Raw genomic sequence first — 60,948 nt, 5'->3', positions numbered from 1 at the left:
GCCTGACGGTTGATGGTGAAGAAATTTGATTGTACACAGGCAGTCAAGCCAGTTGTTCAATATCATTGCTTATTTAGTTGCTTTTCATTGTCTTCTCCTGCTTAAAACATAAGCATTGGTCCCTGGCTTTCCCATTTGTGAAGCACAAAATAAAATCCAAGACAACTTTTGGAGAAAAAAAAGTTTTTTTAAAATACAAATCACAATTTAAGTTCATTAACATGATTTAATTCTGTATTTGTTACCATTAGATTAGAGAAATTGAGTATGTTGCACTCAAAGTTCAAATTCACAGGTTCAAGTACAGTAAGAAATTCAGCTTTAAATTGTCTGTGTCCTTGCTCACAGTTCAGTTTTGATTTTATGTACCAAGTCTTTCTGATCAATCATATCCAGATGCTGGTTCCACCGATTGTACGCTAACAAGGCTATGTTTTTGGCACCAATGGCACTCATTTCCATGGCACTTGCTGCCCACTCAATACCATTCAAGTAGTACAGGTTGTCATGAAGAATTATGGGAGGGATCCCTTTACCAGAGTTGTGTTCAGGATATGCCAGCCAATCAGTGACCTGCACAGAGTAGTACGAGCGAAAGATAGTTTTCAGTTGTTCTTTAGTAAGTTGTTTTGCAGAGAAGACTTTCCATACTGCTGCTTCCTGTGGTTGTTTTCTCCGGTAATTAGTGGTGATATTCACTGGGCAAATACTCGCTGTGCTAAATGTAAATAGTTTTGGACTTTCTACTGTTAGAATTACTGCATAAGGGAACAGTTTGGGGTCTGGGAATCCAAAATATGAGGAATTAAGGTAACCATGAACTACAGAAACAATTAGATGTTTATATTGACCTGGAAATGGTGTGATAGGTGGTGTAAAAGCATTGAAGGTGATGCTTGTAGTTTCACGATGAAAAGGAGTTGCAATGACTACAATATCATAGAAGTCATAACCACCTTCATTTTCATTTTCATATTTCACTTGGTAAAGAGCTTTATTACCTATAGAAAGAAAATATTACAATTACTTACAGAAATAGTTTAAAAATTGCATAAAATATCATGAATTAGTCCTGTAAAAGAACAAATCTGCTTTCACCCTTCGGCATGAAATGGACTATTGGTACAGTTCAACAATGCAAAGATTGCAGAATCCAGCTCAGCAACTTTGCTTGCTGTTTCCACTATCCATTCATTAGGCACTTCGTAAGGGCAAATAAAATTAAATTTACACGGATCAGCCATTGTGGGAGCGGCCATGGTGGGAGTAGTTCAGTGTTAGAATGGGGAGTTGAGGCTTTGGCTCATAGAGGCTTTGGTGAGGAGAGGTCAAGGCTATAGGTAGATTTTAGGTAACTTTTGTACTTATTGCAAAGTTAGAGCAGTGGAAATGCCAGGTAGGATAGTAGAATGCTCCTCTTGTGTGATGTGGGAAGGCAGGGAGACCGTCAGCATTCCTGACGACTACATCTGAAAGAAGTGCAGCTTATAGCAGACCATGATAAGGAATTGGAGCTGGAGCTGGTGAACTCAGGATCATTTGAAAGGCTGTGGGGTTGAGTGAAAGGTGATACAGGGAGGTCGTTACACCTAATCAACCCCGGGTCAGGTCACAGATCTCTCAGTGGGTGAGCATCTGGGGGACAGTGACCACCGCTCCCTGGCCTTTAGCATTATCATGGAAAAGGATAGAATCAGAGAGGACAGGAAAATTTTTTATTGTGGAAGGGCAAATTATGAGGCTATAAGGGTAGAACTTGCGGGTGTGAATTGGGATGATGTTTTTGCAGGGAAATGTACTATGGACATGTGGTCGATGCATAGAGATCTCTTGCAGGATGTTAGGGATAAATTTGTCCTGGTGAGGAAGATAAAGAATGGTAGGGTGAAGGAACCATGGGTGACAAGTGAGGTGGAAAATCTAGTCAGGTGGAAGAAGGCAGCATACATGAGGTTTAGGAAGCAAGGATCAGATGGGTCTATTGAGGAATATAGGGAAGCAAAAAAGGAGCTTAGGAAGGGGCTGAGAAGAGCAAGAAGGGGGCATGAGAAGGCCTTGGTGAGTAGGGTGAAGGAAAACCCCAAGGCATTCTTCAATTATGTGAAGAATAAAAGGATGACAGGAGTAAAGGTAGGACTGATTAGAGATAAAGGTGGGAAGATGTGCCTGGAGGCTGTAGAAGTGAGCGAGGTCCTCAATGAATACTTCTCTTCGGTATTCACTAACGAGAGGGAACTTGATGATGGTGAGGACAATATGAGTGAGGTTGATATTCTGGAGCATGTTGATATTAAGGGAGAGGAAGTGTTGGAGTTGTTAAAATACATTAGGACAGATAAGTCCCCAGGGCCTGATGGAATATTCCCTAGGCTGCTCCACGAGGCGAGGGAAGAGATTGCTGAGCCTCTGGCTAGGATCTTTATGTCCTCGTTGTCCACGGGAATGGTACTGGAGGACTGGAGGGAGGCGAATGTTGTCCCCTTGTTCAAAAAAGGTAGTAGGGATAGTCCGGGTAATTATAGACCAGTGAGCCTCACGTCTGTGGTGGGAAAGCTGTTGGAAAAGATTCTTAGAGATAGGATCTCTGGGCATTTAGAGAATCATGGTCTGATCAGGGACAGTCAGCATGGCTTTGTGAAGGGCAGATCGTGTCTAACGAGCCTGATAGAGTTCTTTGAGGAGGTGACCAGGCATATAGATGAGGGTAGTGCAGTGGATGTGATCTATATGGATTTTAGTAAGGCATTTGACAAGGTTCCACACGGTAGGACTATTCAGAAAGTCAGAAGGCATGGGATCCAGGGAAGTTTGGCCAGGTGGATTCAGAATTGGCTTGCCTGCAGAAGGCAGAGGGTCATGGTGGAGGGAGTACATTCAGATTGGAGGATTGTGACTAGTGGTGTCCCACAAGGATCTGTTCTGGGACCTCTACTTTTCGTGATTTTTATTAACAACCTGGATGTTGGGGTAGAAGGCTGGGTTGTCTTAGTAACTTGATAAGAGTTGATAAAGGTGGAGCTCTTGATGTTGTCTACATGGGATTCCAGTAAAGCTTTTGACAAGGTATCTTAATCCAGTAGGTTAAGATACATGGGATCCATGGTGAGTTGGCCATTTGGATTCAGAACTGGCTTGTCCATAGAAGACAGAGGGTCATGCTCGAAGGGTCTTATTCTAGCTGGATGTCTGTGCTACACATTGTGTAGCATAAGGGATTAGTTTAGATGGCCGTTTGATTACTAATTTATTCATTTCGGTACAACATTGGTCCAAAGGACCTGTTACTGTGCTGTACAGTTCTATGTTCTATGTTATATGGGTTCTGTTGAAAAGCATCTTTAGTAGATTTGTCCATTACTTCAAATTTTAGCTTGATTTTACGACTGTCAAAATATATCCTACAGTAGCAGTCGTGTCTTAGTAACTTGATTGAGTTTTTTGATGAGGTGATGAGGGTGATTTATGAAGGTAGAATTGTGGGTGTTGTCTATAGTAGCAAAGAATGTGTGCTCAGGAAGTTAACTCTTCACAAGGCATTAAAAGGATTATTGGAATATAGATAGAAAATCTGAAAAAGCTAACAGGATTGGGAGAAGATTTTTTTCAAGAATACAAATGCGTACTCTTGTCCATCGCAAGGATCAATGAGGGAACTATTGCCCTTTCTGTCTCCGTCTGGCTGAACTTCAGGAGGAGAGAAAGGAGAAAAAAAAATGGGCTGAAAAGTGGCAGATGGAATTTAATGGAAACAAGAGCGAAGTGTTGCACTTTAGTAGGACCATCCAGGGTAGGTCTTACACAGTGAATGGTGGGACACTGAGGAGTGCGTTAGAACAAAGGGATCTGGGAATACTGGTCCATAATTCATTGAAAGTTGGGGCATGGGTAGATAGGGTTGTAAAGAAAGCTTTTGGCATACTGGCCTTCATAAAATGAAAGTACCGAGTACAAGAGATGGGATGTTATGTTGAAGTTGTATGGGATGTTGGTAAGGCTTAATTTGGAGTATTATTTCAGCTTTGGTCACCTACAGGAAAAATGTAAATAGGGTTGAAAGAGTACAGAGAAAATTCACAAGGATGTTGCTGGGACTGGAGGACCTGAGTTGTAAGGAAAGATTGAACAGGTTAGGATTCAATTCCTTGTAATGTAAGAAGATTGAGGGGAGATTTGTTAGAGATATAGAAAATTATGAGGGGTATAGATAGGGTAAATTCCTGCAGGTTTTTTCCACTGAGGTTGGATGGGACTACAACTGGAAGTTATGGGTTAATGGTGAAAGGTAAAAAGTTTAAGGGGAACATGAGGAGAAACTTCTTCACACAAGGGGTCATGACAGTATTGAATGAGCTGCCAGCACAAGTGGTGCTTGTGAGCTCAATGTCAATGTTTAAGAGAAGTTCGGATAGGTACAAGGATGGCAGGGTATGGAGATGCAAGTCGATAGGACAAGGCAGTTTAAATGGTTTGGCACAGACTAGATTGGCAGAAGGCCTGTTTCAGTGCTGTAGTTTTCTATGACTCCATGGCCATCAAAATTGGGCTTTCTTCAATTTAGAATCTCAATTCAAGGACCAGACCTATCCTTTTTTATAATCATCTTGAGACTAATGGCATTATGATCACTAGGTGCAAAGAGTTCCCCTACACAAACTTCTGTCACCTGTCCTATCTCATTCCCTAATAGGAAATCTAGTTTTGCATTCTCTCTAGTTGGAACTTTCAGGTACTGGTTAAGGAAACTTCCTTGAACTCATTTGACAAATTCTATCCCATCCAACTCTTTTACAGTATGGGAGCCCCAGTCAATACATGGAAAGTTAAAATCACCTACTATCACAGCTTTATGTTTCTTGCAAAAGTCTGCAATCTTGCTAAAATTTGTTCCTCCAAACCCTGCTGATATTGTGTGGCCTATAATATAATCTCATTAATATGGTTATTATTTTCTTATTCCTCAGTTCCACCCAGATGAGCTCTCTAGTCTGCCCTGTCTGAGCACCATCATGACTTATTCCTTGAGAAGTAATGCCCTTCAATCCCTCCTACCCTATCACATCTGAAACAATGGAACCCTGGCACACTGAGCTGACAGTCCTGCCCCTCCTGCAACCAAGTCTCACTAATAACTAAGTGTGATAATTCTATATGCTGATACATGCCCTAAGCTTATTTGCCTTTCCAATAATTCTTCTTGCATTGAAATATATGCAGCTCAGAACATTAGTCCCACCATGCTCAACTCTTTGATTCCTGACCTTGTATGTAGGCTTAACAACTTCCATCTCTACACCACTCACTATCTGTTCCAATGCTCTGGTCTGCATTCACCTGGAATTCTAGTTTACCACCACCACCCCCCCCCCCAACCCAGACAGTACTAGCAAACCTTCCCGCTAGGAAATTATTTCCCCTCCAGTTCAAGTGCAAACCTTTCGCTCTGTACAGGTTCCACCTTCCTTAAGGCCATGAGATACAGGAACAGAATTGGGCCATTTGGCCCATCAAGTCTGCTCCACCATTTCCTCATGACTGATCCATTTTTCCTCTTAGCCCCAATCTCCTGCGTTCTCCCCGTACCCCTTCCTGCTCTGACCAATCAAGAATCTATCAATCTCTGCCTTAAATATTTATAAAGACTTGGCTCCCACAGTGGCCTGTGGCAAAGAATTATTCAGATTCACCACTCTCTGGCTGATGAAATTCCTCTTCATCTCCTTTCTAAAAGGACGCTCCTCTATTTTGAGGCTGTCCTCTCTGGGCCTAGACTCTCCCACCACAAAAAACATCCTTTCCACATCCACTTTATCAAGACTTTTCACCACTCGATATGCTTCGATGAGATCACCTCTCATTCTTCTGAATTCTCATGAATACAGGCCCAGAGCCAAAAAAGCTATTCACATGACAAGTCATTCAATCGGTATCATTTCCATGAAACTCCTTTGAACCCTTTCTAGTTTCAGCACAACCTTTCTAAGAGGCCCAAAACTGCTCACAATTCTCCAAGTGAGGCCTCACCAGTGTCTCATAAAGCCTCAACATTACCTCCTTGCTTTTACATTCTAGCCCTCTTGAAATGAATGCTAACATCACATTTGCCTTCCTCACCACAGATTCAACCTGCAAATTAACCTTTAGGGCATCCTGCACAAGGACTCCCAAGTTCCTTTTCAGCTCAGATTTTTGAATTTTCTCTCCATTTAGAAAATAATCTACACTTTTATTTCTTCTACCAAAGTGCATGACTTTGGAAGTACACTTCCACCTGCCACTTCTTTGCCCATTTTCCTAACCTGTCTATATCAGTGAGACCTGACATAGCTTGGGAGGCCGCTTCACTGAGCGCCTACACTCCATCCGCCAGAAGAAGCGAGATCTCCCAGTGGCCATCCATTTTAACTCCACGTCCCAATCCCATTCCAATATGTCAATCCATGGCCACTTCTACTGTTGGGATGAGGCCACACTCCGGTTGGAGGAACAATGCCTTATATTTCGTCTGGGTAGTCTTCAACCTGATAGCATGGACACCGATTACACAAACTTCCGGTAGTGCCCCACCTCCATTCCTCATCCCCTTTTCCCTCTCTCACCTCACCTTCTTGCCTGCCCATCAGCTCCCTCTAGTGCTCCTCCCCCCTTTTCTTTCTTCCATGGCCTTCTGTCCTCTCCCCTTTCTCCAGCCCTGTATCTCTTTCACCAATCAACTTCCCAGCTCTTTACTTCATCCCTCCCACTCCCGGTTTCACTTATCACCTTGTGTTTCTCTCTCCCTTCCCCCGACCCTTTAAATCTACTCATCTTTTTCTTTCCCCAGTCCTACCAAAGGGTCTGGGCCCAAAATATCAACTGTATTTTTTTTTCCCATAGACGCTTCCTGGCCTGTTGAGTTCCTCAAGCATTTTGTGTGTGTTGCTTGGCCTATAATTTTCTTTCTTCTGCCTCTCTCCCTTCTTGAAGAGTGGAGTGACATTTGCAATTTTCCAGTCTTCCAGAACCATTCCAGAATTTAGTGATGCTTGAACGATCATTACTAATGCCTGCACAATCTCTTCAGCCACCTCTTTCAGAACCCTGGGGTGTACACCATCTGATCCAGGTAATTTATCTACCTTCATATCTTTGTTTCTCAAGAACTTCCTCCCTAGTAGTAGCAACTTCACACACTTCTGACCTGTGACTCTTTGGAATTTCCACCTTACTGCTAGTGTCTTCCACAGTGATGCAAAATACTTATTTAGTTCATCCACCATTTCCTTGTCCCCCACTACTGCCTCTTCAGCATTGTTTTTCAGTGATCCGATATCCAGACACCTCTCTTATACACTTCATATATCTGAAAAACTTATGATATCCTCTCTAATATTATTGGCTAGCTTACTTTCATATTTCATCTTTTCCCTCTTAATTATTTTTAGTTGCCTTCTGTTGTGTTTTTTTTTAAAAAAGCTTCCCAATCCTCTAACTTCACTCTAATTTTTCCTCTATTATATGCCCTCTCTTTGGCCTTTATGTTGGCTTTGATTCTCTTGTTAGCTACAATTGTATCATCTTGCCTTTAGAATACTTTCTACCCTGGAAGAGAGCCCATTGCTTCAAAAATCTGAAGCCTTCTCTCCTGCACCAACTCCTTAGCCACATATTAAACTGTATGATCTTCCTATTTCTGGCCTCACTAGCACGTGGCACAGGTAGCAATCCTGAGATCACAGCCCTGGGGGTCCTGTCCTTTATCTTAGACCTAACTCCCTGAACTCGCTTTGCAGGACCTCGTCACCCATTCTACCCACGTCATTGGTAACAATTTGACCACGGCCTCTGGCTGCTCACCCTCCCACTTAATACTGCTATAGACTCAATCTGAGATGCCCTTGACCCTGACACCTGAAAGGCAACAAACCATACAGGAATCTCGGTCTTGTCCAAAGTACCTTCTTTCAGTTTCCCTAACCAATGAATCCCCTATCACTACAGCTCGCCTCTTCTTACCCCCTTCCCTTTGAACCACAGTGCCAGAGACATGCTCGCTGCGGCTGCTCTCTGGTATGTCATCGTAGGTATCCAAAGCAGTACACTTATTATTGAGGGGAATGGCCATAGGAGTACTCTGCATTAGCTGCCTATTCCCTTTCCCTCTCCTTGCAGTCACCCAGGTACCTGCCTCCTGCAACTTACGGATGTCTACCTCCTGTAGCTCCCATCTATCACCTCCTCATTCTCCTATATAATCCAAAGGTCATCAAGCTGCATCTCCAGTGCCTTAACACAGTCTCTAAAGTGCTGCAGATTGGCCCACGTCACGCAGATGTAGTTACCAGGGAGACTGAGGTTCTCCTAAACTTCCCACATCTCACACAAGGAAAAATAGCACTAACTCTGGATCCATTCTCAGCACACTACCCATGTACTAACAAAGAAGAGGTTTAGTAGAAGGTAAGGGAGCCATGGTAGTGTAGTAGTTAGTGCAATTCCATTACAGTTTGCCGTGGCGGAGTTCAGAGTTCAATTCCGACTATAGGGAGTCAATTCAATTCCTCCCTGTGACTGCATGGGTCTCCGCCACACGCTCCAGTTTCCTCCCTCAGTGCAAGGATGTACCGGTTGGTCGGTTACTTGGTCATTGTAAATTACCCCATGATTAGGCTAGGGATAAATCGAGGGTTGCTGAGCAGTGTGGCTCGAAGAGATGGAAGAGTCTATTCCAGACTGTGTCTTATAAACTCACTTAGAGCCTCCGTCTGTGCTTGCTGAAGCCTGTTGAGCCAAAGCCAGAACACTGCCCCACTCGCACAATGACCACACTGCTTACACCTCCTTTCCTTTCATTGGGTCAAACAATAGCTCATTCGAAAGGCTCCTTTCCTGCAAGATGTCACTCCCTCACTTGCTAATTCAAAACAATGACTCACTCCCAACAAGATGTTGCTCTCACATGCTACTTAAAAGCAATTGAAATTACTCCCAATAATCTTAATTAGTATCAGCAGAAAACTAAACTATGTTGGAATTAATTCACTTCTATTACAGTTACATATCTACAAAACTGACAAATTACTTGATTAGTAATGACTATATTTTCCACTGACTGCACAATTTCAGTAAAATATTAATAATTTTCCATTAATTTTGCCCATCTGTTCAATTTACAAGATGTTACTAGGTATTCTAAGTATTTGCTTATAGTGCTTTGAACACGTCCCAGTTTGATGACTAAAGACATATACATAGAATAAAAACATAGCATTAGCAAGAACAGGCCTCAAACCTACTTTGCTTTCAATACGATCATTACTTATCTTCTACCTTGACATCACTTTCCTGCCCAAATCTCATACCCCTCAATTCTTTTAGTATCTAAAAGTCTGTTGATCTCTGGATCGAATACACTCTACATCAGATCCTCAATAGTACTCCAAGGAGAATTCCAAAGATTCTCTACATGATGGAATTTCTTCGCATTTCCATCTGGAAAACCCAGTTTCTTACTTTGAGACTGTGCCCCCAGGTTCCAAACAACCAGACAGGGAATATATCACCCTGCTCTACTATGTAAAGTTACATAAGACTTCTGTGCATTTCCATGACATGTGGTCTCATTCTTCTAAATGAAGACAGTCTATCCATGTCTTCTCATATGATAAATATGCCCTGTAGGAATCAATCTGATGGAATTTTGAGGCGCTTTCTCTACTACATACTCCAGACTTTATTCTGGGTGTAGTCTCACTATGGCCCTCCATTGACGTGTGATGGGTAGACTCTTTAATAAAGGCCAAAATACCTTTTACCTTCCGTATGCTCAGATTTGTCTTTATTGATTCTAGAAAAAAGCTGCTAACACCACCAACAACTTTCAAAGTCTCATCATTGAAAATAAAACTTTTACATTTTTCTACCAGTAGATGGCTTCAAATTATTTTCCATTTCTTCACCGTTTTTTAACTAGTCCACATCCTCCTGCAGCCTCTCTGTATCCCCCTTGTACCTCATAGTACTACCTGTTTTTGCCACATCAAACTCATCCCCTCATATAAATCACTGACGGAGCTTAAAAACAGCACTAACTCCATTCCGATAGTAACAACCATCCATCTATTTGGACTGTTAATCAATTCTCACTATTGTATTAGCCCAAACACCTTGTACTAATTTTATTATTGCACTGAAGACTACGGAATGTGGATGCAAAAGTAAACGTGTTGGTAAAGGAGGCATATGACATGAAGTCAGGGAGTAATGTTGCCACTTTATAAACTTCTGGTTACGCCAGTCTGGAGGATTGCACTCAAATCTGCTTGCTTCATTATACAGAGGATGTAAGGCTTTGACGAAAGTGGTGAAGCTTTATCTGGCTCATGCCTAGATTACAAGGCATTTACTATGAGGAGAGGTTGAACAAACTAGAGTTGTTTTCTTTGGAGCAGTAGGGGCAGAGGGGAACCCTGACATGTTTATAAGATCATGAAAGACACAGACAGAGTAGACAGCAGGCATCTTTTCCCAGAGTCAAGCTGCTCATCACTAGAGGACACAATTAAGGTTAGATGGGAAATTCAACGGTGAAGTTTGGGGAAAGATTTGTTTTTAAACACAGAGAATGGTAACTGGAATACAGAGTTGGCAGTAGGAGTTAGTACGAGAGAGGTACCCAAGATGCTCTTAGATAGGCACAGGAACCTGCAGAGGAATATGGGCTTCTGCAGGAAGAAGGGACTAGGTTAGTTAGCCACTTAATTACTAGCTTAATTAACACCTTGGTCCAAAGGGCTTGATCCTGTGCTGTGTTCTATATCTCTACAAGAAGATGTCCAAGGCTGTAGATGCAGGTCTTCAAAGTACTATTTTATAGACTTGTGGGGAAATAAAACTAGAAAGAGACAAAATGAACTTTAAACAGTCATGAACTAGAACAAAGTTTAGATTTTACTTCCACTGTCTCAACAAGATACTCAGGAAAAATAATCACCATTTTTAAACACTTATTTAACTAATCAATTCTGCTTGTAAAACACTGCATGCAGAAAAAATTCTTACGTATTACTTGAAATGCCTTTCTTTCCTCTACACTTGATTATCTGCCTTCAGGGAAACCAATCTACTGTATTAAGGGTGTGTGAAAAATGAGATACAGCCCACATCTGAGAGTCGTTAATATCACATTAACTTCAGTTAGTAAAATGCATCCTAGAGATCTGCTACCATTGCTTGTATCCTGGAGCTTACAGAATTTCCAAAATAAATGGGATGTCTTTGAAGAGTCACAAAATCAAAGCATCTTGCACTTCAAATATTATCTACAAGAAAAGTTTCCACAGAGAAGCAAGGGGTGTATGTGTTTAAAATACAAGACCAATAGCTGATATATATGCAGCTCCTTCGACATAATAATCCACTTCAGGAGCTCTTTTCCAAATGCTTGATCAAAGAGCAAAGTAGTGTCAGAGTTAGGAAGGTGAGGGTAGAAGTCCAGTATTTAGGATGATGAGGGTAGAAGTCCAGTATTTAGGACTTCAGCCAGTAAGACAGTGTTTAATATTAGAAATGCACACATGAGGAAAAATCTCATAGTAATTGGGGAGGTTGCAGACAGTGATTATACAAAGTTTTAATTGCTCAACTGGGGGTCAAAGTTATAAATAATAAAGATAGGTAGAGGAACTATCAGTTATAGGATAACAACTGTTAGTAAAACAACTCTTTCAAAAACAGTTTCAAAAGTCAGCTTCAAGAAAGCTTTGATATAAACAGTCATGAGTGTTTCTGTGACGGACATTTTTTAAAGGTTCAGAAACTGACACCTAAAATCTGGAAGTGCACCGTCATGGAATAAAGCATCCAATCTATTTGATAAAATTCTGTCACTTGTACCAGTAGATATTCCATGCCAGGGTGTATTAACAGGCTAGAGTGGCTTTAATTTCTTATCCTCAGAAGAGCGGAACAGATTGATCACCTAGGGGCATTGTTATATTATGTAACTCCACAGGTTTACTCAACGCACCAACACCTGAATGCCATTTGTTCCAAGACTTCCTCCTTCCTGCATCTCATTTGGTACAGTTGTCAGATGGGCAGCCCAACAACTTGCAGAGTATTTTTTGTTTTGTAAAAGTCAGCAAAAATTCACCAAAATTATCCTTGTACTTGAAAGGGCAGATGCATTGAAAACAGTCTGGTAACAGATGGTCTTGGCAGGTGAAAATACTCTTGCTATTATTTTGACACACCCTTGGCTCTCTCTAGTCTAGTCACCAGAAGTCTGACGCAAGATGCTTCAAGTAGGATCTTGTTTCCAGCAAAATCCTACCGTTCAACAGTAACCTGGAAAGAAGACTGATCTGAATGGACCTATAACAATTAATAACCCATATTGGAATACAGTTTTAAAATTTAAGAGCCTGGAAATTAATTTACATCAACTTACCACCCTGGAAAATATTCCTGGGCAGGAAAGAGCAATACAGCATAACCCATAACCCTGGGTCCCCACTTATACAAGCCTAAAAGCTTCATATACATATCAGGCCAACTATGCAGCAACTACATTAATAGAAAGATTTTAAAATTAATTGATTGAATATAAATAATCCTAACAAAGATATCTTTGCAATAACTTACCTCACATCTACACGAACACTTTGTCATTGCTTCCATTTATATAACAATTTGGAGGTAGAAAAAAATTACATTTTTCAACTCATAATGTGGTTAACGTACTGATGCAAACTCCAGTCTGGGCTGCAGATATTAACCCCTCCATTTTGATTTGAAGTCTTTCGAATAATGTGTGTATTTGGGGAACTTTGATATTAGCTCGTTCTCTCTCAGACCCAGATAAATACATTAGAACATTTGAAAATTGGAACAAGAATGGGCCCCTCAGTCCCCAAAATCTGTCCCCGTCCCACCAATGAACGAGGTGGTAGACCGGTCCCACCACTAAACGTTATGGTAGATCTGTCCCACAGCTCCTCTCTTCATGTACCAGTGGCTTGCAGCTATCAATTTCACAACCTTTCAAACAAGTTATCTACTTTCGCTTTGAGTACCCTTAATGTTCCAGCCAGATCAATAGCCCTCGGTAGGGAAATCCAGACATTAATCACCCTGCTCTTTCTTTCAATCATGACTGGTTTATTTTCCCTCTCAACCTCACTCTCCTGCCTTCTCCCTGAAGCCTTTGATGCTCTCACAAATCAAGAACCCATCAACATCCACTTTAGATATACCCAATGACTTAGCCGCCACAACTATCTGTGGCAAGATCTTCCAGTTTCACCACTCTCGGCTCTAAATCTCCCATAATTAGAAACATCCTTTCCATGTCCAACTTATCTTGGCCTTTCAACGTTTGGTAGGTTTAAATAAGATCTCCCTCATTCTTCTAAACTCCATTGTGTACAGCCCCAGAGCCATTAAATGCTCCTCATAAGTTAACATTCCATTCCTGAGATCATCAAACTTCCTCTGGACCTTGTCCAATGCCAACTCATCCTTTCTTAGACATGGACCCCAAAATTGTTCGCAATACTCCAAATATGGCCAATATCTGACAAAGCCTCATTTTATACAGCCTTGATTTTATACTCTAATCCTCTGAAAATGAATGCTAATATTGCATTTTCTTTCCTTACTACTGACTAAACCTGCAGTAAAACTTTAGGATTTCCAAGTCCCTTTGAACCTCCAATTTCCGATTTGTACCTTGTTTAGAAAATAGTCTAAGCCTTTACTCCTTCTGCCAAAGTGTATGACCATACAGTTCCCTACACTGTACTCCGTTTGCCACCTTTTCTCGCCCATTCTCCTAATCTGTCCATGTCCTTCTACAGAATTCCTGCTACTTGCCCCTCTACCTATCTTTGTATCATCCACAAACGTGGCCACAGAGCCATCAATTCTGTCATCACATTTATTAACTATAACCTGAAAAACAGTGGGCGCAACTCCAACCCTTGTGGAACACCACTAGTTACGTGCAGCCAACCAGAAAAGGCCCCATTTTTTCGCCACTCTGCCTTCTACCAGCCAACCAATCTTCTGTTCATGCCAGTATCTTTCATATAATATCACAGCCTTTTATCTTGTTTAGCAGTCTCATGTGTGGCACCTTGTCAAAGCCTTGTGAAAATCCAAGATCCACAGACTCTCCTTTGTCCATTTTGCCTGTCATTTCCTCAAATTTCCCAACAGATTTGTCAGGCAAGATTTCCCCTTAAGGCAACCATGCTCTTAAATCACAGACTTCAGCCTATTTTATCCTGTGCCTCCAAGTACTCCAAAGCCTCGTCCATAATAATGGATTCTAACACCTTGCCAACCACTGAAGTCAGGCTAACTGACCTATAACTTACTGTCTTTTACCTCCCTCCCTGCTAAGGAGTGGAGTGACATTTACAATTTTCCCATCCTCCAGAAACATTCCAGAATTTAGAGACTCTTGAAAGATCATGACTAAGGATTCTACAATCTCTTCAGCTCCCTCTTTCAGAACCCTGGGGTGTAGTCCATCTGGTCCAGGTGTCACATCTACCTTTTGACCTTTCAATTTCTCAAGCACCTTCTCTTTATTAATAGCAACTGCACTCACTTCTGCCCCCTGACACACTCAAATTTCTGGCATATTGCTGGTGTCTTTCACAGTGAAGACGCACAAAATATTTATTCAGTTCATCTACCATTTCTTTGTGCCCCATTACTACCTCTCTACCATCATTTTCCAGTGATCTGATGTGTACTCTTGCCTCTCTTTTACTCTTTATATATCTGGAAAAAAATGTTTGGTACCCTCTTCAACATTATTGGCTAGCTTACCTTCATATTTCATTTTTTTCTCCTTATCCCTTTCTTAGTTGCCTTCTGTTGGTTTTTAAAAGTTTCCCAATCCTCTAACTTCCAACTAATGATTGCTATAATACATCCCCCCCTTTTGCTTTTATGTGGTCTTTGACTTCCCTTGTTAGCAGTAGTTGCCTCATCCTCCCTTCAGAATGCTGCTTCGTCTTGGAGATGAACCAATCTTGGATGTTCTGAATTACTCCCAGAAACTCCAGCCATTGCTACTCTACTGTCATCCTTGCTAGTGGCCCCTTCCAATCAACCAACTCCTCTCTCATGCCTCTGTAGTTTCCTTTTCTCCAATGTAACACTGATACATAAAATATTAGCTTTTTTTCCTCTCAAATTGCATGGTGAATTCTGTTATATTATGATTGTTGCTGCTTAAGAGTTCCTTTACAGCTCCCTAATCAAATCTGGTACATTACACAACAGCCAATCCAGAATTGCCTTTTCCCTAATGGACTGAAGCACAAGCTGCTCCAAAAAGCCATTTGGAACAAATTATCAACAATTCAAATTTGTCAGCCTAGGTCTAAGAGTTTCAAATTCATTCACACTAAAGGAAGCAGGACATTTGTAGCAGATGCTAGGCAGCTTGGACAAAGCTCCTTAGGCATCATCATCACATAACTGTGTTAGAAATACAGGGAGAGAAAAAACAAAGCAAACAATCTTAAATTCTATTCCTATTGGCTCTTTACTAATATTAGACAGGTTATTAGATAACTTTTTCACACAATTACTAAGCAAAAACTGAATTTCTGCAAAGCATTAATGGACTTTCTTTGTTACCTGATTGCTGCAGAGAGATGGAAGTTACCGTGGTGTGGAGGACACGGGCTTTTGCTGAATCAAGCATCTGTGAGCAAACCAGTTTATTCCCTCCTTCCACAGCCCAGAGGCCAGACTGTATGCCTGCGAACGCTACTGCTCCTGCACGGTATCAAAAAGTAATTTGTGAGGATATTTCATTGTCTGCTCTTTAGAAATGACAAAACAATTACTCCAGAAGATTCCTATGCAAATTAGGAAATGACATAAAAACTGAAAGTATTTCTGCTAAATCAAAATGCCAACTTTACAAGACTTGCAACAATTTCAGTTTCCAAAATAACTGCAGAGCAACCTACTATCTGATGGATGACAATGTCACTTTGTTTAGCCTACCCTGAAGAAAGCGACTCATGTTAGTCTAACTAATATCCAAGGGTCTCCTATTTGGCTTCATATGGAGATGGTGTCAATCAAACCTTCAAACTCAGACAAGGAACATAATTGTCCTCTTCCAGCTGCACACACTGGCCTCAAGGTACCAAATGTATAGTTGGTAAATGTGCCTAATAGAAGAAAGATTGCCATGAAGATAAATTGGCAAGAGGACATACCTGCTTATATAATATGTAGCCTGCTTATGAAAGTGGGTCAAGGTAAAGCAAATGTGGGACCATGTGAAATGATCTATCCTAGCAGGAGAAATTAACAGATAGCACATAATCTGAGTGATGAGAGTTTGCAGAATTTTGAGATCAGTGGGATTTGGATGGTATAGTGCATAAGGATTACTGCACAAGTATAGTAAATAATTGGGAAAACTAACAGAGCTGGTTATTGCAGGAGGAATATATTGGACATAGATGAGACCACATCTGGAATATTTATGTAGCATCGGTACTTAAGTAAATGCGTTAATGTATTTGAAGCTGTTCAGAGGTTTATCTGGAATGGGTTTGTATCTCCTAAAGTTTACAAGAATGAGAAGACAACTGATTGAGACAATGGATTGAGGGATCTTCATAGGACAGGTGTGGAGAGGATTTCTCTACTTGGGGGAGAATCTAGAACTAAAGTTCATTGATTAAAAAATTGTCCACCAAGTTAATTCAGAGTGTCACAAGTCTCTGGAACTCCTGTCCTCAAATACGATAGAAGTAGTGTCTTTTGATAATTTAAAGGGAGGGGAAGATAGATTCTTGATGAATAGGGTATGAAAAGTTACTGTAGGTAAACAGGAATGCAGAATTACGGCTACAGTCAGATCATCAATGATATTATTAAATGGCAGAGAAGGCTTATTCACGCTCTAAATTTGCATGTTAAGGAGTGTTCGTTTGCTTGCCTTATCTCTCTTGAGACTTAATTCTAAAGGTAAAGTTCAAACAATTTTAATCACATGTACCTCCCAATCAAAAAAGATTGAAAATTTGACACTTGGTAACAAATTGCAAAACACAGCGCTATTAATGAATTAAATGCAATAATGTTTCTTCAAAGTAAGATAATTTCAACCCAAAACTCCCCTTGGTAAAGTGACTTGTTTCAGACAATGCTTCGCGCACATACAAACCAGTTTTATTTCCCCTGGTGCCGTTTGAGAATACTATGTGATAAGATGCTAAATTAGCCAAATCAGCTTGAAACAAACTGTGGGATATTCTGGACAAAGATCAAAACACTTAGAAAATATCACGGCAGGCTGCCAATAAAATTCAGAAAAATAAGTGTATTAACTGTAATGGATGAAATGGATGAAAGAAAAATAGAGGACTAGGTGAGAAGGAAGGGTTAGATTGATCTTGGTTAAAAGGCCGACACAACACCATGGGCCAAACGGCCTGTGGTCTATTGCTCTATGTTCTACGTAATAGCACTGGCTGGTGAATTACTTTGTCACTAAGGTCGTCTGATCAGCCTGACATTCTTTTCTGAAAATAAACTGGAGTCCACATCTTACCTGGCATAAAGAATCTTTTCTGGGTACATTTAATTTTCTATTAAACACAAGCTTAAACGTTTACCCTGCTCTGGTGCAGAGCTTCAGAGAAATGCACGTTCCATATAGTACAGATTCATGGGTTAACTTCTTATTAATAGAAATTTAAATTAAAGGATTATATCAAGGTCAATGTTGAAAATTGTATTCCTTTGTTTATGTCAGCTATTTTAACCAGCAGAGGTTAGTACTGAAGAACAAGACAGATATATCAAATATACAGCACTGCTGAAATTCAGTAACTTTGTCTGCAAAAGTAATAATGATAAATGCACTAACATATCTGTAGAAAGGATATTTTAGAATCTAGAAATTTAAGTGTTAGTAGAAAGCACTTCAAGTTCAAAGTGCTTCAAAGCATTGGAGATCAAACTGCACCCAGATGGATCTTGGGGCGGGTCTTTTATCAGAACTTTTAAGTGTGAGGGAGCTTGTATATTAAAAGCATATTTTGGATTTGGGGAGCCTGGTGGTTGTAGAATGGGATGCTAAGTTTCTGTAGTACAACTTGTGATTATATAGTCCTTTAAATGTCATGTATTGCTTCACAGCTGTACAAGTGAGGCAGAAGTTGCAACAAAAGCCGAAAAGGACAGCTGGTCAAACACTTTGTCAAAAAAGCAAGAGATTTAGACTAAAAGGAAAGGAAGGAGATTTTCAGGTTTGATATCTGGAGAGCAACAAGCATGGTCAAAAGAGGGATGTTAAAGATGTCAGGGCTGAAAAAAAGCAAAGTTCTGAGGAAAAGAGGAGCTGCTATATTCCCCTGAATGCAGGTTTGTGTGGGCCTGTGGTTCTACTGATTTAATAAATGGGCTGCATTTAGTACAGACTTGAGAGCAGGCCTTGTTTGAATCTGCACTAATTAGTTGCATGCAAAACCTCCACCATGAAACACACATTAAACACCCAGATCCAAAGCTATTCATTACGATGATATTCAAGTGACTATAAAACTGACTTCAATTAATGAAGCAAATGAACAGGAGCTATTATCACCACATGCTCCAAATTATTTTAGTTTTACAATATTCACTGTGCCCACCCTGCCCTCTGAAACAAAATTTGCAGTTCAACTGCAGGAAAAAGATGCAGATCAATATTAAAGTTGAACCAAAAATGAATCTTATTAGAGAGTTTGGTTTGCCCAGGTTCATCCACACATTAAAAAAATGCACAACAAAAAGTAGTTGCATCTCAGTCTGGTGTAGCAACTGATCTTCTCTGGACAGATGGAATCTGCAGAATTGTAAACGCTATCCAGTCCCGTTCTCCCTTCCATCAGGTAGGTGTTTCTTCGTAGTGTGTTGCAACAGGAAGGCTTATGGTATTGTCAAGGGTGCCTTTTTTTTAAAAGTTTACTTAGAAGCTGTGGAATTGGTCTGCTGGGAGTAACTTTCAGAGTTAGACCTTCAGTATATTGAAGTCACTTCTATAAAACATCCTGCTAAGTCTCCTAGTCATATGCCAATTCTAATTATCACAGGAAATGTTAATTAGCACTAAGACACAAGCAATCAGTGTTAGGAACTCTGTTCTGTTTGCTCAGCCAGGTTTGAAGTTGGTACTTTTTAAAATGCAGCCTTGTCTTTCCTTCACTGTAGTCTGTTGGAAAGGTTTAGCAAATGAGTAAGTAATGCTAGAGTTTACAACATTGGATATCCAGGCTGGAATTCAGAATCCAGGTTGGAATTGCAGAATTACATGAGAAATTCAAAATTAAAAGTAGGAACAGACAGCCACACAGTCCTTCAAGCCTGTTCCACTATTCATGAAGATTTCTGTTGAACCTATTCTATACACATTAGTACTAATAATAGTCATAAAACCAGAACTTCAGTGATCTGTAACATAAACAGGCTGGACTTGACTGCTTGGTTTCTGTGAGCTCCTTTTCTTCCTCTGTCGGTAACAGATGTAGGATTGCATTGATTATAGAGCTGGGAAAATACTTGGCCCTGAAATTCCTCTGTACCCTGGAAGGCACACCAAAGGCCACTTTGTGCAAGGCCACTCCAGCAGTCAGATCTTCTCAAAGCCCAAGGTGTTATAGAGTAATATAACACTCAGCCCATCTAGTTCATGCCGACTAAGATTCCCATCGAAGCTAGTCTCATTTGCCTGCATTTGGCCCATGCCTCTCAAAACCTTCCTATGCACGTAGCTGTTGAAGTAACTTATTTATGTTGTTATTGTACCTTCCTCAGGTACGTCATTCCACATCCTGAGCACTCTCTGAGCGAAAAAGTTGCTCTTTAGGTCCTAGTAAAATCTCTAACCTCTCAACTTAAAACTGCACTCTCGAGTTCTTCATTCCTCAATTTAGGGAAAAAGAATGTGTGAAACATGGCAGTAACTCTGTGCAGAAATAATAAGGTTGATTCATAATCCAATAAAGAAACACTCATCTGTCAACTTTTATGTTTTAGCTGCTAAGTATATTTCTATGAGAAAGGAAGCTTTAAAAGGAATTTGATGCCAGGAATAGAATTTCTGTTACAAATTACTATGTAGCACAGAACAAGATCATTTGCTGATAAGGAATACAGCAAAGCAATAAACATTACTGATTCTTGCCCTATACTGTAGATGTACCCACTATAATTCAGAAAAGCTGTGCAGTGGGTTATGTCTGAAGTCCAATTCATTGCTGGGTTAAAATTTTGAAGATTCTCAAAATGAGAGCAAAAGAAATATAAAAAGAGTGCATATGGATATTGGCACCCTCTCAAGGTCAAAACCTGTAGAGTAGAGCTACTAGGACTTGATGTTTCAATCCCTATGGTAAGTCAGCACTCTCGATATTGGCAGTGGGCTTGGAGTGGTGACAAGGAGGGAGGGTAGGTACGTCATCGGGGTCATCAGGTGGGCACCCTCCTTCTTTGACATTTCATTGATAAGCCCATGACATCTCCAGAGGGCTCAACGGTGCTACCTGGCGTCCCAGATACACCCCCCTCAGTTCCATACCCTCCTGTCTTCATCTTGCAGCCCAGTTGTTGTCTTTCCTTTTAATCTAAATCCAATTGCTGCTTTCTTCTGCTACATTTGACAAGGACTTGATTGCTTGTTGGAGGGAGTGACCCCTCACCCCCATCTTCCTCAATAGACTGGTTGTAGATGTAGCAACGAATCCCCTGCATCCCACTTCTACAGGGAAAATCTTGGTCTTCCAGCCATTCTGGGCAGCTTCAGTTGCCAGTTCAAAGTACTTGGTCTTTTTCCTCTCATCAGCTTCTTCGACACCATCTTCCCAAGGTAATGTCAATTCCACAACATATGCCAGCTTGGCTGCTGTGGACCACAGGACCTTGTCTGGCCAGAGTGTTGTAGCCGTAATGTCTGGGGGAAACATAAGCTTTTTTTCCAAGTCCACGTCCATTTTCCAATCCCAAGCAACCTGCAGAATGCTTACATCTTTTGATGTTTTATTATGCACTGGAGGTTGGCCTGCTGGTACAAATCATGTGATGTGGACATTTCCTCCCGATGTTTGTGGGAGAGCATTTGTGGTGATTCGCCTCTGTTCCAAGATTGATTGCCAGCTGTCTGAGAACTTGGTTATGCCACCAAGTGTACTGCCCCTGGGTGAGGCTCGTGGTACATCTTGTTAAAATGTGCCTTAGTGATCCAGGTGCTTGACAAAGAGAGCAAGAGGGGTCTTCTCCCCACCACTGGTTCAGGTTCTGGGGTGTGGGTAGGAGGTCATAAGTGGCTCTGATGACAAAACTTAGCCGAGATCCCTCCATCTCCCAGATGTCACGCCAGCTAAGTTTCCTCTTTTCCAGGCTCTCCTAATTAGTCCATTGGCCCTGCTTGGCCATTGAGACGGCCCTGGCATTTCACTCTGCCTTCTCCTGTCTTCTCAACTCCTCCACCAAGAGCCGTCTCTTCTGCACTGATGTTGCCTTGTGCCATCGAGGAGCCTTTGGGACAAGCCCGAGCCTGGCTCTCCCATGTTGGACTTGGCCAACCACATCCCTGAAGCGAAGAGCAGACTTAGCACTCTGAACAGCTTCAGATGGGGCCCTCTTTCTCCCCGTTGTCACACGGGGGCGGGGGGGGGGAACGCTGTTTGAATAACAGTATCTTCAGATTCAGTGAGTGTCATGACCAACCTTGCTTTGGTGCATTAGAATCCTTCCACAAGACTTGCAATTGGTAATTCCAATTTGCCGTTCCCGTACAGTCCAATAGGACTAAAGCATCGCGGAAATCCAAGCCACTGTTTTACATGTGTGCTCTTATCAATCCTGCTGATGGGGATTTCATACACTGTTAAAGGCCACATAAGTCCTGGGAGTATGCCGAACTGGAAGCACCACAGCTTGAGTTTTCCTGGCAGCCAGGTCTCGTTGATGCGAGCTATGTACATGATAGTATCCTGAATATACTGAACTCAGATCTTGGCCCAACTGTGAACCCAGGTACAATCTGATTAATTATATACTTAATCCAACAAGAGATTAAGCACTTTACCATCACCAAATTCCCTGCTATTAACATTCAAGCAAATCATAGTGGACCAGTTCTCAAAATACAAGAGCAGACCGGATGCTAGATACTTTGCATCAAAGATTCATCTCTTCACTTGCTGCCATCTTTACTACATAGGCCAGGAGTGTGCTGGAATACGGCATACATTTCAAATGCTGCTCAACCTACACTTATGAAGCTCAACACTATCAAGGAGAGAGAAGCTTGGTTGATTGGCTCCATCTGCATTCCCTCCACCACCTGTACACCACAGCTGTAGAGCATATGGCAGTCCAGCATTGCCACCAGCTGCACTTGACCCAAATCCCTGCTGGATTCTAACCCATCAGCTTCTCAGACAGTGCATTATATATCTGATCATTCACTGAAAAAGAGATATTCCTCATGTTGCTTCTGTTTTTTCCCTCTCCAATATCTGCCTGCTGGCTACTCATCCTCCCATGAATCAGAATCTCTTTCCTATTAACTGTTCGATAAAGCGGAAATATACTTCCTTTATAATTTTATGTGGTGTACAATCTGTTATTTCTGGCTGACTGACAATTCTGTATGGGCAGCACTTACACAGCATTCGCTCAAATTGAGATTTCTTTAATCAGAACATCACAATGTTCCTGTTTGGTTGAACCACTAATCATACCAACCCTAGACGTATATTGTTTATGAAAGGTGGCTTTCTCACCTCTGCATCCCGTGGCTGTTAACAGAGTTGGCCAAGTTTATATACGAGCCTGGTGAGAGGGTTACATACACAAAATGCGGGAAGAAATCAGCAGGTCAGGCAGCATCTAAGAAAAAGAGTACATAGTCGGCATTTCAGGCTGAGACCCTTCTTCAGGACTGAGAAGGAAGGAGCGAGACGCCTGATTTAAAAGTTCCCACCTTTTATGGGGAAAGAGGCTAGCTGGAAGGTGATAGGTGAAGCCAGGTTGGTGGGAAAGGTCAAGGGTTGGAGAAGAAAGAATCTGATAGGAGGGGAGAGTGGACAGTAGGGGAAAGGGAAGGAGGAGGGGACCCAGGGGAAGTAATAGGTCAGAGTGGGAAATGGAGGAGGGAAGGGGAGTTTTCCAGAATAGGAAAAACTGAATTATTGGCTGTGAAATTTGGAAGGCAAAAAGGAAGGTGAGATTTTGTTTAAAACTTTGCTGCCCTAGTAAGGTAAATGGGAGCTAAATCACGAATTCACTTAGGTTGGATTTGTGAATACAAATCACCCTTTAAGCTTAATTGAAAGCCCACAGTAAATCACATCTGTCCTTGAAAGGACAGCAGAGGTAAACCATGAAAGCATTTCTTCTGCTGTTTCTACCAATTGACAGATATATACTGCTAGCCAGACAAAGTCTGGCTAGACAGAAGGTCACCTAAGACAGGCCCTCTCAGTTCTACATTTGTCTTGGTGCAGGTGGCAGTACAAAAAGTTTGGACAGTTTTCCTTTCAGACCCAGTGAAGGGATAGGCATGACAGGAGTTCAGAAACAGAAAACGAGTAGTGCTGCCCTGCTAGGCAAAAAGAAATTAATCGGAGAAGAAACTGGTCTTTAAACAATTCTGCTGAAATAATAAAAAGAAAAAAATCAGTTCAAAGGACATCACAACCAATCACTTAACAGTGTTTTAAGCCCGCATGACTTTCCCTAAAGAAATGTAACACTTTTGTGGGCCTTCAAAGGGCCACGTGCACTGCACAAACACCATTGTCACAACCTGAAAACAGTCCTATGTGGGGAACAGGGACGAAGGTAGGAGAGGAGAAAAGCCAGCTTCACTGATAGGGGACTCGAGGCTTTTACTAGAGATCACCATAGGAGCACACTTCTCTGTCCAAGTTAATAACTATACAATCCTAAAGAAAGATTGGAGATTTCTGCCAGAAGAGGAATCTATCTGAAAAGTCTATACTTTAGGAAAGACTGCAATGCTCACGTGCCCTAGTGTATGCTTCTGTGAGGTAGTAGAAAAATAGATGAAGTGTTGTGCCTGGAGCTTGGGTCCGTTCATCAGCACAAAGATTGCAGCAGTCTGTGGGATGTGCAGCGATCTTGTATTGAAGCAGTCGAGAATGGGGAAGACCATTAACTGCAGGACCTGGCTAAACGACAAGTGCTGGTCTATATTTGAGGTCACAGATCTCGGCAAGTGTGGTCTTGATCCTCAGAGAAGTTTACGAAGGACCATGTTTCAGTAGACGCTTGACGGATATGGTAAGCCCTTCTCTGTTTCCTGCCACATACATCCCTGTGACCGATACCTGAGGCCTTGCCTGTCTCCATGCCATTCAGCGAAAGAGAGATGGGTGCAGGCAATAATCACTGTTGGTATTTTTTTCTAAAATATTGTTAAATATACAAAGAAAGTTCAACTTTAAAGGAAAGCAACAAGACTGCAGAGTACCATGGAGCAGCCTGGCAAAAGTTTTCTTGAGCTTTAAACAGCTTTATTTCAGGACAAACAGCATCAACAAAAGTGAGTGGTCTTGTAAACAAAGATTGATGTCACCCAGACCTGCCAGTTTGGGGGGAAAAGACAAAAGGCGCACTCAGAGAGTCCAAAATCTACCATGGACAGAATTATGGTAAATTTAATGTTTAGACATCAGAAATAGAAACATAGAAAATAGGTGCAGGAGTAGGCCATTCGGCCCTTTGAGCCTGCACCGCCATTCAGTATGATCATGGCTGATCATCCAACTCAGAACTCTGCACCTGCCTTCTCTCCATACCCCCTGATCCCTTTAGCCACAAGGGCCATATCAGACTCCCTCTTAAATATAGCCAATGAACTGGCCTCAACTGTTTCCTGTGGCAGAGAATTCCACAGATTCACCACTCTCTATGTGAAGAAGTTTTTCCTCATCTCAGTCCTAAAAGGCTTCCCCTTTATCCTTAAACTGTACCCCCCTCGTTCTAGACTTCCCCAACATCAGGAATCATCTTCTTGCATCTAGCCTGTCCAATCCCTTTAGAATTTTATACGTTTCAATAAGATCCCCCCTCAATCTTCTAAATTCTAGCAAGTATAAGCCTAGTTGATCCAGTCTTTCAACATATGAAACTGCTGCCACATCAAACTTGTCAATGGAACCAACAAGCCTGGAAATGAGAATTCTGTCAACTCCTCATCAAACCATTTTCAGACACACAACATACTTGTTCAATGCTGTGAAAACAAACGCCTAGGCCTATGTGTTATAAAGCACAAAGGGTACAAGACGTATTTCAAAGTTCAAAACACAAAGTAAATTTATTACCAATATCACCATGTACTGTACTAACCTGCGATTCATTTTTTGTGGGCATTCACGGTAAAACACAAGAAATACAATAGAATCAATGAACAACTACACACAAAGACTGACAACCAATATGCAAAAGAATGCAAACTATGCAAATGAAAAACATAAATAAATAATAAAGAATATTGAGAACATGAGTTGTACAGCCCTTGAAAGCGAATCCAAAGGCTGTGCAATCAGTTCAGTGTTGAGGTGAGTGAAGTTTTCCATCCAGGTTTATGAGCCTAGTCGTCGTAGGGTGGTAACTGTTCCTGAACCTAGTGGTGTGGGACCTCCTTCCCGATGTCAACAAGAAGACAGCATGGCCTGGATGGAGGTGTCTTTAACGATGGACACTGCCCTCCTGCGCAGCGCAACTTGTAGATGTGCTCAATGGTGGAGAGGACTTTTCCTGTGACGAGCTGGTTCTTGTCTGCTTTTCCATTCTTGGGCACTGGCGTTTCCGTACCAGGCCATGATGCAACCAGTCAGAATACTTTCCACCATGCATCCATGGAATTTTGTCAAATTTTCCCCAAAATAAAACTGAAATGTATTAACGTGTCAGTGGTGCAGTCTGTAGAGCACATCCAAATCTAGAATCTACCCCTGAGTATTGAGGTACTTAATGAATACTTTACTTCAGTATTCACTGTGGAAAAGGATCTTGGTGATTGTAGTGATGACATGCAGCAGACGGAAAAGCTTGAGCATGTAGATATTAAGAAAGAGGCTGTGCTGGAGCTTTTGGAAAGCATCAAGTTGGATAAGTTGCCGGGACCAGATGAGATGTACCCCAGGCTACTGTAGGAGGCGAGGGAGGAGATTGCTGAGCCTTTGGCGATGATCTTTGCATCATCAAAGGCGACAGGAGAGGTTCTGGAGGATTGGAGGGTTGCAGATGTTGTTCCCTTATTCAAGAAAGGGAGTAGAGATAGCCCAAGAAGTTATAGACCAGTGAGTCTTACTTCAGTGGTTGGTAAGTTGATGGAGAAGATCCTGAGAGGCAGGATTTATGAACATTTGGAGAGGGCAGGTCGTGCCTTACAAGCCTGATTGAATTTTTTGAGGATGTGACTAAGTGAACTTGGCCTTTTCTCCTTGGAGCAACGGAGGATGAGAGGTGACCTGATAGAGGTGTCTAAGATGGCATTGATCATGTGGATAGTCATAGGCTTTTTTCCAGGGCTGAAATGGTTGCCACAAGAGGACACAGCTTTAAGGTGCTGGGGAGTAGGTACAGAGGAGATGTCAGGAGTAAGGTTTTTTTTAGATGCAGAGAGTGGTGAGTGCGTGGAATGGGCTGCCGGCAACGGTGGTGGAGGCAGATATGATAGGGTCTTTTAAGAGACTTTTGGATAGGTGCATAGAGCTTAGAAAAATAGAGGGCTATGGGTAAGCCTAGTAATTTCTAAGGTAGGGACATGTCCAGCACAACTTTGTGGGCCGAAGGGCGTGTATTTTGCTGTAGGTTTTCTATGTTTCTATTGTAAACAGCCAACTCTGCTCTTACTGGATGGCAGGAGATAGAAGGCACAAATGCACCAAAATGGGTGTCAGGGTAATGCCATCAGAAGAAATCCAGGTTCATTCCAGAGCAGAGCTCCAGTGCTGTCTACGTGGGGCTGCCTGCTCACCCTCTTATGACTATGTGGGGTTGCTTGTCCTCCAGGTGCTCCATTTTGTTCCCACATCCTGAAGGCAGGTGGGCAACTTAGCTGGTGAAGATGAATTATAGAACCTCCAGAACTTTGATGTGAATATGGGGAGAATACAAATGGAATTCACATTTAATTTGCACAAATACTAGGTGGCTGATCATCAGCTTAAATTCAGTGGGCCACGTCACCCATTTCTATCCTGCATCTATCTCTGATTCTTAAAAGTCTAACTATTAAAAGAACACAGGTCACCATTAGTAAGAAATCTTAATTATAATAGATATTGGTTTACCATGCCCCCAGATTAAGACTATTAAATGAGCAATGTTTTAATTTCTACTGCATTGTTTCAACTTTCCACAACCGGAATAATTTTGCCAGTATAATATTTATACTTGGGACTATAATATTCAGCTGCAATATTCTCCTGCACCTTTATTAAATGAACAATATTTTAAATACTGTAAATTATCCTAACACCAGTATTGAATGTATTGTACAGCTTTTAATACCTGTTAAACAATGGTGTGTCAACTAATCAGATACAAAGGGATACATACCAACAAATGCCGGAATGGATGCGGATTGGCCATAGTTGACTCTGGTAACCGCAGTAACTATTTCATCAATGAAGCGCTGAGTGATTCCCAGTTCCTGCAGGGTCTCTGTCACAGAGCGCTGTGTCAGATTAATGTAACGTTCGCCACCCAATGATTGCAACATCTCTTCCACTGTACTGAATGCATAGCCATGAGCTTGATACTTGTAAATCCTGTGCCAACAATTATATTATAGAATTAAACGACTTCTTTTTCATCCAGTAACTTCAGACTTAACTGATTGTTACCTTACTTGTAACAGGTCATATTCTTTTTATGACATTATTATTGATTGTTCAGAAACATCAAGTCTAGAATTACTCAGCAGGTCAGGCCTCAACTGTCTGTAAAGAAGTTCCCTTGAACAATTGTAGATTTTTTCGCCTAGCAAGTTTACCCCAGAAATAACCTATCCTGCATTACTACATGATGGCAACTGCAAAGTCAACTACCAATGGCACAGAAGGAAAACTCAAAAGCCAAAAACAACAGACAAGTGACAATTTTGAAACAGAAGGTGTTACCAATCGTAGTGACCATTCTATTTCTGACAAAGGGTCACAAACCCAGAACATGGACTATTTGATGCAGACAGATGCTGTCCAATTTCCTGAACCCTTTGTTATTCAAGAGACAAGCGACTGCAGATGCAGTAATCTGGAGCAAAAATCAAACTGCTGGAGAAACTCAGCAAGTCATGCAACATCGATGGAAGCAAGCAGATGGTTGATGTTTCAGGTCAAGAACCTGCATCAGGGCCTGAACCTTCCGCAGATGCTAGCTGACCCATTAAGTTCCTCCAGCAGTTTGTTTTTCCTTTTGTTATTCCATCTGCTCTGTTCTATCACAGGCCTGTGTTTTGTTCTTCTGCCCTCCACCACTGTACAAATTCCATACTTGCTCAAAATCTAATGTCCTAATTCAGAATTGAAGCATTAACTTTGTTTCTCTTGCCACATTTGCAGCCTGTCTTATTTTTCCAGCAATTAAATCCCTGCCATTTTATTTATTTATTTAGATATAACATAGAACAGGCCCTTCTGGTCCTTCGAACTGTACTGCCCAGCAATCCCCCAACTTAACCCGAGCCTAATCACGGGCCAATTTACAATGACCAATTAACTTACCAACTGGTACATCTTTGGATTGTAGGAGGAAACCGCAGCAGCCGGAGGAAACCCATGCAGTCACAGTGAGAACGTACAAACTCCTTACAGGAAGTGCTGGGAATTGAACCAGGGTGCTAGCACTGTAAAGTGTTGTGCTAACCACTATGCTACTGTGCCATCCCATTTCACTGCTATTTGCAGCATAGTCTATACCCTCATGCATTACACCTGCCTTAACACAATAAAAAGTACTTGGTGGTATATCCAAATACTATGGAAAACAAAATATTGATGCAAATTTTCTCTTCCAGTGAACTTGTAAGAATAGGTGGGGTGAAAATTGCTCCAAAGTGGAGACCTGCGCATTTCATGCGTTGTACTTCGAAACCACAGTTGGTATCACAATAATTACACAATGTCCATACCTCATAAACTTTTCGAATATTTCTTCTACCCACATCTGCAAGCGGAGTAAACCAAACCCATACCGCCACCACAGTTTAAACAGGTCCTGGAGATACCAGTCAGTTTCTTCAAACACAAACTGCTCCCCATTGAAGATTGCCACTTTCTCTGGAACGCTTTTTCTGTGCTTTAGTCCTTAGATGGAGAGAGAAAGAAAGAAATTAACAAACAACAAACTATGTTGAAAGATGTCAGTTAGATCAAAACTGATAACTCATATGAGGCACTCTTGACCTATCGCTCAAGAACATTTAATGACAAAAATGACTTGTTACTTGTTGCACATGTAAGGCAGCAAGCAAGTAAAGATCCCATGTCCAACACCTGCTTGTGTGTTCTGTGCTGGGATGATAGTAGTGGGCTTGGCATTATGGATTGGAGTTGGGGAGGAAGTTACATTGACCTGGCTCTATAGTTATCGAAGGACTCTAAGTTTTATTCAACAGTTAACGTTCCCAGCATAGGAAGTGGAGAAGGGCCAAAAACTGACAGAAGGAAAGACAGGTTTCAAATCGAACAATTTTTGCCGATAAGCTTATTTTGGTTAGGAGTAAAAAAAAATCACAAAGTACTGCCTTTATCATCAAAATGTATCGGTAAGGAAACATGTATATCTCAAAGAATATCAAATGAAAATTATTTTTGTATATATAAAAGTGTGTATGGAACTGGAGGAAATAGCAGAGGTACTTAATGAATACTTTACTTCAGTATTCACTATGGAAAAGGATCTTGGTGATTGTAGTGATGACTTGCAGCAGACTGAAAAGCTTGAGCGTGTAGATATTAAGAAAGAGGATGTGCTGGAGCTTTTGTAAAGCATCAAGTTGGAGAAGTCACACACACAAAATGCTGGTGGAACGCAGCAGGCCAGGCAGCATCAATAGGAAGAGGTACAGGCGATGTTTCGGGCCGAGACCCTTCATCAGGACTACCTGAAAGAAGAGATAGTAAGAGATTTGAAAGTGGGAGGGGGAGGGGGAGATCCAAAATGATAGAAGACAGAAGGGGGAGGGGTAGAGCTAAGAGCTGGAAAGTTGATTGGCAAAAGGGATACAAGGCTGGAGAAGGGAGAGGATCATGGGATGGGAGGCCTAGGGAGAGAAAAAGGGGGAGGGGAGCCCAGAGGAAGATGGAAAGCAGGCAAGGAGTTATAGTGAGAGGGACAGAGGGAGAAAAGAGAGAGAAAAAAGGCAAAAGTTGGATAAGTCACCAGGACCGGATGAGATGTATCCCAGGCTACTGTGGGAGGAGAGGGAGGTGATTGCTGAGCCTCTGGCGATGATCTTTGAATCATCAGTGGGGACGGGAGAGGTTCTGGAGGATTAGAGGGTTGCGGATGTTGTTTCTTTATTCAAGAAAGAGAGTAGAGATATCCCAGGAAATTATAGACCAGTGAATCTTACTTCAGTGGTTGGTAAGTTGATGGAGAAGATACCAAGAGGTGGGATTTATGAACATTTGGAGAGGTATAATATGATTAGGAATAGTCAGCATGGCTTTGTCACGGGCAGGTCATGCCTTACGAGCCTGATTGAATTTTTTGAGGATGTGACTAAACACATTGATGAAGGAAGAGCAGTAGATGTAGTGTATATGGATTTCAGCAAGGCATTTGATAAGGTAAGGCTTATTGAGCAAGTAAGGAGGCAAGGGATCCAAGGGGACAATGCTTTGTGGATCCAGAACTAGCTTACCCACAGAAGGCAAAGAGTGGTTGTAGACGGGTCATATTCTGCATGGAGGTCAGTCACCAGTGGGGTGCCTCAGGGATCTGTTCTGGGACCCCTAATATTCGTGATTTTTATAAATGAACTGGATGAGGAAGTGGAGGGATGGGTTAGTAAATTTGCTGATGACACAAAGGTTGGAGGTGATGTGGATAGTGTGGAGGGCTGTCAGACATTACAGCGGGACATTGATAGCATGTAAAACTGGGCTGAGAAGTGGCAGATGGAGTTCAACACAGATAAGTGTGAAGTGGTTCATTTTGGTAGGTCAAATATGATGGTAGAATATAGTATTAATGGTAAGACTCTTGGCAGTGTGAAGGATCAGAGGGATCTTGGGGTCCGAGTCCATAGGACACTCAATGCAGCTGTGCAGGTTGACTCTGTGGTTAAGAAGGTGTACGGTGTATTGGCCTTCATTAATCATGGAACTGAATTTAGGAGCCGAGAAGAAATGTTGCAGCTATATAGGACCCGGGTCAGACCCCACTTGGAGTACTGTGCTCAGTTTTGGTCACCTCACTACAGGAAGGCATAGAAAGGGTGCAGAGGAGACTGACAAGGATGTTGCCTGGATTGGAAAGCATGCCTTATGAAAACAGGTTAAGTGAACTCGGCCTTTTCTCCTTGGAGCGACGGAGGATGAGAGGTGACCTGATAGGGGTGTATAAGATGATGAGAGGCACTGATTGTGTGGATAGTCAGAGGCTTTTTCCCAAGGCTGAAAAGTAAGTTTTTTTTTTACTCAAGAGAGCAGTAAGTGCATGGAATGGGCTGCCAGCAACTGTGGTGGAAGCGGATACGATAGGGTCTTTTAAGAGACTTTTGGATAGGTACATGGAGCTTAGAAAAATAGAGGGCTATGGGTAAGCCTAGTAATTTCTAAGGTAGGGACATGCTCAGCACAACTATGGGGGCTGAAGGGTCTGTATGGTGCTGTAGGTTTGCTATGTTTCTAAGTTTCTATGGGTAATTCAATGTGGTAGGTGGTTTAACAATTTTAAAGATGGTTATATGTGGAACAGCTCAAACAAAGCTAATTGTCATTTTATAAAATAAGTCACAGTTGCAATCTAGCTTGCTGATTAAAGCCTCCAATATCACTGTACAGGAAGTGTTGAGAAAAAATGCACTTCAATCAAAATTTCATTGTTTCTTTGCACAGTGTTTGCCAATTAAAAAAAAACTACTTTCCAAATGCAAATTGCTAATCTGGCACGCTGTTCTTTAAAAATTTATTAACAGTATTCCAATAAAAGATTTGTCTGTATTGTTATGCCTTTGCAAACTTTTATAGATGCTTTTGAAAGTGATAGGTGTAAAAGGTGAGCATTATTTAGCTGCATCATACGTCAGCAATAAACCACACTTCTGGTTTTGACACATATTAGAATAAGGCATGAGGCATTGCAGCAGAATTAGGCCATTTGGCCCATTGAGTCTGTTCCGCCATTTGATTTTGGCTGATTTATTTTTCCTCTTAACCCCATTCTCCTGCCTTCTCCTCCGCTTTAAATATACCCAATTACTTAGCCTCCACAGCCATTTGGGACAATGAAATTCCTATTGGTCTGATGCCATTTCACATATGCATATTTTTTTCTTAAAAGCTTATTAGTGACCCAACTGGTTTTGATTTACAAAATTATGGCAGTTTTCCAGGCACCACTATGTACATTTACTTTTTAGTTAAATTAGCGAGTTTAGCTTCCCCATCGGCCTCACTGCATCATCAGACCACGCCTATTTGTAATAAGCTCAATGACATATTCACTAATTTACCAAAGCAGTATTTTCCCCATTGTTACAATTCTAGGTCATTTTCCAAGACATCTGGCATGCTGTACCTGCCTAAGTTTCCTCTTACAAAGCCAGAGATTCCTAGCAGACTGATGCAGAATTTCAATTTTGCTGACTCAGTGGGATAAAAATCCTTCTGCAGCTAAATATTGAGCTGAAGGGGCCCAGGACCAGTGAGCTGTATGAAAAAATCCGGCCACCTCAGCTCAGCCAAGTCAAGCCCAGCAGAACCTGACTATCTTGCACCAGGTATCAAAAGAAAATCCAAACTTAATGATTTTTTTAAACTTTAGAACCAGTGAACCAGTTGTATTCTGCTTCTGCACTACACTTATTAGAGTTGATTCATAGGGATCAAAACTTTTTCTTGGTCAATTTTGTTAAAGGTATCATATAGCAAGCAGTTCAGGGTTCAACTCTGCTTCACTGAAATCAGTGGAATCTGCAAAGTACAATTGTCATGCTATTTTATATTTCGTCAACAAATCAAGGAATAATTTCCACCTCAAAATACATGGTTTTACACAGTAGCAAGCTCTGGGTAAATAGCCATATGGTCCTCCTCACAAAAAGCATATATTTTGATTCTGAAATCCAACTAATTTTAACATAACACAGTTTCCTTGAGATTGTATCCTTATAAAAGATAAAATCTATTGAATGATAAGTATGATCAGAGGTGCTTGGATTAATAATGATCTATAATCTATAATGCTATAAATACTGTACAGAACTGTAATGGGCTGTCTAAATTTAGTGAGATTTGGAAATATTGTACACAATGAGATTAATGTGTAGATTGAGTGAAGATACAATCTCACGAAAAATATATTTTATATAGACAAATATGGAGTTAATTAATCTGATTTTAAAAATTAATACAACAGTATCGTCCATCTAGTGAAAAGTGGTCCCGAGATATTGGTGTTTCTCTGCACTGAATTAATTAAATGCCAATGGCAATTGCAGGAAGTTATACAGGCTGACAGAATGGGGGCATTTATATCTGGAAGACAACAATAAAAGGAGAAAACAAGGCATGTTATACATATTCAAACACTGGAGAGGCCACGAGGAAGTCAGAAAGGCATGCTGTTCCTGAGGCCTGCAGCTGAGATCCCGAAAAATAATAATGGAACTCAAGGTGATTAAATTTTGACAAAATATTATGTAAAACAGGATCATATTCCTGTAATTTACAATGTTAAGAGGGGGGAATTTGATCTAACTATGATATAAAGTGTGTGGACAGAGACAAGATATCAAACATTGAGAGAATGCGAGAGTACCACAGATAGGTGGTCACCTGATCAAAACTTGCTTATTATTTATGTGATAAAAGTAGAGTTGTGCAAACACTGCTCTGTGAGCTGTATAATGACCACAGAATGTACAGATAAAGGTTGTCTGGGTACCGCCGTCCTGTGAAATCAACTTGAAAGCTATCAAAGATTAATTTGTACTAAAGCTAGGTTCAGAGTCTCTTTGTTCAACATGTCAGTTGATAGAGGTAACAGAGTCAACATGAGAGACTATTTCTGTTATTCAGAGAATCCAGGAAAAAGTCCAAAAATTACAACCAGACTCTACAAGAGTGAAATTATCACATTTCTACAAATAAGGCAGTCGCAATGTGTATACCCGTCTGCAAAAGGCAACAGATGCTAAATGACTTCCTAATTTGTTACAAAGGGTGGAGAGAGTTGGGCCTCAGAACAGCAGAACCTCATTAATTAGCTGGAAGCCTTGTGGGGCTAAGTGGTTTTCTGAATATGTGCACTGAGTGGCCACTTTATTAGGTACACTTGCTTGTTGATGCGAATATCTAATCAGCCAATCATGTGACAGCAACTCAATGCAAAAAAGCATGCAGATATCATTAACAGGTGCAGTTGTTGTTCAGACCAAACATCAGAATGGAGAAGAAACATGAGCTAAGTGACTGGCTGTGGTGCCAGACGGGGTGGTTTGATTATCTCAGAAACTGCTGATCGCCTGAGATTTTCACACGCAACAGTCTACAACAAGGGTTCACAACCTGGAGTCTGCAGAGCCCTTGCTTAATCGTTTTGGTCCACGGCATTAAAAAAAATGGCTGGCTTTCTCATTTGAGACCCGGGACAAAGATAGAGAAGCATTAAAACAGAAGAAAATAGAGGAAATGCGCAAGAAGGAGGCTGAGGTCCCTGTATTTAAAGCACAGTTGCTTCCTGACTTTGAATCTGCCCAGCTACCTGAGAAGGTGGTGAAGCCCGTGATCAAAGTAGAACCATTTCATTTACGACTAGATGAACGTGGTGCTTACAAAGAACAAGAATGGGCAGAGATGATGAAGGAAGAACTGAAGAAACAAAAAGAAGCAGCATGTTTTAAAGCCAGACCCAACTCTGTTGTTTACCGTGAGCCATTTCTGCCAAAGAAGGCAGACCAATCATTAACAGAAAGGTTTCCTTTCCTGGCTCAAGAGAAGTTTGAATTAGCAACAGAGAAGCGTGCAAAAGAGCGCATGGAATTTGAAATGCGCAAAGCACAAAAAGAAGCTTTCCAAGAGAAATGTGAGCAGGAATGGAAGAAAGAGGCTGAAGAACACGAAAGAGATTAAAAAGCTAGACTTCGGCAAGAGCTAGTACACAAAGCAAATCCCATCAGGCAGTACAAAAAAATAGAAATCAAGCCCAGTGATCAACCACTAACAGTTCCTCAGACTCATTTTTCTGAAAGATTTAGGCTGTAACGTACATTATTGTTAACTTGGGGGGGGGGGGCGGGAGGTTAATCCATCTGTAATATTTCTAATTTCACCCCAGGATTACTAAAATACTTAGTGCAAAGTCATGTTGCCAATAAAATTTATTTTATTGCTTTTGGTTACTTCTGTGTACTGTCACTTGTTCCAGTAAAGCTTCCACGTGATACATTCGTTTAATTAAATATAATAAAGGTAGAAAAAATTTCTGTAAGAAAAAAAAAATGGCTGGGAATCCTGGTCTAGAGTTGACAGAAAATGGTGTGAAAAACAAAAAAATATCCCATGAGCAGCAGTTCTTCAAAGGAAAATGACTTGGTAATGAGAGAGGTCAGAGAATGGTCAGGCTGGTTCAAGCTAACAGGAAGGTGACAGTAACTCGAATACCCATGCGTTACAGTGGTGGTGTGCAGAACAGCATCTCTGAACACACAACATATCAAACCTTGTGAAGTGGATGGGCTACAGCAGCAGAAGACCATGAACTAACACTTAGTGGCCACTTTATTAGGTACAAGTGGTTCATAATAAAGTGGCCACTGAGTGTACATGCCTTTGCAGCAACCATCTCTGGCTACCTCCCCACTTTGTAATGAACATTAGGGTTCTACCTGACATTCTTTCACAGCAGTAGCATAGTATGTAAATATGCAATCACATCTTCAGTATTAAAATGCAAGACAAAAGGCCAAACAACAGACAAGTTCAAATTGGCAGAAACAACTGGACAGAAAAGGAAGTAAAAAGAAACAATGTGCAGTTTTTCCTTGGGTCAGAGAGATTAGCTGCGACATGGATCAACAAATGCATTGCACAAGAATGGTGAAATATAGTCTGATAAACTATACAAATACATTTGTTGCAATAAATCCATTTGTAAACAATGTGTTTAGTATTTACTAATGCAACAGTCAAAGAATCCATTCCCGAGCTAACTCCACTTGTTTTCGAGATGGTGTCAAAAACGCTGAGGTAGTCCAATTCTCAAGGGTACAAACACAAAGAAAATGTGTGCTGTGTATATTGTAAAACAACAATTGATAGGATGCAAAACTGGGCTGAGAAGTGGCAGATGGAGTTCAACCCAGATAAGTGTGAGGTGGTTCATTTTGGTAGGTAAAATATGATGGCAGAATATCGTATTAATGGTAAGACTCTTGGCAGTGTGAAGGATCAGAGGGATCTTGGGGTCCGAGTCCATAGGACACTCAAAGCAGCTGCGCAGGTTGACTCTGTGATTAAGAAGGCGTATGGTGTATTGGCCTTCATCAATTGTGGAATTGAATTTAGGAGCCAAGAGGTAATGTTGCAGCTATATAGGACCCTGGTCAGACCCCACTTGGAGTACTGTGCTCAGTTCTGGTCGCCTCACTACAGGGAGGATGTGGAAGCCATAGAAAGGGTGCAGAGGAGATTTACAAGGATGTTGACTGGATTGGGGAGCATACCTTATGAGAATAGGTTGAGTGAACTCGGCCTTTTCTCCTTGGAGCGACGGAGGATGAGAGGTGACCTGATAGTGGTGTATAAAATGATGAGAGGCATTGATGTGTGGATAGTCAGAGGCTTTTTCCCGGGCTGAAATGGTAGCCAAAAGAGGATACAGATTTAAGGTGCTGGGGAGTAGGTACAGAGAAGATGTCAGGTGTAAATTTTTACTCAGAGAGTGGTGAGTGTGTGGAATGGGCTGCCGGCAACGGTGGTGGAGGCGGATACGATAGGGTCTTTTAAGAGACATTTAGATAGGTACATGGAGCTTCGTAAAATAGAGGGCTATAGGTAAGCCTAGTAATTTCTAAGGTAGGGACATATTCGGCACAACTTTCTGGGCCGAAGGGCCTGTATTGTGCTGTAGGTTTTCTATGTTCTATGTTCTAGAACTAGAGAAGGAGTAACTATATATTGCAGAACATGGATGGACACAGTGCAGTAAGCACCAGTTGTCTTCAGGAAACTGAGTCAAGAACCTATTGACACTTCAGAATAATTAGACCCAGATACAGCTGTAAATTTAGGGTGGGTACCTTGGGCTACTGATTCCATTATACCCACAGCAGAACACAGCAGGGAGACAGCTGAACGTAATCAGATCTAGCTACTTCCCTCTGCATTCAGAATCAGAATTGATAACATGGCATATGTTGTGAAATTTGTAGATGTACTTTGAAGGAAGTATCATGTTTATCATTCATCACTATTAAGCTACCATTGTGCCACAAGTTCACTCTAGACCATGGCATATGGACTATAATGTTGCATGTCTGTATTAACTTGTTTAATACTGATCTACATCTGCATCTGTGGCATGCTGCCGTCCACATTGGATCCCCTACAATTCAACTACTGACACAACCAATCGACAGCTCTACACACCGTCCTTACACATCTGGAGAAGAGGGGTGCTTATGTCAGAATGCTGTTCTTGGACTACAGTTCAGCATTCAACACCGTAATTCCCTCCAGGCTCGACAAGAAGCTTAGATACCTCGGCCTTCACCCTGCCTTGTGTAGCTGGATCCTGGACTTCCTGTCAGATCGCCGGCAGATGATAAGAGTGGACTCCCTCACCTCTGCCCCTCTGACCCTCAACACAGTTGTCCCTCAGGGCTGTGTCCTAAGCCCCCTCGCCTTTACTCTCTGTATACCAATGACTGTGTCACCACCCACAGCTCCAATCTGCTGATAAAATTTGCTGATGATACTACACTGATTGGCCTCACCTCAAATAATAATGAAGCAGCCTACAGAGAAGAAGTCATCACCCTGACACAGTGGTGTCAAGAAAACAACCTCTCCCTCAATGTCGCAAAAACAAAGGAGCTGGTTGTGGACTACAGGAGGAATAGAGACAGGCTAACTCCTATTGACATCAATGGATCTGGGGTTGAGAGGGTGAACAGCTTTAAGTCCTGAGGATCACTGAGGATCTCACGTGGTCTGTACATACCGGCTGTGTGGTGAAAAAGGCACAACAGCATCTCTTTCACCTCAGACGGTTGAAGAAGTTTGGTATGGCCCCCCAAACTCTAAGAACTTTCTACAGGGGCACAATTGAGAGCATCCTAACTGACTGCATCACTGCCTGGTATGGGAACTGTACTTCCCTCAATCGCAGTGGTCTGCAGAGAGCGATGCGGACAGCTCAGCAGATCTGTAGATGTGAACTTCCCACTACTCAGGACATTTACAAAAACAGCTGTGTAAAAGGGGCCTAGATGATCATTGGAGACCCAAGTCACCCCAACCACAAACTGTTCCAGCTGCTACCATCTGGGAAATGGTACCGTAGCATAAAAGCCACGACCAACAGGCTCCGGGACAGCTTCTTCCATCAGGCCATCAGACTGCTTAATTCATGCTGACGCAACTATATTTCTATGTTATATTGACTATCCTGTTGTACATGATATTATAAATTATGATAATTGCACATTTAGATGGAGACGTAACGTAAAGATTTTTACTCCTCATGTACATGAAGGATGTAAATAATAAAGTAAAATACAGTTCAATTATGAGAATAATTGATAACACTAGTATATTGATGCACGTGACGATTCTGTATTGAATCTAATGTGTTTACTTAACTTTATGCAGTTTCACAATGTTTTCGCATTAAAAACTCCAAAGAAAGCTTACAGCGGGTGATTTTTTTTTTAAGGTGGTGTTTAATTCCCTGCCTAGCTTTATACACAACACACTGCAAGGAGAGTAAAATAGTCTTACCTAACTGTTTAACAAATTCTTGCATATGGAGATTGAGTGGGTGAATGGCAGAGCCACCAATTTCATAATGTTGACCATTTACAGTAATAGTAGCCAGCCGACCTCCAATAGCACCTTTTTCATAGACATCAATTCCAACATTGTGACCAAACTTCTGCCTAAGGAAATAAGCAGATGAAGATCCTCCAACTCCTGCTCCTATTATAGCTGTGGAAGACAGGAAAAGACATTCATAATTGTGGTATACATAGCTTGGCCACATTGATGCTACTAGATCAATACTCACATATAAAGGAAGTTTCAAAATAACTTGTTAAATGTAACAAAAGATTAAACTGATAGTTAGCAAATGCCAGAATAAAGATTCCCACTTTGATAACAAAGTGTCCAGAAGTATCTAGTTTAATTGTGCTCTGGAAAAAAAAAAGAAATACAGGTCGACCTTCACTAATCTGGTACCATTGGGCCCTGAGGAGTGCCGGATTAGTGAAAATGCCGAATTACAGAAGGATCACATTAAGCATAATCAGTGCCGGATTATCGAAGGAACCGGATTACAGTTAGTCGGATTAGTGAAGGTCAACCTGTATATTCCTGAAGTGTGATCAATATCACTTTCTTTAAAATTCTATCTCTTAAGTCCACTTACTAAATTAGATTACTTTTCAATCTATAAAGTAGACTTCACCAAGTATTCAAAGAAAGCTTTTAATTATAAAGTGATCATACTACAGTACAAATAAGGTTTTGAAATAATTCCTCACTTTATTACTGTTAATTACCTTTCCTCCCACTTTAAATGCTGTTTAGTTGCTAGTTGTGGTCCTGTTACCAAGCAGAATTCAGTACTTTGCTCAGCTTCCCTTGACAATATACTGACCCACAATCATCTTCATTCCAGTACCCCTAGCCTTGTCCATGTCTGTGACTACTAGATGATGGGCTAAAAACTCCCATAGACCTGTCAAATGCTGACAATTCTGAGGCCAACCAAAGAACCATCTTTTGACGGCCAAGATCTCATCACCAGCATAATTTCAGATAGTCATGAAAATTAGGCACCCCAATACTTTCCTTCTCTCTTCTGGAAGTAGAAACTTGGGTGTTAAAAGGTTGGCTGAGGGCCTAGTTCTGGTATTCTCATCTCGTTGACTCTAAACAGAGAGTATCAAATGAGTTTCACAACCCAGCTTGCTGCTGGTTTCACCCATTATGTGTATACAACATGCACTTTCTACAGAAAGAGGCTTGCCATCAGCAAGAAATGATGCTTTCACTGACTCTACCTTTCTATACACGTGTTTACTATACACCATCAGGATAGATCTATAGATTCTCTCAAAAGCAAAGGTGGAGGAGTATGCCTCATGATCAACTCTTCTTCGTGCACAAATATATCAGTGCTGTCCCAATTCTGCTCACCAGACCTGGAATATCTAGCAGTTAAACGTCATCCCTTTTATCTACCATGGGAGTTCTCCAGGGTCATTTTGGTAGCCGTATACATTCTACCTCAGGCCACTATCAATCAGGCTTTAGATGATCCGAGCAGTGGGATCAACATACACGAAACAACGCATCCTAATGCTTTCACAATTGTTTTGGGAGATTTTAACCAGGCCAGTCTGAAAAAAAAAATCACTAAGCAATTACCATTAACAGATCACTTGCAGTACCAGAGTAAACACAACACTGGACCATTGCCTACCATGCTATTCCACACCCTTACTTCGGGAAGTCTGATCACCTGGCTGTACTTCTACTCTCTGAGTATAGGCAGAGACTGAAGACTGCAGCACCAGTAGTGAGGACCAAGAAGACATGGACAAGGGAAGCACAGGAGCGCCTACAGGACTGTTTTGAACCAGTGGACTGGATTGTTTTCAGGGATTCATATTCAAACCTGGATAAGTATGCTGCAGTTGTTACTGACTTCATTAAAACATGTGTGGATGAGTGTGTGCTTACAAAGATTTCCTGTACATTCCCAAACCAAAAGCCATGGATGAATCAGGAGCTACCTTGTCTGCTGAAGGCATTCAAGTCTGGCAACCCAGGCCTGTACCAGAAAACCAGGTATGATTTGCGGAGGGCTATTTCAAGGGTGAAGAGCCAATTTCAATAAGTTTGGAGGCAACATCGGATGCATGACAACTCTGCAGGGTTTGCAAGACATTACTTCCTATAACGTGAAACCCAATGGCATGAACAGCAGTGATATTTCACTACCAGATGACCTCAATGCCTTCTATGGCCGCTTTGAAAGGGGGGAATACAACTACAGCTGTGAAGATCTCTGCTGCACCTGACGACCCTGTGATCTCCATCTCAGAGGCCGATGTTAGGCTGTCTTTAGAGAGAGTGAACCCTCGCAAGGCAGAAGGTCCCAATGGAGTACCTGGTAAGGCTCTGAAAACCTGTGTCAACCAACTGGCAGGAGTATTCAAGTACCAAATTTGAGCACATTTCCAGTCCTACTAAGGACTTCAGTGCCACAAATCAGAGCTGGCTTTTGATTCCAACATAGTAATAGATCAAAGAAAGAACCCATTTGACTGACCTTGCTAATGATGATCAGAATCAAAACCCAAATTCCATTTGCAGCTCAGTTTGAGTGCGCATCAGCCTATGGTCAGGCCACACTTAGATCCCCTCCAGTTCGCCTACCAGCCCCGACTAGGAGTTGAGGATGCCATCGTCTACCTGCTGAACCATGTCTACACCCACCTGGACAAGCCAGCGAGCACTGTGAGGGTCATGTTTTTTGACTTCTCCAGTGCGTTCAACAGCATCCGCCCTGCTCTGCTGGGGGAAAGGCTCACAGCGATGCAGGTGGATGCTTTCCTGGTGTCATGGATTATTGATTACCTGACTGGCAGACCACAGAACGTGTGCTTGCAACACTGTTTGTCAGACAGAGAGATCAGCAGCACTGGGGCTCCACAGGGGACTGTCTTGTCTCCCTTTCTCTTCACCAATTACACCTCGGACTTCAACTACTGCACAGAGTCTTGCCATCTTCAGAAGTTTTCTGATGACTCTGCCATAGTTGGATGCATTAGCAAGGGAGATGAAGCTGAGTACAGGGCTACGGTAGGAAACTTTGTCACATGGTGTGAGCAGAATTATCTGCAGCTTAATGTGAAAAAGACTAAGGAGCTGGTGGTAGACCTGAGGAGAGCTAAGGCACCGGTAACCCGTTTCTATCCAGGGGGTCAGTGTGGACATGGTGGAGGATTACAAATACCTGGGGATACGAATTGACAATAAACTGGACTGGTCAAAGAACACCGAGGCTGTCTACAAGAAGGGTCAGAGCTGTCTCTATTTCCTGAGGAGACGGAGGTCCTTTAACATCTGTCGAACAATGCTGAGGATGTTCTACGAGTCTGTGGTGGCCAGTGCTGTCATGTTTGCTATTGTGTGCTGGGGCAGCAGGCTGAGGGTAGCAGACACCAACAGAATCAATAAACTCATTCATAAGGCCAGTGATGTTATGGGGATGGAACTGGACTCTATGATGGTGGTGTCTGAAAAGAGGATGCTGTGCAAGTTGCGTGCCATCCTGGACAATGTCTCCCATCCACTACATAATGTACTGGTTGGGCACAGGAGTACATTCAGCCAGAGACTCATTCCACCGAGATGCAACACTGAGCATCATAGGAAGTCATTCCTGCCTGTGGTCATCAAACTTTACAACTCCTCCCTTGGAGGGTCAGAGACCCTGAGCCAACAGGCTGGTCCTGGACTTATTTCCATCTGGCATAATTTACATATTATTAATTATTTATGGTTTTATATTGCTATATTTATACTCTATTCTTGGTTGGTGCAACTGTAACGAAACCCAATTTCCCTCAGGATCAATAAAGTATGACTATGACCTTTTTTTTTAAAGTGTTATGAGTTTTTGCTTTACCATTGTCTCTGGCTGTGACTTTTGGACCAAAAACGTTTTTGATGATTCGTCTCACCTCCAAAAAAACTTAGAACAATCAACATATATTTATGAAAGAATAAAAACAAGTAAAAAATCTGAGCTAAATAGAAACTAATCCAGCAACTATACAATTCCAACATTATCTCTATCACCCCCACACCATTTAACCATGTTATTCTTTCGGTCTCCATGAGTCTTCCCTTCAGCCTTTTTTTCCCTGAAGTCTCAGGACCCATGTGTAAGATTTTCTACACAACTTCAATTATTGTTTAATATAGAAGGCATGATGCTTCATAACGCTTTATAAAGTTGAGTCTTTATAAGGCATTTGTCAGAACAACTTTGGAGAACTGTGAGCAGTTTTGGGCTAAGAAAAGATGTGCTGACATTGGAGTCCGTGCAGAGGAGGTGCATGAGAATTTTCCCAGGACTGAAAAGGTTAACATTTGAGAAGTGGTTGACGGCTCTGGGCTGGAGTTTAGAAGAAAGATCAGTGGTGGTGGTGGTGGGGGTGGAGGAAGAAATCTCATTGAAACCTATATCGAATACTGAAAAGCTTAGATAGAGTGGATGTGGAAAAGGTATCTCCTGTAGCAGGACAGTCTAGGAACAGAAGGCACAGCCTCAGAATACAATGACTTCCCTTTAGAACTGTGGTGAGGGAGGAATTTCTTTAGCCACAGTATAGCGAATCTGTCAAATTCATTGCCACAGATGGACGTGGAGGCCAAGGTGTTGGGTAAACTGAGGTTGATAAGTTTTTGATTAGTACAGGCGCCAAAGGTCGTGAAGTATGAGGTGGAGAGTGAAAATAAATTGGCCATAATCAAATGTACAGCAGACTCGATAGGCCAAAAGGCCTAATTCTGCTCCTATATCTTAGGGTCTTATGATGCTTGTTGATGATACGACTAGCTGACTAAAATAGGAAGCAAAGAAATTTCGGAGGCATCACAGAATCAGAATTGTTATCCCTATCTTATATGATAAGAAATCTGTTGCTTTGCAGCAGTACAGTGCAATAGTGATAGGCAAATTACAGAGACTCTAGGTACGTGTGCAAGCAGGAGTTAATTCTAGCCATAATCACTCTCTTGAAGCACTTTATCACAGTAGATTTAAGTGCTACCAGTCACCCTGCTCATCTTGGTAACCAGTATAATTGCTGTCCTCCTGAAGCAAGTGGAAATCTGAGACTGCAGCAGTGAATGGTCGATTGATGTCCTTGTGTACTTCCCCAATTGCTCAGCACAGGTTTACGGAACCAGGCCAGGTACATCCTCGGGGTCTGACGCCCTGCCTGGGCTCATCCTCTTAGATAATGTTCTGACAATTGCCTCCAAGACAGAGATCATCGGGTCGCTGGATGCTGTGGAGATTTGCACAAGTGGGGTGTTACTCTTCCTTTCAAACGTGCATAAAGGGCATGGAGCTAATCAGGGAGTGAAAGCACTACCGCCAGTTATGCTGTTAGTTTCATTTGCCACAGTTGTCGTGCCCAGATTGTGTCTCTAATTTTTGCTCTCACGCTGGCCCACCGTAGGTCGTTCCTTGCACTACAAGTGCCATCAGATTCCAAGGGTCATTAATTCAAATTGTACTAACGAACAGTTTTGTAAACAGCATCAAAGCAATACTCATTTTCACCCGCAAGCACTAAATTCTCCAACCCATATAACCTCAAAACGGTAATGTATTGGTACCCAGTTCCTAATGCATCGTTTTTGCAAATTGGTAAGAAGCAGTTCCATTTTAATAGAATATTAACAGAGGACATATTTATTCAAATATTATCTTTGGCACCATCAGAATGTAAATATGACATGGATTTTCAGCATTGCGAATTAAATGGCATTCCATCTACTGGTTTCTACAATAAATAAAATCATGCTACGGGCACTCATCTTACCTATTTTTTTCGGAACCGCTTCATCCTGATGACATAAAATGACTCCAGAAATGAGTAAGAGTACAATTAGCCAAGCATTAATCGCCATGTTGTATGGAGCCAAGGTCCAATAGCACAACACAAGGTGACTCAGGGGAAAGAGAAGAATGAAAGATAATGTTGGGATTGTATAGTTGCCGGCAGAAAGAAGGAAGCCTCTTCAACTGCAAGGGCGGGAGTCTGGGAAAGTTCATCTCAATGGTGCGCCTGACAGTGACAGAGCAGCCTACCCAGGCACAGATTTTCACAAAAGCCGGAGCTGGATATGACGTCCGTTTTATAGTGGCGGGCTCCTGCCCTTTACTCGCGTTTTTGAAGGAGCATGTAATGAAAAGAGAAAAATATTTAACTCACAATTTTCTTTTGTAATATCTTTATATTTCAACTCTGTTCTCAAGCACTCATTTCAGTTTCTGAAGAGATCTCAAGGCCTGCCTCTGCAGAATCCCGCAACATTGACAAAGACAGACAAGCACGCAAGCGCAGCTTCCCTGCTGCGAAGCTGAGGACTTTCACCGGGCTAGGTGAAATGAATGATAGGGCTGCTCCAAGCCCAGAAAGCTTATAAATTCTCCAACCGTTTGGAGAGAAGTAAAGTAACAAACAGCAGATGTTAATAGATTACAATCTTCAGAAGCGACTGTTCACATGTTTATGTTCTTAAAAATGACATCGACTAAAATGGAGACGCAGATGATGCCTAACCCGTTGTGTTCCTTTTTGTGTATTGTTCGAGACGCACGTCTATCTCTTAAATCCTCTAGTTGCACAGTAAAGGGCTGTAATAAAGCTACTTGCAAGAGCTTAATCGCAAGTGATTTAAAAAAAAGAAAGAATGAGGATTCAAGAAAACTGAGTTCTGTCCTTGCAATTTCCTGTAAACACTGAACCATGTGCATACTGTAGGTCTCACTGCTTTTCAGGTAGTATTATATCTTGGATGCAATTAACTTGTGTTTCCTACCTGCATATTAGAGAGATGGATAACAATTCACTGTTTGTAAAATGTACCAATTCAAATTCAGTTTTTTCCCCGGGGATGGGGTTTTAAAATGAATTATTGCAGTTTATTGCAGGTCCTGGACTTATTTTCCATCCGGCATAGTTTGCATTTTGTTGTTTGATCGTTGGGAGTTTTTGTATTGCTATATTTACGCTCTATTCTTGGTTGGTGCGGCTGTAACGAAACCAAATTTCCCTCGGGATTAATAAAGTATATCTATCTATCTATCTATCTATTAAAGGCACGGGACAGCTTTGGAGTTTAATTTTCAGTTTTAAAAAATCACAACCCTTCGGCAAACGCATCTTTAATTATTGAGAAATATTGATTTTGTTTTTGGAAAAATACGAGGTATTTAATTGGTTCCGATTTTAATTGTTCCCCAGATGATCAGTTCTTCTCAGACGTACTAAATAAATATTTATTTATATTTTCTAACCATTGATTTAGTTTGAGGGAACACCTATCAATAATATCCAAGTCACTTCACAGGACCAATAACAATACAAAATTATCATATGAGATATGAAAAGACATTGGGACATCAATGAGTTTAAAAGGAATATCAGACATTATAAATATTGGACAGTGTCAGATCATAGAGGGATTAAAATAAGAATGGAAATTTTAAAATCTAGCTGTTGCTTACCTGGGAGTTAGCACAGACTGGTGAACAAGCGGGAACCGGATACAAGTCAGGAAAGATTTAGATAACTTCAAGTTTACAGACCATGGAATAATGGAGTCAACCAGGAGTCATTTAAATCATCAAAAATTGAAGCAATGAAAGCGCAGAAGAGGAGCAGATGTGCAGAGTTGAGTGGAGAGGATCAACGTCAGAGATCAAAGGTCAAAAATTTAAAAAGATCAAACCTAAGACAAACGTAAATGTCAATATTATACATTTCTTATGAAAGATAATGGAATCAATGGTGAGGGAAGAGAGTTATAGATGGAAATACCACTGATATTTAAATAGAGGAAAATTCTGTTCATCTAATCCAGAATTTAGAATCGATGGCATGGATGGGAAGGTAGGTGATGTGGCAAATCAGGGCATGATCGGTCACACACAGACACTTATGAAGTACTTTCAACTGAATTGCCAAGTAAAAGCATATGGATGACAAATACAAGAAAACTCAGTGGTAGATTACTGGAGAGCATCTGAGGTGTTGTTGGGCACAGGCACGACCTTGGGAAGTGAAACCATTATGGTTGAAACTGTAACTGTGACTGGATAGTCAAACATGGAACCAGGTGAGCAGAGGTCATCCCTTCCGCTACTTACATAGGGCCTACCATGTGCTATATCATGGCTTTGAGGACCTCAATACCATCCCAAATGCTCTTTCTCAATATGAGCAACTCTTCAGGAAGGCTTAAAACATGTCATTGAATGTGTTGCTCTGTCCACATAGTAATCAATTTCCACTTCACATTTTGAAATAGAATGTTTGTTGCAGTAGGTGGTGTTGGCTGAATGATGTAGCCTGCCAGTGCCGTTAATAGATGAAGGGATAATACAGGTCAATTATTTTAACAACTAAAGTATTTTGAGTGAAGTTGTTACTTTTTTATTAGTCATTGCCAACTACATGTTTGGTTTGTTGAACTTAACAATTGATGTGCAAGTTTATCCAATTCAGTTATTAACTGGAAAGAATTTTCATTGACAATTTATGACAGGAGTATGAACAAGATGAAGTATAATATCAAGATCTTATTGTCTGCATATTGCAGACAACTTTGCTTTTTTTTCCAATTTCGCTCAAAATCTTCTTTGTTACTTTCATGGCAAAACAGAAGTATTTCTAAATTATAAAATGGAAATTTCTTTTTGCAAATTGTCCCTATTCAGCTGTGGAATACAAATGCAAAAGGCCGACATGCAAAGGTTTCTTCTATTTTATTTTTGTTCACATTTTGGAAGTTTGATACGTTAATGTAGCAGCTGAAAGACAGGAAATACAGTATTTGCTAGTAATAAAGTACATGCCAGTATTTTCCCAGTATTCCAAAACAAATTTTTTCACATTTTATTAGGTTATAAAACAAAAAAAAAGGTACCAGTAAATCAAACAGCAGGTGCTGCAAATACTCAGCAAGTCAGGAAAGGAAACAGGAAATGCTTTGGGTCAGTGACCTTTCATCAAAATTGGAAATGTGGGAAAAGTCACAGAATGGAGAGAAAAGTGAGAGTGTTGGTAATAGGATGAAAAACAGGTTTGTCCATTTGATGCAATGCTTTTGATGATGTTTTGTTAACAACTGAGTGAAAGAATGTGAGAAAGAACACAAATGGAACTGTAAGATGCAGAACATGAGTTACTGTAAGTCTGAAATAAAAGGGAGTGCTGGAAACACCCAAAGGTTCAGGAAGCATAGAAGTGCCATTCCTCTCTCCTAAAGGATTTGATCAGTTTCTTTTGTCCCATTCACCTTCAATAGTTTCTGTTTACCATCTTTTCTTTATTAAGATCTCTTTGCTTAACTTCTCTTTACTTAATACACATCATTGCCCTCAACTCATCCCATGTAGAATCCAACTAAATTTCACCTTTCACAACTTGGATCCACCCAGCATCACAAATATATCACAAACTATCCAGTGTTTCTACAGAACTAGTGAAGGCTACGATCATGGAAGGATTTGAAATCACAGTCATATAAAACTACAGCACACAGACAGGCCCTTCAGCCTATCTAGTCTGTGCTGAACCATTTAAACTGCCTGGTCCCTTTGACCTGCATCGGCAACGTAGCCTTCCAAATCCCTCCCATCCATGAATCTATCCAACCTTCTCTTCCAACGCTAAAATCGAAATTGCATCCACTATTTGTGCTGGCAGCTCATTCCCCACTCTCACCACCATCTGAGTGAAGAAAGTTCCTCCTCATGTTCCCCTTAAACATTTTACCTGAAACCATGACCTCCGATTGTAGTCTCACCCAACCTCAGTGGAAAAAGCCTGCTTACATTTACCCTATCTATACCCTTCATATTTGTATATCTCCCCTGAATCCTCTACGTTCTAAGGAATACAGCCCTAACCAGTGGAAAGCGTCCAGTGAAGGAGTGGAGCTTTGAGGCTTTGACTCAAGAGATTCTGGCAGTTTTGGCAGTTGGTCTGTGCAATCAAGTCAATCAAGATTTGAATAGATCAGGGGAAAGCCGTTGATTAGACAATCAAGGTTTGAATAGCTTAGACTCTGCAGAAAGCAGCTGATTGGGCAGTCGAGGTCAGGTGACCAAACATTTTGGAAAGCTCAAACAGATAAATAGAGGGATAGCTCAAGCGAAGCAGCCAGTGGAAAGTGGCCAGTGTGTGAGTGGAGCTTTGAGGCTTTGATGAGAAGAGGCGAAGGATGAGCTAGCTTGCAGTTAGTTTTTACAATGTCTCCTGAGACGGTGATGTGCCTCTCATGTGAGATGTAGGGGAACTCCCCTCTCCTGCAAAGTCACATCTGCCAGAAGTGCATATGGCTGGGTGATCTGGAAGACCGTGTAAGGAATCTGGAGCAGCAGCTGGATGACTTTTGGCTCATAAGGGAGAATGAGGCAGTCATAGATGAGAGCTACAGGGAGATAGTCACACCTAGGCTGTCGGAAGCAGATCGTTGGGTCACAGTCAGAGGGGGGAAAGCGAAGGTGAGCAGACAGTTAGTGCAGAGCAGCCCTGTAGCCATTCCCCTGAATAATAAGTTTACCGTCCTGGATACTGTTGGCAGGGATGGCCGACCAGGTGTGAGCCACAGTGGCAGGGCCTCCGGCACTGAGTCTGACCCTGTGGTGCAGAAGGGTGGGACGGAGAAGAGGATAGCGGTCGTCATTGGAGACTCTATAGTCAGGGGAGCAGACAGGAGATTTTGTGGACGTGAGAAGGACACCCGCATGGTTTGTTGCCTCCCGGGTGCTAGGGTCTCTGATGGGGTGCACGACATCCTGGTACAAGAGGGAAAGCAACCAGAAGTCGTGATACATGTTGGGACCAAACACACAGTCAGGAAGAGGGATGAGGTCCTGAAGTGTGAGTTTCGGGAACTAGGCAGAAGGCTGAAGAACAGGACCTCAAGGGTGGCGTTCTCAGGATTGCTGCCAGTGCTATGTGACAGTGATGGTAAGAATTGGAGGAGATGGCAGTTGAATGCGTGGCTGAGGAGTTGGTGCAGGGAGCAGGGTTTTAGATTTTTAGATCATTGGGATCTCTTCTGGGGAAGGTGGGACCTGTACAGATTGGATGGGTTGCACATGAACTCAAGGGGGAGCAATATCCTTGCAGGTAGGTTTGCTAGCATGGTTCGGGAGGGTTTAAACTAATTTGTGTGGGGGATGGGACCCAAAGCGATAGAGCAGTGAAAGAAGTGCATGGAGTAAAGCCAGATCTAACATACAGAGAGGCTTTGAGGAAAGAGAAGCAGAATAAACAGTGTAAAGACAGTAAGGTAGAAGGGCTGAAATGTGTGTACCTCAATGCAAGAAGCATCAGGAACAAAGGTGATGAACTGAGAGCTTGGATACATACATGGAATTATGATGTAGTGGCCATTACAGAGACTTGGCTGGCACCAGGGCAGGAATGGATTCTCAATATTCCTGGATTTCAGTGCTTTAAAAGGGATCGAGAGGGCGGAGAAAGGGGAGGAGGGGTGGCATTACTGGTCAGGGATACTATTACAGCTACAGAAAAGGTGGGCAATGTAGCAGGATCCTCTTTTGAGTCAATATAGGTGGAAGTCAGGAACAGGAAGGGAGCAGTTACTCTACTGGGGGTATTCTACAGGCCCCCTGGTAGCAGCAGAGATGCAGAGGAGCAGATTGGGAGGCAGATTTTGGAAAGGTGCAAAAATAGCAGGGTTGTTATCATGGGTGACTTTAACTTCCCTAATATTGATTGGCACCTGATTAGTTCCAAGGGTTCAGATGGGGCAGAGTTTCTTAAGTGTGTCCAGGACGGATTCCTGTCACAGTATGTGGACAGGCCGACCAGGGGGAATGCCATACTCGATCTAGTACTAGGTAATGAACCAGGTCAGGTCACAAATTTCTTAGTGGGTGAGCATCTGGGGGACAGTGACCACTACTCCTTGGCCTTTAGCATTATCATGGAAAAGGATAGAATCAGAGGACAGGAAAATTTTTAATTGGGGAAAGGCAAATTATGAGGCTATAAGGCTAGAACTTGCAGGTGTGAATTGGGATGATGTTTTTGCAGGGAAATGTACTATGGACATGTGGTCAATGTTCAGAGGTCTCTTGCTGAATGTTAGGGATAAATTTGTCCTGGTGAGGAAGATAAAGAATGGTAGGGTGAAGGAACCATGGGTGATAAGTGAGGTGGAAAATCTAGTCAGGTGGAAGAAGGCAGCATACATGAGGTTTAGGAAGCAAGGATCAGATGGGTCTATTGAGGAATATAGGGAAGCAAAAAAGGAGCTTAAGAAGGGGCTGCGAAGAGGAAGAAGGGGGCATGAGAAGGCATTGGCGAGTAGGGTAAAGGAAAACCCAAGGCATTCTTCAATTGTGAAGAGAAAAAGGATGACAGGAGTGAAGGTAGGACCGATTAGAGATAAAGGTGGTGTTACATACCCCATAACTGGGTTGCCAAACCAGCAGAAATGGACCACTCAGTTGGAGTCTGGATTACTGGAACTAAGAAAGTTTTATTAAAGAAATAAGCAACACAGTACTCTAATCACAAGGATAATAAATGCAACAGTTCAGTAACGATAAAACACACATGTACACAGAACTAAGATAATAGGATCAATCAAGCTCTATCGCAGTCTAGGGGTAAATGACCAGTTTCAAGTGACGCAAAGTTCAGTTCAATTGAGTTCAGTTCAGTTCGCAGTAATCACTGTTGTGCCGTTGGTCGGGGGAAAAAAAAGAGAGAGTGAAAGCGAATGAATATTCAAAACGGATTCCACACAGACCTTCGATATTCCTCGCAGTTAGCTTTCGGGCGAGTCCTTGGTAATGTCTTCTGAGGTCACTGACTGTGACCCCTCCGTTCCAGATACGATCGTTCTTCTGCGGTGAACCCAGCACCCCGGCAAGGGTGGACACACACACCAGGTTCCCGCCAATCCGCACCTTTCTACCCTGTGCGTCTCTGGCTGGTCCTGCGACCAGACCTCCAACAACTTCCACCAACTAGTGGGGCGGGGGCACACTGCTTTCAGGGTCTCGTTACCTCGTGGAGTCGTGTGTCGATTGCCTTATCGAACCTGTCCCTTTTTATCCCCCTGCTGGGATATCGCCTGTCCATCACACTTCAAACAGTTCAGGGTTCAAAAGGAGCCGGTCTTGACAATACTCAGACCAGTGTCTCCTTCCGTTAAACTCTCTCGTCTCTTCATTAACATTTCCAAATGCTGCTCCATTGTCTTACTTATCTCTCTCTCCTGAAGACAGATGGCAGATCAACTGTTGACCCCACTGGTGCTAGCACAGGACAGTTAACATCTTAGTCTGTGTACTTTTGTAACCGTCTTTCATCACAGTGGGAAGATGTGCCTGGAGGCTGTGGAAGTGAGCGAGGTCCTCAATGAATACTTCTCTTCGGTATTCACCAATGAGAGGGAACTTGATGATGGTGAGGACAATATGAGTGAGGTTGATATTCTGGAGCATGTTGATGTTAAGGGAGAGGAGGTGTTAGAGTTGTTAAAATACATTAGGACAGATAAGTCTCCGGGGCCGATGGAATATTCCCCAGGCTGCTCCATGAGGCGAGAGAAGAGATTGCTGAGCCTCTGGCTAGGATCTTTATGTCCTCATTGTCCACGGGAATGGTACCAGACGATTGGAGGGAGGCGAATGTTGTCCCCTTGTTCAAAAAAGGTAGTAGGGATAATCCGGGTAATTATAGACCAGTGAGCCTTATGTCTGTGGTGGGAAAGCTGTTGGAAAAGATTCTTAGAGATAGGATCTATAGGCATTTAGAGAATCATGGTCTGATCAGGGACAGTCAGCATGGCCTTGTGAAGGGCAGATCATGTCTAACACGCCTGATAGAGTTCTTTGAGGACGTGACCAGTCATATAGATGAGGGTAGTGCAGTGGATGTGATCTATATAGATTTTAGTAAGGCATTCGACAAGGTTCCACACGGTAGGCTTATTCAGAAAGTTAGAAGGCATGGGATCCAGGGAAGTTTGGCCAGGTGGATTCAGAATTGGCTTGCCTGCAGAAGGCAGAGGGTGGTGGTGGAGGGAGTACATTCAGATTGGAGGATTGTGACTAGTGGTGTCCCACAAGGATTTGTTCTGGGACCTCTACTTTTCGTGATTTTTATTAACGACCTGGATGTTGGGGTAGAAGGGTGAGTTGGCAAGTTTGCAGACGACACAAAGGTTGGTGGTGTTGTAGATAGTGTAGAGGATTGTCAAGGATTGCAGAGAGACATTGATAGGATGTAGAAGTGGGCTGAGAAGTGGCAGATGGAGTTCAACCCAGAGAAGTGTGAGGTGGTACACTTTGGAAGGACAAACTCCAAGGCAGAGTACAAAGTAAATGGCAGGATACTTGGTAGTGTGGAGGAGCAGAGGGATTTTGGGGTACATGTCCACAGATCCCTGAAAGTTGCCTCACAGGTGGATAGGGTAGTTAAGAAAGCTTATGGGGTGTTAATTTTCATAAGTTGAGGGATAGAGTTTAAGAGTTGCGATGTAATGATGCAGCTCTATAAAACTCTGGTTAGGCCACACTTGGAGTACTGTGTCCAGTTCTGGTCACCTCACTATAGGAAGGATGTGGAAGCATTGGAAAGGGTACAGAGGAGATTTACCAGGATGCTGCCTGGTTTAGAAAGAATGCATTATGATCAGAGATTAAGGGAGCTAGGGCTTTACTCTTTGGAGAGAAGGAGGATGAGAGGAGACATGATAGAGGTGTACAAGATAATAAGAGGAATAGATAGAGTGGATAGCCAGCACTTCTTCCCCAGGGCACCACTGCTCAATACAAGAGGACATGCCTTTAAGGTAAGGAGTGGGAAGTTCATGGGGGATATTAGAGGAAGGTTTTTTTCACTTAGAGATTGGTTGGTACATGGAATGCACTGCCTGAGTCAGTGGTGGAGGCAGATACACTAGTGAAGTTTAAGAGACTACTAGACAGGTATATGGAGGAATTTAAGGTGGGGGCTTATATGGGAGGCAGGATTTGAGGGTTGGCACAACATTGTGGGCCGAAGGGCCTGTACTGTGCTGTACTATTCGATGTTCTGTTCTACGTTCCTATTCAATCTTTCCTTATAACTTAGGTCTTCCAGTCCCAGCGACATCCTTGTAAATTTTCTCTATACTCTTTCAACCTTATTTACATCTTTCCTGTAGGTAGGTGACCAAATCTGTACACAAGACTCCAAATTAGGCCTCACCAATGTCTTATACATCTTCAACATAACATCCCAGCTCCTGTACTCAATACTTCGATTTATGAAGGCCAATGTGCCAAACGCTTTCTTTACAAAACTATCTACCTGTGGAATTTTCAATGAATTATGGACCTGATTCCCAGATCCCTTTGTTGTACCACCCTCCTCAGTGCCTTACTGCTCTCAATATATGAGACTTACCCTGGCTTCTCCTCCCAAAGTGCAACATCTCACATTTGTCTGCACTAAATTCAGTCTGCCAATTTTCAGTCCATTATTCCAGCTGGTTCAGATCCCATTGCAAGTTTTGATAGTCTTCCTTGCTGTACACTGTGCCCCCAATCTTGGTGTCATCCACAAATTTGCTGTTCCAGTTAACCACATGATCATCCAGATCATTGATATTGATGACAAACAACAATGGACCCTGCATCGATCCCTGCGGTATTCCGCTAGTCAGAAGCCTGCAGTTAGAGACGCAACCGTCTACTACCACTCTTGGGCTTCTCTCGCAAAGCGAGTGTCTAATTTTGAATGCCAAGTGACTGAACCTTCCTAGCCAAACTTCTTGCGGGACCTTGTCAAATGCCCTGCTGAAGCCCATGTAGACAACATCCACTGCCTTGCCTTCATCAATTTTCCTGGTAATTTCCTCAAAAAACTCTATAAGATTGGTTGGACATGACCTACCGTGCACGAAGATGTGTTGACTATCCCTAATCAGTCCTTGTCTATCTAAATATTCAAAGATCTAGTCCCTTAGAATACCTTCCAATAACTTTCTGACTATTGATGTCAGGCTCACTGGCATATCATTTCCTGATTTATTCTTAGAGATTTTCTTTAACAGCCGAACAACATTGGCTATCCTCCAGTCTTCTGGTAACTCAGCTGTCACTAGGATGATGTAAATATCCCTGCTGGTGCCCCTGCAGTTTCCTCACTTGCCTCCCACAGGGTCCGAGGGGACACCTTTGTCAGGCCCTGGGTACTTGTCCACCTTAATTTGTCTCAAGAAAGCAAACCCCACCTCCTCTGTAATCGGTATAGGGTCCATGACCTCACTGCTGCTTTGCCTCACTTATATAAACTCTGTGTTTGTCTCCTGAGTAAACGGAGGAGGCCTGTCAAGAGTACAAAAAATGTAAGATGTCATTTAAAAAGGACATTACAAATAAAGAGATATCACAATTTATCACTAACAGATAGGATTAACTCACTGTGTGAAGAAATACTTCCTGATATTAGTCTGAAATCTCCCTTTAACTAATCTCCACCTACGGCCCCAAGTTCACATTGATGGATTAATTTTGAAGTAGCAGCTGGCATTACTTATATTCTTAATGATTTTGAACACTTATATCATGTCTCCTCTCATTCTATGTCTACTTAGGTTGAAATTATTTAATTCTTTCAATCTTTCTTCATAGCTCATACCCTACAGACCTGGAATGAGTCTAGTCACCCTTCTTTGGACTCTCTCCAGTCCCCTCACATCACTCACAAAATATGGAGACCAAAATTGTACTCTGTACTCAAGGTGTGGCCTCACAAGCACATTATACAGTCTAAGGTGAACGTCTCTAAACTTGAACTCCACTCAGCGTATTATATGTCCCAACTTTTTATAAGCCTTCCTAATCACTTCTATGCATTGTCTAGATGTTGATAGTGAAGAATCTACCAGTACACCCAAATCCTTCTCATCCAGTGCACTTTCTAACTCAACACCCCATTGTATATTCATGTCTAATATTTCTACTTCCTATATGTAATATTTTAAATTTACTTACATTAATTTAACCTGCCATTTATCTGTTCACATCTGGATTTTGTTTAGAACTATTGACACCGCTGCCTGAATGTTATCAGCCTGTTCCCCCTAAGTTTATGTCATTGGCAAACTTTACTAGTTTATTTGTTATGTGCTTATCCAAATCATTAATGCAAATTAAAAGCAGCAGCGGCCCCAAAACTGATCCCTGCAGAACCCCACTTTTAACATCTTCTACGTGTGAAAATAATCCTTTCACCGTAACTCATTGTTTCCTGTTTTTGAGTCAATTCTTCACCCATTTGCATACCTTACCCTGAATCCCGACCTCCTGTAATTTGATTATTAACCTCTTGTGGGGTACCTTGTCAAAAGTCTTTTGAAAGTCCAAGTAAATGATGTCAACTGATCTATTGTTGTCATAAATTTCAGTTGCCTCTTCATAGAACTCCAGCATATTAGTAAAACATGATTTTCCCTTTCTGAACCCATGCTGGCTTTCGGCTAACATGCCTGTACTTATCAGCTGTTTTTCCAGCTCAATCTTTATTTATGTTTCCACTATTTTACCTATGATACACGTTAAGCTTATTGGTCTATAGTTACCAGGGTCAGTACAGTCACCCTTCTTATATACCAGGACAATGTTACCGCATTTCCAGTCCTTAGGAATTTCACCAGTCTTTACTGACTTTTGTAAAATACATGGTAGGGGATTTGTATAGATAATCACAGAAGTCTTTAAGTACCCTTGGATACATGTTGTCTGGCCCTGGAGATTTATTAACTCTCAGCCTTTTCAACTGAAGTAGGACCTCACTTTCTAAGATCTCTACATCACTTACAACAACCTTATTTTTCTCTATACTCCTCTGCATAATTTATCATCCCACTATTATTCCTAATACACTTAACTTCCTCCTTTACTTTTCTTTTTATTGATTTTATTGAAAAAATCTCTTGGGGTCAATCCTAGCATTATCAGCAAGTTCCTTTTCAATCTGCCTTTCTAATTCTGGAGTTGATGCCCTCGGACAGTGCCTCTTCCTTTCTGGTCTGGAATCTCAATCCATGGCTCTCTTGGGGTGCACACTGTCTCCCTAAAGGACATCTGGAGCACATCTGCCAATTCTCTGCAACATCTCAGGTCAGCTACCTCCTCCTTAAGTTCAGCCACCTTGTTCCCAAGGTGTTGAATTAGCTGATGTTTCTTGCATAGGAACTCTCCAGGGCAGCAAATTTCTGTGAATCTCAGCATAAGGCAAAACTGACATTGCAGAGGCTACATTATTAAACTTTTAGGAGGGAAGAGCTACTGAAGATTATGTGATTGTAATTATTTAAATTCTTAAAGAAAACAACTATTTATACTCGCAAACACGAGGAAATCTGCAGATGCTGGAAATTCAAGCAACACACACACAATGCTGGTGGAATGCAGCAGGCCAGACAGCATCCATAGGAAGAAGCACAGTCGACGTTTCAGGCCGAGACCCTTCATCAGGACTAACTGAAAGAAGAGATAGTAAGAGATTTGAAAGTGGGAGGGGGAGGGGGCCATGGATAGACATATCAGAATGGGAATGTGACGGGGAATTAAAATGTGTGGCCACTGGGAGATCCTGCTTTCTCTGGCGGACAGAGTGTAGGTGTTCAGCGAAACGGTCTCCCAGCCTGTGTCGGGTCTCACCAATATATAGAAGGCCGCACCGGAAGCACTGGACGCAATATATTACACCAGCCGACTCACAGGTGAAGTGTCGCCTCACCTGGAAGGACTGTCTGGGGCTCTGAATGGTGGTGAAGGAGGAAGTGTAGGGGCATGTGTAACACTTGTTCCACTTCCCATTCCCATTCTGATATGTCTATCCATGGCCTCCTCTACTGTAAAGATGAAGCCATACTCAGGTTGGAGGAACAACACCTTATATTCCGTCTGGGTAGCCTCCAACCTGATGGCATGAACATTGACTTCTCTAACTTCCATTAATACCCCTTCTGTTCTCACCCCGTCCCTTATTTAATTATTTATTTATTTCCCCTTTTTTTCCTCTCTCTCTTTTTTCTCTCTGTCCCTCTCATAATTACTCCTTGCCTGCTCTCCATCTTCCTCTGGCGCTCCCCTCCCACTTTCTTTCTCCCTAGGCCTCCCGTCCCATGGTCCTCCCCCTTCTCCAGCTCTGTATCCCTTTTGCCAATCAACTTTCCAGCTCTGAGCTCCGTCCCTCCCCCTCCTGTCTTCTCCTATCATTTCAGATCTCCCCCTCCCCCTCCCACTTTCAAATCTCTTACCATCTCTTCTTTCAGTTAGTCCTGACAAGGGGTCTCAGCCTGAAACGTTGACTGTGCCTCTTCCTATGGACGCTGTCTGGCCTGCTGCATTCCACCAGCATTATGTGTGTGTTATTATTTATACTACTATTCTTCCTTTGCTGCCGGTAAACCGTAATGCCTAACGTGTGCTTGGACCTTCAACGGAATTTCTAGATTTGTGTCCCCTGATCGATTCGCATTCTTCACCAGTACACTATACGGCAAAGCAACTCTTTTAGGCCTTAATAGGCCTACAACAACTTCACCACTATTCTAATTATCAGCTGGCTTTTTCGTCAAAAACACGCTAAGTGCCTCCATTTTCACTAGCGAACTACCAGGCAAAAGAAACTGGTCTTGTTGGGCTGGGCAAAAAATTCTTTTGCAGCCCCTGTAAGGTGATCAAACACAAGTTACGTAAGGCAGCCGCATGCAAAATTTAAAACAGAGCAGAAGGATGCTGCTGGCCAAACCAGCCAAACCAACCAAACCTTTCTCACACTCACACACTCACATAATGCATCATTCACGGAAATCCTGGCGGAACAAGTGAAAGGGTAACTGGAAAGGGGAATGGAACAAAAGGAGAGATGGAAGAGAAATGACCAAAAGTTGTATAAATAATTGTTCATACATCAGGGTGAAGGCTACACAAACGGAATCTGAGGTGTTCCCCCAACCTGAGTTTGGTCTCATTATGGTAGTAGAAGAGGCCACGGAGAGACATGTCAGAATGGGAATGGGAAGCTGAATTGAAATGAGTATAGGAGAACCCATCTGGGTGCATGGAACCAGATGAGGTCCTAAATTAATACATTTAATTGGTATTCACAAAAGAAACAAATTTAGTAGCAGGAGAAGGGAAAATGAAATTCCAGAACAAATCTGCATAAATAAAGAAGATACTTGATTTCTCAGTGGACTGAAGGATGGGCAGATGCCCAGGACATGATGGAATTTGTCCCTCTTTTAGAGAGAGACAGCAGGGGAAAGCCTGGTAACTATAGACATATAAGCCTATTATCAGTAGTAAGAAAGGTGCTTGGAACATTTTCTGACAGAGCGTTTAAAAGACCACTTGGAAATACAGGGACTAACTGGATACAACCAACATAGCTTTGTCAAAGGCACATTTTGTCTGATCAGTCTGACTTATTTGAGAGAGTAACAAGGTGTACTGATGAGGGCTGTGGGGTATGGGGTCTTTGCAAGGCCTCAAATGGGAGACTGGTGCAAAATGTTAAGTGCAGGAGATCCAGATCAAGATGGAAGTATTGGATCCAAAATTGGCTTGGGAGGATGATAGAGGGTTGTTTATGTGTTTGGATGGCTACAACCAGTGGTGATACACAAAGACTGGTGCTGGGAGCCCTGCTGTTTGGACCATATGTGAATGATTTGTATATGGATATGAGGCATAGTTAGTAAGTTCAGAGATGACACAAAGATTGGTGGAGTTATCAGTGTGCAATGTGGTCTTAGACTAGAGGGCAGGGGTGTCCCGACTTTCTTTATGCCATGGACCCCAACTATTAACTGAGGGGTCTGTGGACCCCAATTTGGTAACCCCTGCTATGGGATGAAATTAATGCTTTGGGGAAATTAGTTGAGAAATGGCAGATTAATCTCCTTACATTAATCCTGATAAATGTAAGGAGATGCAGTTTGGAAATAGTAGTGCAATCACTCGAGTTGAGTATGATGTTCTCCTGAGGGATAGTGGTGGGTCTTCAGGTGGCTGTAGAAACCGATCCAGGCCTGCCCCCTTTCACCACTTGTTGACCGCCATGGGATTTATTCCAGGCTGTTAAAGTGGACTCCCTGAATGGAAAGTACCAGTTTGTGACTTTGCTAACATGGGGAGGCTGATTCATGGGCAGCCACCACATGGACCTTGACAGATTGGGGTCAAGTTCCAGTGGTATGGAATGCAGGACGACTGGAGACCCTTCACTGCCATTGTAATAGGTCATCTTCTTCCACCAGCTGCACCGTTGAGGTTTTGGTTGGATCGCTCACTTCCAGTAAGACGGCGGCATGCCTGATTAGGCAGGGGAGCTGTGTGTCCTGGGTTGTCGCAGAGGACCAGTCCATCATGCCGCGGTGTTGCCTGTTACAGCCAACCAAGGGAGGAGGTGGTGTGGGAGAGAACAGAGGTATGGCGGGCAAGCAGGAATCCCTTCTGGGCTGGAGCTGGCCCTTCCCGCTGGTGTTCCTTTCCTGTGTTCGCTTTCTAGAAGACAAGCTGAATTGCCTACGGCTAACCCCACGTGAGATGAGGAACTACTGAAAACTGTTCTTGCAGAAATGTGGCTTCAGGACAACGCCCCATGCACAATCAATCTTCAGGCCTTGACACTCA

General features: G+C 42.1%; 1 protein-coding gene across 2 annotated transcripts; it reads right to left on the bottom strand.

Moving 5' to 3' along the window:
* Nucleotides 1-212: 212 nt before the first annotated feature.
* On the bottom strand, nt 213-45,572 carry LOC134349354 (prenylcysteine oxidase-like). 2 transcript variants are annotated; one of them, XM_063053536.1, is made up of 6 exons: nt 45,467-45,572; nt 39,222-39,428; nt 29,180-29,354; nt 27,607-27,818; nt 15,637-15,777; nt 213-1,001 (listed from the first exon to the last, which is right to left on the bottom strand). In XM_063053536.1, exons 2-6 carry the CDS (start codon nt 39,244-39,246, stop codon nt 343-345), a joined length of 1,212 nt encoding a protein of 403 aa, XP_062909606.1. In that variant the 5' UTR covers nt 39,247-39,428; nt 45,467-45,572; the 3' UTR covers nt 213-342. The 2 variants fall into 2 exon arrangements, with proteins under 2 accessions (XP_062909606.1, XP_062909605.1); XM_063053535.1 differs by lacking the exon at nt 45,467-45,572 and adding an exon at nt 45,074-45,418.
* Between the last annotated feature and the right edge of the window lie 15,376 nt (nt 45,573-60,948).

This window comes from Mobula hypostoma, chromosome 7 (assembly GCF_963921235.1).
Source record: "Mobula hypostoma chromosome 7, sMobHyp1.1, whole genome shotgun sequence".
NCBI lineage: Eukaryota > Metazoa > Chordata > Chondrichthyes > Myliobatiformes > Myliobatidae > Mobula > Mobula hypostoma.
This window is presented reverse-complemented; position numbering and strand designations above follow the sequence as displayed.

Bases quoted from the DNA above. Each gene is read 5' to 3' on its own strand.
- LOC134349354 (XM_063053535.1), bottom strand. From the start codon at position 45,161: ATGGCGATTAATGCTTGGCTAATTGTACTCTTACTCATTTCTGGAGTC. The intron at 27,819-29,179 runs GTATGGACATTG...TTGTTGGCACAG, and splicing joins ATATTCGAAAAGTTTATGAG to GATTTACAAGTATCAAGCTC. The intron at 15,778-27,606 runs GTATGTATCCCT...GATACCGTGCAG, and splicing joins ATCCATTCCGGCATTTGTTG to GAGCAGTAGCGTTCGCAGGC.